General features: G+C 40.8%; 5 protein-coding genes across 5 annotated transcripts in view; 2 read left to right on the top strand and 3 right to left on the bottom strand.

Moving 5' to 3' along the window:
• prr5a (proline rich 5a (renal)) overlaps positions 1-10,562 on the bottom strand; it is an 11,566-nt gene extending 1,004 nt beyond the window's left edge. The window contains exons 1-11 of the mRNA XM_033968570.2: positions 10,260-10,562; positions 9,110-9,240; positions 7,121-7,246; positions 5,405-5,485; positions 4,922-4,970; positions 4,042-4,099; positions 3,879-3,970; positions 2,973-3,113; positions 1,834-1,969; positions 793-1,068; positions 1-138 (exon numbers count right to left, since the gene is read on the bottom strand). The exon at positions 1-138 is cut by the window's left edge and continues 1,004 nt beyond it. Coding sequence (XP_033824461.1) covers positions 1-138; positions 793-1,068; positions 1,834-1,969; positions 2,973-3,113; positions 3,879-3,970; positions 4,042-4,099; positions 4,922-4,970; positions 5,405-5,485; positions 7,121-7,246; positions 9,110-9,240 — 1,228 coding nt within the window. The 5' untranslated portion in view covers positions 10,260-10,562. The remainder of the gene's footprint in view (positions 139-792; positions 1,069-1,833; positions 1,970-2,972; positions 3,114-3,878; positions 3,971-4,041; positions 4,100-4,921; positions 4,971-5,404; positions 5,486-7,120; positions 7,247-9,109; positions 9,241-10,259) is intronic.
• A 1,700-nt stretch (positions 10,563-12,262) lies between these two features.
• On the top strand, positions 12,263-17,120 carry rad52 (RAD52 homolog, DNA repair protein). The gene is made up of 11 exons (XM_033967499.2): positions 12,263-12,520; positions 12,604-12,705; positions 13,018-13,111; positions 13,202-13,269; positions 13,551-13,669; positions 14,620-14,695; positions 14,790-15,004; positions 15,780-15,970; positions 16,218-16,259; positions 16,605-16,811; positions 16,878-17,120. Exons 1-11 carry the CDS (start codon positions 12,467-12,469, stop codon positions 16,937-16,939), a joined length of 1,230 nt encoding a protein of 409 aa, XP_033823390.1. The 5' UTR covers positions 12,263-12,466; the 3' UTR covers positions 16,940-17,120.
• On the bottom strand, positions 17,111-37,101 carry LOC117372765 (serine/threonine-protein kinase WNK1-like). Its single transcript, XM_033968607.2, has 27 exons — positions 36,882-37,101; positions 34,469-35,690; positions 30,008-30,180; positions 29,715-29,935; positions 28,236-28,393; positions 26,702-26,790; positions 26,403-26,622; positions 26,204-26,305; positions 25,750-26,125; positions 25,505-25,671; positions 25,350-25,433; positions 25,006-25,041; positions 24,604-24,717; positions 23,892-23,971; positions 23,544-23,706; positions 23,361-23,477; positions 23,175-23,288; positions 23,040-23,088; positions 22,822-22,965; positions 21,636-22,720; positions 21,372-21,560; positions 20,979-21,294; positions 20,728-20,902; positions 20,472-20,650; positions 20,246-20,407; positions 19,972-20,165; positions 17,111-19,890 (listed from the first exon to the last, which is right to left on the bottom strand). The coding sequence occupies exons 2-27, from the start codon at positions 35,261-35,263 to the stop codon at positions 19,504-19,506; spliced, it is 5,889 nt and encodes a 1,962-aa protein (XP_033824498.1). The 5' UTR covers positions 35,264-35,690; positions 36,882-37,101; the 3' UTR covers positions 17,111-19,503.
• An 870-nt stretch (positions 37,102-37,971) lies between these two features.
• On the top strand, positions 37,972-58,563 carry LOC117372185 (ELKS/Rab6-interacting/CAST family member 1-like). The gene is made up of 20 exons (XM_033967951.2): positions 37,972-38,297; positions 39,047-39,743; positions 39,824-40,012; positions 42,282-42,573; positions 46,434-46,561; positions 46,649-46,723; positions 46,791-46,946; positions 47,036-47,203; positions 47,282-47,449; positions 48,028-48,165; positions 48,244-48,384; positions 49,438-49,578; positions 49,673-49,866; positions 50,538-50,673; positions 50,772-50,903; positions 51,597-51,757; positions 51,914-52,061; positions 52,794-52,889; positions 54,335-54,520; positions 55,781-58,563. Exons 2-20 carry the CDS (start codon positions 39,201-39,203, stop codon positions 55,916-55,918), a joined length of 3,330 nt encoding a protein of 1,109 aa, XP_033823842.1. The 5' UTR covers positions 37,972-38,297; positions 39,047-39,200; the 3' UTR covers positions 55,919-58,563.
• A 575-nt stretch (positions 58,564-59,138) lies between these two features.
• LOC117372191 (F-box/LRR-repeat protein 14-like) lies at positions 59,139-61,146 on the bottom strand. Its single transcript, XM_033967958.2, has one exon. The coding sequence runs from the start codon at positions 60,599-60,601 to the stop codon at positions 59,390-59,392; it is 1,212 nt and encodes a 403-aa protein (XP_033823849.1). The 5' UTR covers positions 60,602-61,146; the 3' UTR covers positions 59,139-59,389.
• Positions 61,147-71,140: the final 9,994 nt, after the last annotated feature.

Genomic DNA, 71,140 nt, shown 5'->3' with positions numbered 1-71,140 from the left:
TGGAGGATGCACCCTTGCTCAGGTCAGTCATTGTTGTAGTGGCCTCAGTGCCATGGAGGGGCCCTGAGGAGTGGAGAGGAAGGATTGAGGAAGATGAGAGAGGGAGGGCCAAAGAGCTGGATCCTGCTTGTACAAGTCCTGCAAAGAAGAGGAACACATAGGCAAGGATTACACTCAGATTGGTTACATTTACTTCATTCACTTATTTATTTAAGGTAACTGTATGTAACCTGGGCTCTCACTGTCCTAAAAAGGCACTACAATCACAACTGAACCTGGGTAGCCCGTGCTTTAACTTGCATTTAGAAGATAAATACAAATTTTTCTCATTCTCAGTATATGGACAGGCCATGCCTCATATGAAACCTCAGAACCTCCAGAATTCACTCACTGAACTGCAGAGGCTAATTGGCTGCAAGTGCTGGGGTTTAGGTAGTGAGATTTCAGATCAGAGAGAGTATTTTTTAGATTTATTTCCAAGTGGTTTTAGTTGGAGGATCTGGTAAACCAAATGAGAATCTCATGTGAGGCCCATTCTGCTTTTAGATTGGATAATCATCCTGAGAACCAAAACTCCATGGACATGGCTATCACGTCCAATGTTTTTGTAACTTAGAATAAATTAACATAACATGAGTTGTCTGTGGAAGCAATGTTTGAGTAAAATTATACAAATTCTGTATACCTTAAGTGTTTCTACATTTTGTCACACAGTCCGTTTTAAGAACTAAAAACTTAAATGAAAATTCTACTCCACACACCCCACTAAGCATATTGGAGATTGTGTCATACCATTGAACTGGGGGCCCACACACAGCCTGTTGGAGGAGCAGGACAGTTCAGATCCTGGGGCCCGTTCGGCATACGCTAGACCTTGTTCCTCCATGCAGGATATGATCTCACAGGCAGAGTGGCGCCGGATCCCTCCACTGCCTGCAGAACTGGCATCTGGGTCGTACTCAGCCACTGGGGTTAGGAGCAGGGGAATGTTGTAGCTTTTTGAGCGCACCACCGGGTTCTTGGACAGCTGATCTGCAGACTTGGCCAGGCCCCATGGTAACCGCTTCTCTGAAGATAGATTACAGTAGTGAATGAAGTATGAAGTGTTTGTTGATGACTGGACAGAGATATTGCTTGCTCAGACAAATAATACTTAGAAAAGACATCAAAATGAATGCACTAAAAAGTCATATGTTTTTCAAATTGTTGGCAGTTCAGTTTATGTTGTAGCGTTTTCCATTTACTCTCTGTTTCAATTCTTCCAGGCTTGGGAAAATCCTAAGAAATCCTCCCCACAGCAGCACAGACTCATTCTTTGTGTATACTCAATAATAATTGGCTCAAAGTAGAGTTGTAATCAGGACTGTTTTCATTCTCCTTTTAAACAAATGATGATGATGATGATGATGATGATGATGAAACAGGCTGAAGTTGAAGAATAAGCTCCGCCTTAGCAATAGACCACTTCATCAGTTCAGTAGACCATTTTCTCTTAAAGATGCACAATGTCATTTTTCTGGTAGAGGCATCTACTTGTCTCCATGGATTTGTTATGGAAGTATGGATGGTATTCAATGACAGGTGCGCTTACTGTACCACTCCACACATCTGACCTGGTAGTGTCACAGGCTTGTCTCCATGGATTTAGGTAAGTTTAATGCCATATTGTGGAGTAATGACATCTCCATGGAGACATGCAGAAAAGGTACATAGTTCAGCTTTAAGATTTCTAGATTGATGTTGGCTATGATTGATACAAGGACGTTGCATAACGAGTGCACCTTGTGAGAGCCCCTTTGTTCTCCCTGTGTAAAATGATAGCGTCCCTCTTACCTAAAACGCAGCAGTTGGCTTCTACACCATCTCCGGAATACAGGCCATGTGTGCCAAGGAAGGGCGACACCACCATCTGAACCAGGGACTCCAGCCTCAGGTATTCCTCACTGATACCGCGAGACTCATGCACCCCCTGGCAAAAGAATGCAAGTGTGCAATCAACACTGAGTTCACTTAAAATCCCATTAAATCTAAACTGAAATACGTAAACAAGTAATGCAGTATTAGTAGTTTCACTAACGTGAAGCTGTCATGCTCTCAGATTGGGTTAAAAGCAGTAGCAATAGAAGTTGGGAGCAGGAAAGAATTCTATGATATAATTCATCTGTGTGTCCAGTTGGATAATGTCTTGGTATGGTTTTGGCTTGTGTTTTCTGATATATAAAACAATGTATTACAATGTACCTCAACGCAAAATATTTCCACACAAAAAATGAATGAATTGCCTCCTTGTTTCCATGGAGATAGTCAAGTTTAATACCATACTGTCAAACATTCCAGGTATAGCAATAACATCTAATTTAGATTTTTCAAAAACGCATTGCAATTACGCTTAGACTTGCGATGTGTGTTTTAATAACAGGATTTTGTCCAATGTTCATATTTTAAATGCTAACAAATTTTTTATGAACTGACAAACTAATACAAGGATTGCATATACTTGAACATGTTTGTGTCAATCTGATGTGCAGGGTTAGCAGTTTTAGGCAATAGAAGAGTGTGTGTGTGTGTGTGTGTGTGGGTGTGTGTGTGTGTGGGGGTGTGTGTGTATATATATATATATATATATATATATATATATATATATATATATATATATATATATATATATATATATATATATATATATATATATATATATATATATATATATATATATATATATAAGATCTGATATTTTGATGTTTGTGGAAGAAATGATGGTACTTCAAAAACTGCAGGCTTTGCTATTTGCTAATTGTTGATTAATCTTGCAGCCATATTACATAGTGCACCATTAAGACTCTTTCTGTTAAAGTTTTTGTTTTTACAAAATGAAGTCTAAGTCTAAGAGTACACTCCACAGTGATGCAACCTTGTATCATATCCTGCAACAATCACCCACCTCCACTTTGCAGTACATGACATGGCCTGACCTGTAGAATGAGCAGCATCTGAGTGACCGAGGGGGGCACCCGAGCGCGGGGTCTGGACAGAGCCTCCTCCAGCTTCACACTCAGGACTATGGTGTTCCTAAAGTGCAGCAGTGCCAACTGTCGGACCGATGGCTCTTTACCCTGACAAACACAATGCAATCAAGAGGGGAAAAAAAACAAAAGGTAGGTCATGAATATTGCTACTTCAAAATAGCATCACTTTAAGAACAGTGAGGAGGGTTGTCAGAAAATTGGTACCCAGATAGTGTCAAAACTATATTTGAGTGGGCATCAATACTGAAAAATAATAGCATTGGACAAATTTGGACCCTTATTGAACTGTTCTTAAAATGGTCTTGTATATCACAATACAAATATTTCAAACTCGATTTCGATGCTAAAGAATGTACTCGATACTCAATATGGATTTTGAAACCTAAATAATAATTTTAAAAAACTCTCTTTTAGATAGTATTGTAATTTTCTTATACCATATGGTCTTAGACTAGTTTTGATAAAACTCACAATGAAACTATTCAGGAAAGGTCAAATTTTATCCAGTAACTTTTTTTCAGTGATACTTGCTCAAATGAATATTTAATTTTGATGCTAGTTTTAGTATAGATTAGTACCTGATTTTCACTACTTTTGATATCCCTAACCAGACCTACTATAAGAGACCACATCTTAATGTTATTGAGACTAATGTTACATAATTTTGTCCTTTTCCCTGGTATCAAAAATCGTTTTTGTCACTAGTATGAGTAGGACTAAATGTATCCAAAACATTGCTCAGGTACAAATAAAAATCAAATATAAGTAACTAACTACTATTACTAACCATTACTGTATTAAAATTAAAGTGCACAGGTATTGTGTGAAGTTACTGTTGACAAGGATTTGTACCTGCACTGGGTGAAAGATGGCCTGAAGCATAGATAGAACATCACAGAAGAAAAAATCCCATGTTTCTGCCAGGGAATCCAGCAACTTTTGACCTAAACAGAAAAATGTTGTACTAAATAGTTTAAAACAGCCTCAAGTTCAATTTATGAATAATGTTTTGCACCTTCATAGAATCGTATCTTGTCTCGAAGGATGACCATGCCTTTTGTTAGCAACTGATTCTGCAAAAGAAAATCCCAGTTTTAGAAAATTACATTTACTGTGTTAATGGCAGCCTATTTGTTATATTAACAAATTTTGACTGTTATTTATAGACTCGGAATCGGTTTCTCCAACATGTTACAACAGTTACTAAATGGTATACTCCAATGTCAAACTATTTAATAGAGGAATGTATAATTGATTTCAAGGTGTGTGGTAGAAATGTTAGTATTCTGTGTTGTTTTTCCGTTGTCCAATATACAATGCAAAAAGTGTTAAAAGCCACACTAGTCTTGGTCAAATCCTTTAGTCTCACAGGAAGGCTATAGGCAACTTTGTGTTTACCATTTACATGTCTGCAGTTTTATTTCACATGTCTATTGTTTAATCATTCTTATCTCTCCTCATATGCTAATGTAAAGGGGAGACCTCTCTGAGCTAAGAAGGTCAAATGCCAGACTGACCTGAATGTAAATTGCACTTGGGGAAGGGCTCGGATCTCAGTATTTAAGTATATTTACCCCATTGCTCTGGGCCACTGCAACAGAAACTCTGTCTGTCAGTAGTGGGACAGTTTGTTTAATGATACAAACGTAATAAACCAACAGTCTTCTTGTATACTCTGGTATTATTTTACAGATAATTTCCATGACACGTGTCAAAGTGAAAAACATGTTTTTTTGATAACACATTTTTTAAGATGCACTGGATTATGGGCTGTGTACCTGCTTTTTAACCCCAAGCCTCTGCAAAAAATATACTTTTCTTTTTTTTTATTTTTAATTTTATATGACCAACAGTTTCGTTTGAAAAAGAATTAAAAGTTCTTACTACAGACTTACCTGTAAATATTCAGTGAAGAATGATCCCAACTCAGTCTTCAAGAGATGCCTGCCACATAAACAATACAGATGTTGTAAACAGCATTAATCACATCACATCCGACTCAACACAACTGTGCGTGAATGAGCCTTTGATTTTTTCACTGCATTTGGTTATTAATGGGACAGCAGCACAATAGACTGGAAACAATCTCTTTGACAACACCTGCTTTGTTTCCTGCGTAGTAAAAAAAACTGTTAGCTTCCTTGTTTCTGTGAACATGTGGTCAAAGATGTGGGCTGCTTTAGTGAGATAATGTGATATCTGCCCTAACCAAGCACATGACCGCCCAGGCTTACATGGAAAACTATAAACAAACAAACCCATTCATTAAAAGACGTTCAGGCAGGATACATGTGAGGTAACTAGACTAGAATAGATACAAATAACATCAGGCTGAGTTTTGAATGTCTTTCTCAATAGATTAATTTTGAGACACTCACCGGACGCCTTCGTTCAGGGCATAGAGTTCGTTATCAGCCAGGCCTTTTTTCTGGAAGACGGCGATTACAGCGTTGTGAATGCTGCAAAACAAAACATACAAAATCATTAAGTAACATTATCAGTGGTGGGTAATACAATGCATATATATAATGCATTTACTAAAGTAATTTTTTTAATAAATTGTAGTTTTCATTGTACTTTTCTAGCGCACTTTTACTCCTACTTGAGTAATATTTTCAATGAAGTAACACTGCTCTTACATGAGTAAAAGTTTTGGTTACTCTTCTCACTGTGAGTAAGGCTAAAGTGACAAAAGCTTTATGTTGACACTATAAAATGATTTGAACATTTGTGTGTCTGAATATGTTTCAAAATACTAGATTTTGTCCTTCAAATTACACTAACAAATTATAAATCAGATCTACTAAACTAAACTAAAGTGACGTATAAATGATTTTAATTTTAATAATGCACTATTTAACTTTTCTGGTTCCTTTTTCTGATTTCTTCCCCATTTGTCTCCATGGAGATGTTATTGTGTTGCCTCGAATGTTCCACAGTAAGGCATTTACATGTACTTATATATAGCCTAAGAATTCTTCAATTGGTGTTTATGTTGTTTTAAAAAATCCTTAAAAAAAAACATGCATTCTTGCTGTGAGCAGGGTTACTTCTCCAGAAAGGTAACTTGACTTAGTGGCATCACCTGGCTTGTTTCCATGGAGATACAGACATTAAATGCCATACTGTGGAACATTCCAGGCAAAGTAATAACATGTCACTGAAGACAAGCAGACATTCAACCTCAAAAGTCTGACAGTATAGCTTTAATGTTCCAGTGTTCATAATTATATGCCTTTAGTATGTGTTTTATTGTCTCAAATTTGTGCGCAGTTCTTTGGCCAATAATGTTAATATAATAAGTTATAAAAAAGTTTTGGATTTTTATATATACCAACCATCCATAAAACTCACACATATACATTTATGTCCAGTAATCACTAATAAATTGTAATATGAAAATGATTAGTATATATAAATAATCATCTTTTTGGACTAGTTTATTTACTTATACTTTGCTTACTTATTATTACAAGACCTACATAGTTGTTTGTTCTAGTTATTTTATCTCAAGTAGCTATTTCTTTGTTTTCTCCAGTGCAAAGTGCCCACCAACCTACTTCAGCTATATGCCGCAGCAGAACCAGCTGCTATGATACATTACTTTACGTTATTTGTGACATGTCCAAAATATTGTGGAGATACACTTGCAAAATACTATAAAAGTAAACAAAAGAGCTGTGGAAAATTGGGTTATTCCAGTGTAGTGTGTCTAGTTAGCATCTTAAAATTCCCATTGGTTTAACACTAGGGTAACTAAAATGTCTATGAGATGTGACGACACAATCTCGACAAACTTTTCAAACCAAGTATAACCTAAGAAAATATTTACCCTTCCAAATAATACTGGATCTAAACCAGGTTTAAAAACAGGATATGGTTGGTCTAAATTAGGGCTAAACCAGGTCTAAAATAAGTCTAGAAATTTCGATACTAGTTATTAACAAAGACTAACACAATGGAGGACCAAAATGTGGATTAAACTGACTCTACATTCAGCAAATATTTGAAATGCAAAGGAATCTCCCTGCCACTTGAAGTACTCCACAGTTTGAGAACCACTGCTCTATACATTTTGGCTGGTTTGTAAGTACCTGTTCCATGTGGCATTGGCTCCGGCCCGTTTCTGCTTCTCCCCTCTGTCCTCGGGTGAACTCTTCTCACTCTTCCCCAGCTCGCTCAGACTGGGAGAGCTCATCAACTTAAGCCGATGGAGGGTCCTCATGGTGGAACGAGACAAGACACAAAGAATATACTTAGACGTGGATCAGGGAGGCAGAAACCAGGTCAGGCGGTGAGCTGCAGCATGAATGGGATGGGAGGAGATGACTGCAGGGGACGGAGGAGTGGAAAGCCATTGAAAAACATGCACAGTGACAGTAAAAAAGTGGTCTGAGGCGGACGACAAGTAGGACGGAAAACTACATGGGTACAGAGGGCAGCATGTTGAGAGTGGAGGGAGTGGGAGGGGCCAAACAGAGAAGCGGCCGGCCCCCATAGAACTGTGATCTATGGAGAAACAATGGCACATGCTCTGATGGGGGCTCGCTCCTGTACAATAGAAGGCATTGATGCAGGAGAAGAATATTTATGCAGGGTCCAGATGCCAGTTGAAGTGCCGCCTAAGCACACCGCCGAGTATGTCAATGTGTGTGTGTGTGTGTCTGTGTGTGTGCATTTGCGTGTGTGAGGAGGAAGTCTGACAGCTTATTCACCACAACAACAAGGGTAGGAAGCTTTGGCAGAATGTGTGACAATGAAGAGAGTTCCTGCTTCTCTTGTCGATGTCACTGTGATTAGTTTGTATAAAGATCAGAAATAATTTCCCCTTTTCCCCTTTTTGATTTAGAAAACTGTTTTTCTTTTTTCATTTTTGGCCATGGATTACCACAATATGATGTAAGCCTTAGGGATGTAGCAATACAAAGTATTGGCGAGTATTTGTAGGTCCACCCAGGTTACCATACATGTTCTGTAGAATAGTACATTCTAGTCCATAATTCTTTGCTATTTACACCATTTCACAGCAGCTACCATGGTGGAAATTGCTGTGATCCAATTCCTCCCCAAAGGAGTCAGATATGAACACTCAATGATCATGACTGCACTAAATGTTTTTGGGAATGAAACAAATTGAAACAAAAAGATTTACACTACAGTGAATCTTCCCACTATATCTAGCTATCAGTGATTATGGTCCCATGTTGAAACACTGATGATACAATATTTGGATAATAGATCCCACATAAAAATCCATGCACCAGACTGGCGTAAGTTGTTTGCATCAAGGTTAAGCAATAACTAAGGCATTTTTTGCTCTGCTGCACTTTCCCTGTATTTTTCCTGTGTCATCACCAATACGTAAACACTATAAGCTGCAACTGCAATTTAATTAGTAATCAATATACAATTTTGCTTAACAGAAACCTGTCCGACATCCAATCGCAAATCCAACTTTAGACTCAGACTACACTCCTTTGAGAAACATCAACAACATTAGTGTATTAAAAATAGAGATAGAACAGCCGGAGTCTAAACAATCGGCATCGGCCATGAAAAAACCCATCCTGGTGAATTTCTAGTTAAAAATATGAATAGTCCTTGATGTGACTTTGTTTTATTATTGGAATTGTTTCTCTTAACTAATAATATGTGTTCATAAGCTCTGGAAATTTCACTGCATGATGTCACAAGATACTTGTGAATGCATAATTATCATTTTCCCTACTTGATAAGTGATTTACATCCATACATCCATAAATAATACAATACGACTGATGTACAAAAATTCAGTAAGCATGTGTAGAAGCTGCTTTCATTTTCGCTAAAAGGGGAATGAATTCAACCACAACTGACGCCCACATCCCCACTTTTACACACACAAACATGCTAGAGACAATCTCACAGGTCAATCATGTATCCCTCTGGAGATAATTATCGTTAGGTCAACATGAACTGAAAGCGATGCTCGATAGTTAATTAAATCTTTGGGGACCAGGGATGGTGATGGGATAAATCCTAATGTGTATTTCATGATGCAGGAAGATGTCAGTCACTTCCATGCACTATCTGATGCAGCTTACCTGCGGATTGGGTGATCGGTGCCTCCGTCCAGGTCCGGACTGGGGGGAGGAGCAGAAAATGTGCTGAAATTGAGGGACAGAGGCCTGGGGGATGTCCGCGAGGCATGTCTCCTCCGAAGTCCATCAAGCATCTGCACATAAGAAGAACAAGAATGTATGAATAAATAATAGTACATTTATATGGAATTCCAGTGATATGTACAGAGATTTATAAGATATTGATCGGAATACTACATAGAAATAATGACCTGTAATAGGACTAATATTATAAATTGGACAGCAGGCAGGTCCAAATGACCTGTACTAACTATTTGTAACCATGTTCTTTGCTGCTTATGGTAACTCTTGGTTTTGTTTCCGTTATTACAACACAACCTCTTTTGAAACACTCCTCTGTAACCTTAACTACAGTTCCATAAATACGGATTAACTGAGACAAACCACTGCCTATTGTCTTTCTAACAGTCACGTAGTCATGATGTTGTAATATGGTATTAAACTAACACCATGCGTTTGGGTGACTCCCCATAGAAACCTACTGTACACACATCATAATAAAGCACCATCGCCTGGCCAGGGGGGTGAACAGCAGTCTGGGATGCCACTGCTCAGACAAAGACACGCCAGGCTCTCACATGTCACCCCTAAGTATTCACATCGTGTGGGTATGTGCATGTCTACAGGGAATGCGTAAAGTTGACTTCCATAGCTCCCATGTTGCCCACAAACACGCGCAGACAACACGCAGAGTGCTAGACGAGCCATGCCACACCAGTCTGGGCATTCTTCTCCACCCCACCCCCTCCTCCTTCCAGTCTTCTTTTGGGGGCTCTTACAGTCACATCGATTTCACTTAATTCTTGAATTGATAAACGCCCTTGACGCCAGCTCCTATTGGCTTTGGTCGAAACAGCAGGCAGCGGTGCGTATCCTAGGTAGAATGTGCAAGGAGCCGTGCGTACGTGGAGCTTCCCTGTTTTTTCATCTACCTGTGGGAACGCCAGAATGAGCACAAGTAGGCTAACGTGGCACAACCGTGGTGCCCATCCAGAGCCGACCTGTAGAGGCTAAAATTGGCACCACGATGGCCCAAAAGTTGCCTGTATCCTGCGCCTTAATATCGCCCGCCCACTGTATCCCGTATACCCACCGTGCCGTGTGCTATCGAGTTCCTTCGGGACTGAAACGCTCATGTATCACGAATGGAAAGTGTTTGGTATCCAGCGGTTCATCAGATCACAGGGGCACTGGTCTTCTATTCTTCGCCGGCTGAAGAGCGCAGTCTCCCGGGTCTCAGGAGCACGAGGGTCCGGTGGGCGCAGTGGTAGTGGGATTCATTCATGAAGCACGCACAGGGAAGGCACGGCTCGCTCGCCCTGTGCCTCGACGTAGCTTCGCACCGCTCGCTGCCTCGTTGCTCGCCCCCGCTTTGTTTTGACGAGAAGCAAAGGACCTGGGCTCGTGCAAGTGGCTGTGAGCGAGACGTGCACGCGCATAGTGTTATAGACGTGTATTTGTAGAGGATGCTCTTGAGGAGGTTGGCTCCCTCCCAGTGTTTTTAGTTGTGTCCCCCTGGGCTTTTGGGCATGAGTTTACCTCAAGTAGTCAACTGTATCATTCATGAGTCTTTAAAACATTTGTAGAGCCTTAGCAACAATGGGCCTAAGGAAAATGTGCCTGGAAGTCAATAAAAAGAATGTCTAAGAAAGAATCAATGGAAATGACCTATATTCAACATCAAGCCTGATAGTGATCCATATTTAGGATACTTTTCAGGCCTTTAGGTCTACACAGCCAAATTTTAAGATACAGTGTCATAGCCTATTTTTTCATAATGGTAAATATATATATATATATATATATATATATATATATATATATATATATATATATATATATATATATATATATATATATATATATATATATATATATATATATATATATATATATATATATATATATATATATATATATATATATATATATATATATATATATATATATATATATATATATATATATATATATATATATATATATATATATATATATATATATAAGTCACTGAGGCTGAGTTAAGGTATTCCTGCAGTTGCATAAAAAAAATTAAAAAAAAGTGTTTGTTTATGTAGGAGGATCCATAGGTGTAAAGTGTCCAGTGCTGACCCCACATTAACACAGTGGGAGTCTTGCCATCTGTCACACTCAGACACTGGCATAATCTGCCCCATGAAGGCCAAACAACAGACCCTAAGACAGGCAGATATGACCCAACACCAAACATTTAGTCTATATTATAGTGTATTTAACCAGTTTAATTCATGTTTTAATCTTACCTTAGCCCTTAGACCTGCCTTAGCGTTTTGTCCTATTTTGGAATTGCTTTGGTCTGTACCCTGGTACTAGAAAGACAAGACCTATTTCTCATGGTGGCAGATTGCTTGTTATGAATATTCTGAGTATAGCCTATGTTTTGTGAACTGCATATTGGGTGCATATTGTTGCTGCAACAGAATGAAGATTCAATAGCCTAGTAATAACCATTTAAAGAAAAATTGTTAGTCCTGCGTACATAATATTACAAAATATTATGTTCCATTTAGACTACATTTGCAAAATTACCTCAAAAAAACAAAAAAACAAAAAAAAAACAAAAAACAAAAAAACGGATACAAGACTTCATGAAAATAACCCCACAACAGCAGTCATTCCTATCAACAGCCATTAGCCAATCAGAGGCCGATTCAATGGGTTTATGGTGCGTTGGATGTCATAACGAAATTTTTTTATTTTACGCATCGCAACACGAACCTAATCTTGAATTGTTTGACACAGAAAGAAATAACAGATTTCAAAGAGCATTACACGGAGTATAATAATGTTTTACATCAGAAGCTTAAGAAATTATGTATTTTTTCAGAAGAACAAAATAAATAAAAATGTACTAATTGTTAATGTTGCAGTTATTTCCGAAGAGTCCCCGAATGCACCAGAAACTCCACCTCCCAACTGTGCTGAGCGGGAAGTTGAATTCTGTTTACGTTTTTGTCAGCGGCAAAAAATAACAAAGTTTATCGGTAATTACGAATACATTTGCAACCATTTTAATACTTCATTATTCTGTTACAATTTTTTTTTAAGTGGGTCGATACTTTTTTATTCTGGTTGCAAATGGGCTAAAATGTTTGCAAACTAGCTAGCTAACCATGTCTAAATCAGACTGTTTATATACTTTATAGAGTCTATGGTCTAAATGGGGATTCATGGATCTTTATTTGATTTAATTGCATGCCGCTAAGCACAGCTGTAGCTAGGAGGCAAAGCTATCGTGGTACCGCATAAAGCCATTCAGCCATGTCTGCAAACCCCGATGATCAGAGCAGTTCTGGGGTTAAATCATTTGGACAGGTAAGCACAGTGAATGGACAGTGTTTCTGCTAGATCTATCTATATATAGAGTCTCTGCATTATTAACCAAGAGTCTGTGTCAGTGCGTCTACACCGCAGAGGAGTACCAGGCCGTGCACGATGCTCTCCGTCGGAAACTGGGACCAGAGTACATCAGCTCCCGAATGGCAGGAGGGGGGCAGAGGGTAAGTCTCTCCACAAGCTATAACTGTATGATATGTAGATGCTCCAAAGGGTTCTGCAGATAGTGAAAATAACGAGCTACTGACCTATTTTCTGTCAGTGGTTTCAGTTGTTTCTTGTCAAAGGATCAAACAAATATAATTTTGGTGCAGGGCATTTAAGTCTATTTTTGAATTGTAGAAAATATCCAAGTTAAGAAGACCCTAATAAATGCGCTGTATAGGATTTTGTGACAAATGAAGGTTAATGTTAAAAGAATAGAAACTTATCCTTATGTATGTGTAATATCTATTTGTTACTGTACAATTGTACAGGTGTGTTACATCGAGGGTCATCGTGTCATCAGCCTGGCCAATGAGATGTTTGGATACAATGGCTGGTCCCACTCCATCTCACAGCAAAATGTTGGTATGTACTGTGCATATGGCTTTGTACTACTCATTTACATCATGCTAGCTTGTACTGCTAGTCTTATTTTTACTCTGTGTCCTCGGTTAGACTTCGTGGATATCATTAATGGCAAGTTCTATGTGGGAGTCAGTGCCTTTGTCAAAGTAACATTAAAGGTTTGAGACTCTTTTCAATACTATTCTAAACTCAAAACTCATCTGTTTAGAAAGGCCTTCTCACCCTGACCACTCTGACCATAACTGCTCTGTCTTTTAATCTATATTTGTTTTTAAATGTATTTTTAATCATTTTTACATTGTTCAATTTGTATTGTGTATGTATGTATGTACGGCGACCTTGAGAGCCTTGAAAGGCGCCTAACAAATAAAATGTATTATTATTATTAATACATTTTATATCCTCGTGACAAATGTATAACCTACCTTTGCATTTTTAGGATGGTTCGTTCCATGAGGATGTGGGCTATGGAGTCAGTGAAGGCCTCAAGTCTAAAGCTCTGTCGCTGGAGAAGGCCAGAAAGGAAGCAGTCACTGATGGGATGAAGAGAGCTCTCAAGTACTTTATTTAACAGCATATACTAGTTAATCTGGTTTATAGAAGGATTATGATATAATTTACAGAAAGACTGAACAACAACAATTGTTTTCACACAAGAAATAATTTAATTAGATTTAATGAAGATGGTATGATGGACTGTGGGAATGAAAGATAACTTGTTGTGTGTGTGTGTGTGTGTATATAAGTGTGTGTGTATATATATATATATATATATATATATATATATATATGTGTGTGTATATATATATATATATATATATATATATATATATATATATATATATATATATATATATATATATATATAAAATTTGTGACCATTTTAAAAGCAAAAATAAGTAATTTAAATCCAATCAATACCCCAAAAAGTAAACCTTGGTCACATTAACATGACGCAGAAAGGTTCATAAAGCTGCTCCCATACTAGAGCAGACGTGGGCAAACTATGGCCCAGGGGCCACACACAGCCCTTTGGGCTTATTAATCCGGCCCTCCGAATATGACCAAATTATATTAAAATAGGTAAGGGTAAACCTTCAAAGTTTTTTCTGCTGTGTTTATTTAACTGAAATTTAATAAATGAATTATTAATTTAATTAATGCATTTGGAAAACAATTTGTACAATGAGCCTTGCATATTCATGCATTGCTACATGTTACAGGCCAAATCTCTGATGTAATATATACATATATATATCCTGGCCCAGCCCCTCTGTCAAATTTTAGAAACCCATTGTGGCCTGTGTATCAAAAAGTTTGCCTACTCCAGTACTAGACGAATAGTGATGGATTAAGTATTTCACTGTTTGGTCATAATTTCAATGATTGTTCAGTTGTGCTAATTCTTCTCACAATACGCGCTTAATTTTTTCTACACAGGAATTATGATAGTAACCTTTCTCCACATTTAACTCCTAAGCTTCAAAAATGTGTTTGTTTTGCTTTAGATGCTTCGGCAATGCTCTTGGGAACTGCATTTTGGATAAGGAGTACCTTGTAGCTATTAACAAAATTCCCAAGCAGGTGTGACTCCTGTACATTATCACAATCATACCCTTTTCTTTAGAGACAGAAGAGCCTGGTTAACAGCTTGGTGTCTTCTCTCTGTTCCTCCAAGCCTCCAGCCCCTCTGGACCCTACCCAAACCAAGCGTTATGCAGGTGAACCTGCTGTGGAGAAGGCCCGCTTTTGTAGTTTGCTCCAAGAGGAAAAAAAAGTGTCAGTGGAATATCCCAGAACCCCCTTAGAGCCGAGAACCCTCAACCAGCACCATGAAAATCAAGCCAACTCTGCTCCTGCACCGAACAGTAGGACAGACACATTTATTTCTAGGTAAAAAGTAAAAATATATTTGTGGTCTACAGTAGTGGCCTTCAATAATATTATGGTCTTTGTTTTCTTTTCAGCGCTACCAATATGAAGTAATTACTGTGTTTAATACCTTAATGTCCGGCCAATAACCATTTAGATTTTTCAAGAAATACAGTCAATACAGGAAAACAAAAAGCATTCTCGGAACACGTATTTCTATCCAAAAAGCTCAAATATTACAGACTATTAATGTGTATGTATTTGTAGTGTATAATTGTTTAACCTTTTATGTTTGTGCTTGTCTTCATGGAAATGCTATTACTTTGCCTGATATGTGTCGCAGTAAGATTTTAAACTTGTCTAACTCTGGAGATAAGCATGTGTCGCCACTAGGCCATGTTACAGGTTAGATCTGTGGAGAGGCAACACTGCTCACAGTAAGAATGCATGTTTTTTAGCAATAAAAAATACATATATACAATATTATCTCCATGAGGACAAACAGGTGGCATACCCAACACCAAAAAAGTTACATAGTGTACCTTTTATATAGTATATGGCAAATACAGGCTTTCAAGGTATGGAAATAGCTTATTGAATGAATGAATGAAAGAATGACTGTAAGATAACTTTAGTATTGGGGTCAGCAACATACAACAACAGTTACAATAAAGAGTAAGATTACCATAGATTTAATTAGATGTTAGAGGAGGCCATTTAATGCAATTTTTCGGCTCTGAAGATGAGTTTCTCTAAATATATTTGTTTAGTTAGTGTTGTCCTCTGTTGCTCCAAGACCCAGCTCAAACCCAGTGAATGTGACTGGCTCAGAGACACTGACAGATCCCAAACAACTGCGAAAGCTCCGACAACAACAATTGCAGCAGAAGTTCAGACAAGAGATGGAGGCCAAGAAGATGCAAGAGAAACAGCAGCACCACCAGGCTGATGTGACAGGGGGCGCCAATGAGAACCGCTCAAGTGGAGGTGCCTTATTTAAATTTAGTTTATATCAGCCTCACGTCACAGATTTTTCAGCAGGAAAAACATTTAGGTAACAGTTAACAGACTGCTTGAATGCTTAAAGGCTAAAGACTCATGCATTTGCTTTTTTTAAACAATTTAATTATGATATGCAAAATGTGCTGTTTTATGGTGACATCTTATTCCATGCTCCATGTTCCTATCATGTTGTTTTTATTAATATATTTGATCAATTTCTTGTGTTTTTCAGATTGCCGTGTGCCTGTGTCACTCAAGGAGGAGCACTTAGCAGGTGCAGTAATCAACCACTAGAGGGCCTTGTGAACAATCGTCATGTGCCTCTTTGAGCTGGTGTGAAAAAAATGTTTGGTCTAGATAAAGGTTAAATATAGTTTCTCTGTTTTCAAAATGAAAATGCGAGATAATAACTGGCAAAAGACCATTCTAATTTAGTTCAGCTTTAGCAGTTAATATTTTGGTCTTTTAAACACTATTGTAGGAGAACGTAACTGCAATTCTGATGGCCAATATATATACTTAAAATGTCTGAAAATTGTGAGCAGCTATTATTTTTTCAAAGTTATCTAAATAAATAGCAGCCTATTTGAGCACATACTGAACCTGTGCTTGTCTGCAGATGACCCTGAGCTGTGGGACTTCACCCTGGAGGGGGTTGATGATCTTCTGGTCCCAGCAGAGGGGCCCAGCAGAGGGGCCCGTCCCAGCACTCCCTGTAACCACCACATGCAGACGCGCAGCAAGACCCCCCAGCGGCCTTCCTGCAGACCCTCCGAACACACACAAAGCACAGGGCAGTACAGGAACCAGGGTCACCAGACAAGAGGTGAGATTTAACTGTAGAGGAGTTAAGTTTTATGTACCAATTCACCTTTTACCAAATGCGTTACAGGTGAGGCCTTCAGTCCATACAGACAAGGACAATATATGAAGAAACGCAGACTTGATACATAACCATATGGCATTATGTGGTAGTTTATTATGAACTGTTCTTTTGACTCAAAATGTTTATTTTTTATTAAGTATATGCAGTGTTTATTTTTAGACCAATTTTATACATAAACTGGCTCATTAAAGATGCACAAATGTGTGGAGTCTGTAAAGCTTTTGGTGAATAAAATGCAGTTATCAGTTTAAATGATATTTTTATTTGTTTTTTACATTTTGTACAATGTGAAAAACATACACAAAACAGACACTGAATCACAGAAGTCATAAGGAGCCAACAAAGATCTGATGCTGAAAAGATTACTGCGTGTCAGAGGACGCAGAGTACATCATGTCTTAAAGTAGTTTAGGAGCACGCCAAGGACCGAAGCATTGTGAGCCCGTGCTGTACAGTGACTGGGTACAGGTTGCTTAAGTGGGAGATAACAGATCAATGCAGCCGGCATGCAGATCTCCTATGCTGACTGATACTGAAGTTGCGCATGTGAAGTTTGATTGCTTTTAAACAGATAACACTTGATGACTTTCAAGAAGGCAAAAAATGAAAAGAATTTCAATATCAAAAACATTGAAGTCAGTAACAACCCGCTTCAGCATGCAAATGTTTCCATTACCCCTCGTCCCTATAAAACTTTAAACATTGCATATTCTGCATTGCAGTAACTTATTTTTTCTCTAGAGAAGTATATCTACGAGCAGGCGACAGTCACAATGACAGCATGGCACTCATGTGAGGGACTGCAGAAGTACGGCCAGCGTGGGGCGCCGTGACCTTTACACGTTTAGCTCACACTGCCAGAACAAGTGCTTCCAAGAAATGGTTTAATGAGAAATCCACAAAACAAATGTCAGCCAATCCATGAATGCATTAGCCTATTATAATACATAGCCAATTAGACACACATCTGCAGGTGCAGAGGAAGGATGTACCCTCTGAGCTCCTGGTCCTGTAGAACGCTCCATGTACCCCCGAGCTATGATGTCACCTGTGCATGTCTGACCCACACGGCTACAGCTGGATGAGTGGAACTGTTCATTAGTGAAGATGCAAGGCACTAAAGTGTTCCTTGGAATTGTGATGGTGTGTAGAGTAGATCACCACAAGCGTACTCCAGTGACAGTGAGCAATACGTGAAACCATGACCTCACATGAACATACTGTTGTATATACAATAAAATAGAAAAGGGGCAGGGTGTCATACATAGAAGAGCTTAATAAACCACAGGATCAATCCTGTGCCTTGAAGAGACCAAGAGAAACAACCCTGCAATTGCACTTTTTATATTCCTTAAACTACATGTTGTTTAACAACCTTTAATAATAATTACAGTGAAACAACATCAAAATCTGATGGTTGAATACAGGTCCATAAAGAACATTTTCTTAAATATACGCATACAAAAACAGACCACAGAAAAAGAACCCCAGACGTGTAATTTGAGAATCTAATATTGTACTAGAGGAGGTCATTTCCAGATATGACTAAACCAACACCAGCATTTTGTGTAAACCCCTGGGACCTGATAAACCCCAGATACCACTGATACAATTCAAATAACCCAGGATGAAGTATACTTTGAATTGCCTGTGTTTGACGGAGATCTACTTGGTAAGAGTTTTTGAGATTCTAAACAATACAACTCTCTTGCCATAGAAATATGAAAACACCCTGCAATCACATTTGACCAGATGGTGATCTACAGCAGCATCATGTCTAGGTCTAAAATCATGAGAGGTGCTCAACACCAAGACAATGCATTTGAATAGCAGATCCACTGGCTTACAGGTCAGGTGTAAAGGATCAACTCAAACGTAAAAGAAATCTGTATGATACAAAACTCACTTAACAGCAGACTCACAGTGACATAAATAGACTTAGTATGGAATTATAACCCAGTAAATATATATGTACAAAATTAAGATGTTTAGGAGATTAAGGCCACAGTTATAAGGGATATTATGTATTTTCCTTTGCTCTTATTGCATTGTTCTTCTACACATAGCCACCAAGACCTCTCTGTACTGCACACCTACCCAGCTCATTCACCTGTCCAACTTACGCAGTCTTCCTTTATCATAACATTCATCAAACACTTCCTCTCCTCCATTTGACACCACCTCCTACAACTCTGACACCGTTTCCTTGTGAGCTACCCTCTAGTTTTACTAAGCCAATTACTTTTGGATTTCTTTTTAAATGGCAAATGGTTATAATTGGCAACAGGTCAACATTTGGGCCTGTGACAGCATTTCACTTTCTCTGACAATATCTTTGGCTGCTGTTCCCTATGCTTTTGGGCTGTCATTTAGACATAACTGACTAACGCGTCACAGTTGAAGCCACAGCTGATGGCAGGATAGGTTTGTGTACAAGCGACGGCTGTGGATGAATATTGCACTCTCCCTCCATTCACCAGGCACACAGGTCAATCCTATCACAAATAAACACAAATGAAAATTTTAAAAAGCATTATATGTTGCCAGGTAAAGAACATAGAGCAAAAAGAGCGAGTGGTTTAGGGACTGTGCTCTTTGCTCCGAGTGGTCCTCTATGTGGGCACACTGTGGGCTATGTGGGCCTCAGATTAGTCCCTCCAGAGTTGGATTTTGGTGGAGCCGTGCTAGTTCCCATGTGGTAGCCCTGGTGCATCGACACTGAGCTGGTGGTGGGTGGCTGGTACTGGGCAAGGGGCTGTGCGGGGTTAAGCATGCTGACCTGACATGTGCCTGTGGGTCCGGCCCACTGAGAAGAGTTGTAAGGGGCAGAGGCGTAACCAAAGCCTGGGGTCACAGGACCCAGAGAACCTTTTCGGGGGCCCAGAGGGATTGAGGAATTGGTCTGGTTTGGAATTTGAGTCGAAGTGGAGCCTGTGGGGTTGGATGGTGTGGGAAGCGTTGGGCAAAGGTAGCCTGGAGCAGAGAATTTACGGCCCATGTTGGCGGGAGGGATATTAGGCTGAAAAATGGAAATGGTTGTGGTCATTATTTGTAAGCAAATTATAGGTTGCAATAAATGTGTATAATACACAGCACTTACATCATATGCTGCCTGTGATCCTGCCTTAGGACCCTTCTTGCACTGAGATAAGCTGATGGCATCCCGGGCAAAGTTGTCCACCAGTTGATGCAGGTCATCGGTAAAAGTGCCCTTGCCTTTTTGGGAGTGAGCTGCAGGGCCCCCAGACATGTGACTGGGGCCTGAACCGTTGGTTGAACTTGTTACAATTGTCCCTGGAAATTACAAAGGGTATACGTGAGAATAATATCTAAAGTGATGCTGTGTTGACCAATTCCTGTGTCTCTGGACCTACCAGTGGAGCTAAGGATTGGCATAGAAGCAGAAGAAGTCAGCTGAGGTGATCTACATGCTGCTTGAGAAGGCTCTATTGTTGGATCTAAAACCCTTCCAGATGGACAGTCCTGCTTTGGAACTGCCTCTGAACTGTTAAGGTTTTGGCCAGACAAAGGAGTACCTACAAATGTAGTTGCATTAGTTGATTATGTTAAAAGTCAAAGTGAAGATGACAGTGTGCATACCAGGATGTGATGGGCTGCGTGTAGACTTGTGGGTCTTGCTCTTAATTCTGCGGCGGCCTCCAGCCATGGCGACAGCCGGTGATAAAACAGAAGGGGGTGCAGCTTTTCCCATACGTGTGAACAGGGCCTCAATTTCCTCTTGCTGACGTGTCTGCAAAGCCTGAATCTCCAGCATATGTCTGCAAGTATAACAACAGGAGTAAGTAGCCATGAATGGCTCTATAATGAATATTGGTCTATTGAATGGATCTCATACTTTTCTCGGAGGAGGCTGATCTCCTTCTGGAGTGCTTCATCCTCAGCCTCTGAATCCTCATCATTGTCACTGCTGTAAGGCGTGTGCGTGGTGTGGGGGTCTGAGGTGGATGATGATGGCCCATTCTGCAGGGTGATCCCATGGGAGGGATTGGGGTCTTCTGGAGTAGAGCTCACTGTGGGGAGATTCTCATTATAACTACAGGATGTACTTGTAACATGGTCATGGGGTTATGAATGACCAACGCAAACCTGTGACAGAGAAGCGGCCCACCCTTGAGCCAGCATTGCCTGTGGGGGGTGTACTGGAGCTGGTGGACACTTGGAAACGTCCAATTGTTTTTGTGTGCTCACTGTTCAGATCAGAACAGGACACTGGACTTTCATTTCTCTTATCAGTGGCACTTATTTCTTTGGACAGACAAGAAGATCGATGAAGAGTATTTTCAGGACTTGATGGAGAAGAGGATGATGAAGAAGATGAGGTGCATGACGATGTCATGGAGTAAGAAGAGACCACAGTCGAGATGTCTGGAGCGGTGTTAGATGCATCTGTAGCCACGGAGACCTGTACCAGAGCAGCAAGTCAAAACTAAGTCTTAAACCTACACCAACTTAGACCACAAATAGTAATTTGTCACTCACCTGGAAGCGTCCGAGTGTGAAGCCAGTCCCTGGGTTTGGTGTTGCATTATTTCCCTGCACAGTCTCTGGGCTAAGAGCTCTTCTTAACTGGGAATCTAAATCATTCATTGGTTGTTGATTTGGTCCAGGAAATGGTGGTATGAGGTCAGTGGTAGGTGTTGCAGATGGATCAAAACCGGCAGGTAATGTCTAAAAAAAGAAAACAAAATGAGGACATGGAGAATGTTTTTGATGCTGTGTACTTTAATTATATTTTGAACTTACCTGAGCCCTGGGTTTAGTTGGAGGGGTTTGGGCATGTCCTGGAGTGGCTGTCCCAGCTGTCAGGGGGAGGTTGGATGGGGGCACCAGAGCTTGCCCTGGGGGAGGAGATGAGGTACCTGTTGGAGGGGAGGAGGTGCCAGTGCTCTGTGAGGGGTCCATAGAGGTGGAAGAGGTGACAGGTGGGTCTTTAAAAAGCGATCGCAACTTTTTGTCCAGGGCTTCAATATCATCACTGCCCCCACTCTTGGTCTGGACCACTAGCCCTTCAGCCTCTGGTGGCTGAGACTGGATTTGGTTCTGAGTGGATATTGAGGCTGGAGGAGGCTGCTGGTTAGAACTGGCCACTGGTGGATTCTGGGAGCCTGGCTGTTGTATGGGAAGGGTAGGTGCATTTGTGGGCTGCATGGATGCAGCTGCACCATTAAAAGGCTGCTGCTCTGAGACTGGAATGGTGTTACAGTTGGTAGAAGGAACAGCAGCATTAGAAGACACAGGGGGATTAACAAGTCCTGTAGACTGAGAGGATGGTACTTGAGGAGTAGCCACTGGAACCGTAGCCACTGGAACCATAGCCACTGGAACCGTAACCACTGGAGCCGTAGCGACTGGAGGTGTGGCCACTGAAGGCGTGGCCATTTGAGATGAGGGCATTTGAGGGGGGGGCATTTGAGGAGTGGGTGGACTGACAGAGGTAGAAGCAGGGGCAGTGGAGGTTTGTAGGGGCTGTGGTTGAGCAGATTCAGGGGTTAACTGAAGAGGCAGAGCAGGCACTACAGCAGCAGGTGCTTGTGTTGAGGACACCGTGGGTGGGGACACAGTCTCAGTGGTGGAGATGCTTGTAGATGAAGTCATGGACACAGCAGGAAAGGTAGCGCTTGTGGTGGATGTCACACTCTCTGGCGAGAAATGGCTGCTAATGGACTCAAGGCCACTCTCTGCCGCTGGGACTGAACCAGTGTTTTGTTCTGTGACAGGAGGATCAGGTTTATCACTTCTGTCTTCATTCACTTGTTTTATTTTGCGAAGCCCTTCCTGGAGAACTGAAGCAGGTGCAGATGAAGAAAGGCCCAGAGATCCAGAGGTAACTGTCAAAGAAAAACAATGTTAATCTCTGAGGTGTTGAAACCAAACCAAACACAAGTCCTAATTTAAAGAGTATTCTTTCCAATAATGGGGTATGCCATACCAGTGACTGGATCATCTCCAAAGGAGGTGTTAAAGGACGTGTTGCCAAAGAACTGTTCCCTAAGACGGGACTCAGGCACAGGACTCACAATGAACCTTCTTCCGGCTGAATGCACCACCTGAGCTGTAGTGCTCGGAGAAATGCCTGGAAGAGCACACCAGCATGTCAGTGATCTACATAACATTAGGGATTTATAATTTGGTTAAAAGATTATAAACCTGGTAACATTGGCACAGATAACTCCTGCTGTTGCTGACGACCACTCATCTATGAGCAAAATAAATGCAATTAATAACCCATTTATAACCGTTTTTGTGGGGTTACATTTTAGCATTTAACCAATTGAGTCATACTTGTGGGAACACCTCCTTCATGCCATCTCCCTTTTCATCTGCCATTTCTATAACTTCACGAATTTGTTCAATGAAAGACTCCCGCTCACTCTCCAGAATGAACTCACTCTCGACCTGATGCAAAGCAGAGTGGAGTGAGAACAGTTCATCAGCCACAACAAATAAGAATAAATGCAATATCAGTACCATGATCTGAGCAATCTCCTCTGGATTATCCCCATCAAGGTCAAACCTAAATGTCACCATCTTCCTATTGTGTGTCTCGAGCTGACACTCTGCAACTCGATCCCCGACATTAGAGATCTAAAAGTACATATGGATGAGTGTTGTGATAAAGTGCAAACCAACATGAGCAATGTCTGTCCTTACACTAAGAACATTCAGCTTGGCTCTGGCACACTTCTCGTGGCGTGAGCGACTGCGCACAGATCTCCGCTGGTGGCGTTTCAGGGAGCGTCCCTCATGGCGACCACCAGATGTAGAGTTTCCTTCATTTCCATCACTCAGACCCGATGCTGCGTCTGAAAAGCAGCTGCAACACAATGTGGACCATTAGCTGTATGGCCTACTGAATTTTGAAGATCGATGAGTATTTTCAGGACTTGATGGAGAAGTCATCAAGGCCTGAAAATGTGTCTGATAAGCAAATGAAAGGGCTGGGTATATATGTATGCAAGAGACAAAATAATAAAATTAATTCAGCTGAGCTCTACTGACCTCTCCATTGACTGCTGCACTGGGGCCGCTGATGCTACTGGCTGCTCAGTTGGTGTGGACTGAGAGGCACTTACAGCAGCCTAAAATAATTAAAAAAAAAATTATGATTGGACGGTTGTTTCATGGGAAATACATGATAATAAAAACAGGCACATGTGTAAATTAGGAGCAACTCGTTTGTGAGGAAATGTTAAGAAACCACCATTATCCCCCGGTGGGGTGAACTGACATCACGGACCTTGCCCTGTACGAAATGTTCTGACTTTACACTTTTACGTGAAGCTTTGCATTAGCAAATACTGTTCTTTGTTTTGTTCTTCCAGAATTTGTAATGAAATCTTTTTATGCATTCATAATTCCATATCCTTAATCCATTATTTTTTCTGGTTGTAATTACAGTGGAGTGAATGAAAAACAAACCAATGCGACCCACTAGCATAAACCTCAACCACAAACATGTGATATTAAGCAGTGGCTCTGCTTAGTACCTGCAGAGCAGGTAGACAAGTCATCTGATAGAGAAAGTAAAGATGCTCTGCGTCAAAAGGAGGAGATGCGATGGGAGGACTTGGGTCACAGGCCCAAGACTAACAGATTCATACAGGAATGGGCAGCATGCAAAAGTAAAGTGAAAAAGACAGTTCAGCCAATGAAAGAAAAGTTTGAAATTAAACATGACACAGGTCACACATTAAGTTTATGTGTTTGTCACCTGGAGCTGCTGGTTGCCAGTCTGTGCTTGTGGCACCACACCAGTGTCTGCTGCAGGGGGCTGAGGGGGGGACAACTGGGATGAGTTCTGAACAACCCCTGGTTGTACAGGAATCTATAATACCACAAGGTACAAAAGACAAATGCAGAAAAAACATTGGTTAAGCCACACCCTGACATCACATGTTGTGCTGGCACCTGTACTTACCTTCCTAATGTAAACATTTTTATTTTCATATAAACAGGTCTTGTGCAATTATATCAAATCATTACAGCGTTACATTTCAGAGTACAATTTTTCTTACTTTAGTCATACTTTAGTTATACTTACCGGTGCCTGTAAATTAACTATAGAATACAGCTTTTGAAGATAAGGAACATAAAAATGTGACATTTTATCTACCTGAGGGGAGAGAGTTGATTGGTAGTAAACGCCGTACTATAAGAAACAAAACAACACAGGATAAGAGAAGGAAAGTTGAGAAAAATAAATTAGGTAAGGATATCGGTCTGGGAATTTTTAGGGGAAAAAAACATCTGCTATTACTGCACCAAAGCAAGATGGTACTCAAATGTAACCAATACTGTACAATTATTATTTTTGAAACCCAAGGAAGCTTTGCATCACATGTAAAACCATCACACATACATATACACTTTATGTATATGTATGTATATATACATATATGCGTGTGCACACAGTTTTATTACATATTTATATATTTTTTAATTAATGTATATGTGTACCTGCTGAGGCACAGCCGGAGTCGTCTGGCTGCTGGGAGCAACAGGAACCGCTTCTACATGGATGCCTTGACTCACAGGTTGGCCCTAAATAGAAAAACAAAGTTTTTAAATAACTAAAGAACTTGTGTAGGGTTTAACTCTGGTAGACTACTGACCGCTGGCAGTGGCTGCTGTGGTGGTGGGTCACTTTGTGTCTGAGGACTTAACACCGTGGGCTGAAACAGGGGCTGAGCCGTGGGAGTGCTGTAGGATACAACTGGCTGGGCAGGGTGGACATCAAGGGGCATGGATGAATGCGGTGGCCTGTCTCCCATTAGAGTGCCTACAGGAGAGAAGGAAAAATCATAGTCTAAATGCTTCCTTAAAACAAAGCCAAACATGAGCAGCTTCAAATCTGCACCTCCTCCAGTGTGGGGCAGTTGGTCTGCTTCAGTGTCCTCACACTCTTGCTGACTGGCAGCTACACTCTGGCCTTGGACAGTGAGAGGGATTTGTGCAGATGACTGAGGAACATAGGAGAGTGAATGCGGAACGCCACTGAGCGGGCCGGACTGAGGAATGCTGTAGCTGGAGGACGTCAGGTTCAGTTGGGAGGCAGGCTGAGGAGCCACTTGTGTGCTGTGCTGATTTGGCTGTGGTGATCCATAGGGGGCAGACTGGAGCACTGGCTGGGACACAGGAGCCTCTGCACTAGGCTGTGGAGGTGGTTGCTGAGGAGGCACCATAGGGTTCTGCTGCTCGTCTTCAAAACGGCGCTTCTCCTGATCTTCTCGAACCTTTGACAGAAGACAAAGATATGTATAGAGGTCGAAAACTCTTGAATATATGAACAGCTTGCAGGATAAGACACCCACCTTCTGTCTCTGTGCTCTTTTACGACAGATTAAGGATGCTCTGTCCTTAATTGCTTTTGCTATTGTTTTGAGGTCACCATCACATATATAACCAGACTCAACCTACAAAGAACAAACATTTATTGTAAACAGTGAACAGTCTCATAATCTCAGTTATGTCCATTCTAGTGAGACACCATGAGACTTATGTTAAACTCACCATCTCCTGAGCCACATCTTCTGGCACATCTTTACTGAGATCAAAAGAGAACTCAATTGCCTCATTGTCTTTGTACTTCCCTTTGAGTTTCTTCACATCTTCAATGCGGAGCCATAGTTTGATAGCCTCCATCTCTCCATCATCCTCCTCCGCCAGCTCCACACGTACACCTGTATCTTCCTGGAAAAAGGCGTGGTTCAGCAGATCCTTGATCGAGTATCTAAACGATACAGGGCAGTCGATAAGCAAAGTCAACAAGCTTTCCTCTACATGAGGAAATGTCTATGTGAGTCTTCAACCTTTCGTCTTTGTTCTGGCGAATACAGCCCTCGATGATCTCCTTCACCTCAGGAATAGCCACCTTGTCAAAGCTGCCAGGCTTCACGCCCTATAAGACAGACAGCAAAATCAAAAACACTCATTCTTTTTAAACCATCTGTTTTAATATGGTTTTAAGAATAAATGTAGAGTGAAATAGCCTCTTCCTGCCATTAAATAATTTCTCTAGCAGAACTCTTTGGTCAGTCCTAGGATTTGAAACTAGCATCTCTTAGAGCCTACTTTTGTTCAAAGCAAAGCTTAAAACAAGGTCACAATTGTTTTCAGTATATAATGGCAATTATTGTTTTGAACAGGGATTTGACATCCTCTAATGGAAATGGAACCTTTGGTTCAGTTGCTGTTATTGTAAAGTACTATACAAGTAAATTTTGAAATATAACACTTAACTGATTAAATGGGAAATGAGGATTACAGGCTCCTATATACAGTAGCTTTACTGTTAATCAATCATCAACAGGTGGTGGTTAGTACACATATCAAGGTCTTGAAGATAAGACATCATGGATAGGTTTGCCCACTTTATGTACAGTACAGGAAAAAAAGCTTTGTCAATGATATGATTTATACTTTTGTATTAAATGTGTTGTTACACACATGCTGCTCTGCAATTTTTAGGTCTTTGCCAATTTAGTCATGTACTAAATCAAAACATGTTTAGGCCTGTCATAACTGATTTAATGCTGAAGAAAATTCATACTCAATTCATGTCAAAGATCCAATGACCCTTAAGCAAGATTATCCCCAAAAAATATTCTAAATGTATACCATTATATGAATGAATACGAATGTCATTATAAAAACACAAATTGCAATAAACAACAAAGTGAAACTTTAGTTAGTACTTGCTTAGTATCTGAGTTAATTATCCAACCTTCTGATGTATCGTAGTAAATAATGAATGAATCATTTTTGTGAAATTATCATGACAGGCCTAAACATGCTACCTAAAAACTAGGGCTGCAACTTACAATTATTATGGTAATCAATTAATCAAAAGAATAGCTGTTTGGAACGGATTGTTTGGATGAATGTGAGACTTTTACTAAACTGTACCCAGATAAAGCTGAAGCTTGAGGACATCCTGGTGTAGAATATTTACAGACAAAAGAATGTTTTCATCAATATACAAATTTTACAAAATTTCCTGTGTCATTTGTATGCAATTCCTTATCTTTCTGAGCCACTCAACCTCTTCTCTCAGCTCATGACATGCTTTGGAACCTACATATACTATTTGACTATTGAAATAATTGTTAACAATTCTAGTAATCGATTTCTTGTGATGAATCGATTGAACTTGCTGCAGCCCTACTAAAAACAAAGATGTACAAGTTCATATTTCTGTAGCCCATCAGTGCTTGTGAAAAGAAATGTTTCAAATACACAGTGTTGCAGTTAAAGCCATATGCTGATGTAGAGTCAAGACCATGTAGCTGTGAGAGGAGATGAGGCAGCAGAAGGGTGGCACATGTGCACAGAGGAAACACTTACACTGGTTACTCTGCGGTAGATCTGTGCAGCGTTCTGGCACTCTGAGTACGGGTACTCGGAGGTGGCCATCTCCAGCATGCACATTCCAAAGGCATAAACATCCACTGACTCGTCGTACTTCTCCTCATACATCTCAGGAGCCATGAACTCTGGGGTACCTTAAATCAAAACAACTATTCAGAACTCCTTACTGATTGACAGGACTTCTCTCAGCCCATTGCCTCTCTGCACCTCTAACCCCTCTGGGGGTTGAGGAAGAGGCGGATGAGATGATTGAGCAATCTGATGCCATCTTCTGGAGCAGAACCTGTGAGGTGAAAGATGAAAAAGAGAGAGAAGAAATAGATAGGGGAAAAGAAAGCAAAAAGGAGAAAACAAAAGAGGAGGAAGAATCTGGACTCAGTTAGTCTGCAAATAAGAAGGCACTTGTTTGTCTGTGTAAGACCAAATCATGTCAATAATGAAACCGTCTGTAGTAGGCAATGTGAAGGACACACTTCTATTTGGATTTACATTTTTCAATCTGCAGATTGAGTTATGTTTGTTTAGACAACACTGTGACTTAATTCAGACTAGCTATGGAAATAACTTTCTTAAACCTTTAAAATCGCTCACCTGCTGGTGACCAACTTACCGTGTCCTCTTGACCTAAAGGAAGAGTATGATGAGAACAAATGAAGCTGATCCCATAGCTAGTTATGTGCTCAGCAGTGTGTCTCTGCACATCACTCTAGAGCCATCAATGAGTGCTCAGTGTTGGAGTTCAAATGTAGGTCTTACACAGAAAAACTGGGTTTTCTCATTGTGTTTATATTGATGTGTTGTACAGCACACGTTGAAACTTACCAGGCTCTCAAAAGCTCATACTTACACACTGACCAGCAGTACCCTATTCATTCCAAACAGCAGAATGGGGCACAGCTGAAGCTACAGCCTATGTTTTAGAAAATACCCAAAAACAAGAGAAAATAAAAAGGAGGAACAGAGAATGTGGAATTCCTCCCAGGAAACAAAGATCCTAAGCACAAAACTCCAGTCCTGCAATATTTCAAACAAGAATAAAAGCCAAACAAACTCCTGTTGAAGCAAACCCATAGAGACACATGTTAAACATTATATATAGAACTTGCAAACAGACCACATATTTCCAAACCACAGGACAAAGACCACTCTATGACAAATGCACAGGGCCATACCTTTAGCCATGGCCAGGCTTGCCTGCAAAAGTAGTGAAAGAGCTACTAAGACAAACACTTGGTACTACCTACAGCCACTGAATGACTTGATGGTATTTTAGTGTGTAAAAGGAGGAAATATCACAGCTTAATTTGGTCTTCGTTGTAGCTGTGGTTTGAGGGAGAGCTGAAACACAGTGGTCTGTTTTAACCATATAAAACACATATACATATTCTAATTCTATAATAAAACAATTCCCAATTCCCACCAACGCTATTGTAGTACACTGGGCTTAGGTCGTACCTATAACACTTTTAGCAAAGGATGCCCTCTTGAGTGTGGCCAATCCCAGGTCACCAATCTTGACAGATCCAGTTGGGCCTGTGATGAAAATGTTGTCACACTTGAGATCCCTGTGGATGATGGGTGGGGCCCGAGTGTGTAGAAAGTGAAGGCCCTTGAGGATTTGTCTGCACCAGCTGCGCAGCACCTTAATCTTCATCACCTTAAAGCGCTTCAGGTATCTACAAGTACAAAGAAGCCATTTAAAAGAGTGGGGCATCTTTTATTCTACAAGTACTTGGTTTGGGACTTACGTTTTTAGTGTGCCTGATGTCATAAGTTCAGTCACAAGTACAATACACTTCTTTCCTTTGGAGGGCCCTTCCCAGGAGTCATAAAAACGAACAATGTTGGGATGTTGCAGTCCTTTTAACATCCCAGCTTCTTCTTTAAAGCGCTGCCGCTCTGTTTTGGAGAGCTTGCGATCCTAGAATGTAGAAAAAAAACTATAAGCTTATACAATGAATAGAAATTGATATACTGGGCTTGTAAGATCACTGAATTATGCTAAACCATGCTTCTAATTTTCTCTGCAATTCTCCTGACCTACATTTACAGTGTGCAGGTCCACACCAGTGATCTAAGTGCAGAGTTATGTTGTGTGTATGTGTAAAGACATTCACTAAAAACAACCAGTGCAGGTCAGGAAAGGGTCTAATAAAAGTTTTTTTTTTTTAAACATATTTTGTTTACCTTTAAATATGCCCAGTTTGTGGCATTGTCATCGTGTTAATGGTTCAAAATCCTAAATATAGAGACCAACAATATGAAATCATATAAGATTTACAGGAGTTTAGAAGTAGGTCAGTTCCTGCTACTATTTGCAGAGGGTGGTTATAGAGTTGTTTTGCCCCTATCACTCTGCACACATCATGTAAAACATCCATGACATCCACAGAAGCCTCAGCATCAAAATCTGTGCAGCATGTGCGATACACCCGACTCCCAAGTCTAGTATGACATTGAAGAAAGCTCACAGTCAGTTCATTAATGAATGTTGTAGAAGATGGGTGGTTCCCAACACCATTTGCTTTAAGTACTTGGAAAGGTTCATGCCACTTCAGTTTTTCATTGTATGGCACATAGAAAGCCATTGGTTATTTTTTGACCAGGATCACAGGATAAAAATTAAGTGTTGTAGAGAACCCCGTAATCATTTTTAACAGAAATGTAGTGTTGAATCCTGGGCTAAGTGAGGGAAATCAAGGGCAGTAAAGTAGCATCTGCTCTGGTCATCTGATTCAAAACTCAATGTGTTTTTTTTTTTTCTTTCTGAAAGCTCCGCAGTCAGCCAATAAGAGCCTAGAACAGCTGCAGATGAATCAGCCAGTCTGTGTGACAGCAACGTCATGACTCACACCATCTTTTTGGGAATGGCTGCTTTGAGTATGGTTCATAAAGCAGAATTCAAACCATTTATCTAATTCTCTGAGCTTGATTTTTGAAAATTATGCCTCTAGATTAGATTTGCAACAATCCTAAACCACTGTGCATCTTAACAAAGAACAGACAAAATACATAAAAGAAAACATCTAAAAATAGCAAGAGACAGCCACACTGAGGCTGCAGATCTCGAGGTCGACACCATTTCTGCAGTCTTCTGTAACTGCTCACAAGGGGGCTCAATATGCTCAAAACTCGACCATTAAAAAGCTGTTGCAAAAAGGTGGCTTTCTAAGTTTTATGGTGTGATTTTAGATTGCCCTTTTGTATCTGCTGTGTAATTATATTAAGCATGGGGACTGGACACAAACCAAAAATAGGTTAGAAATTAAACTGCCAGTGTTAAGTTGAAGATGTGGGTCAGCATCTTTGAAGCATCAATGTCTGAGAGGTCCTGACCTGCCCATATAAGCAGCTGGAGGCTCTCAACAGTATAAAAATGAGCAGTTGCATTTCTTCTGGTCTACTGATTGCTGTTAGCTGAATATAAAGCTCAGATGACTGAACTAAACATTTAGTTCATATGCTTAGTTAAATACAAGTCACAGACACTTTCAACTGGCTCCGTTTAAAAAGGAGAAAGAGCAGGCGGTATGTAGGAAATCACTAGCCAGAAGATAAATGAGTAAGCAAAAAGGGGAGGTTCCTGAATCTATTTCTTTCTGAACTTCCTGTGCGCTGACCCACTTATTGTTCAAACATGCCTGAAACATGAGCACTGCAAGAAATGTGGAGGTTCACTGGTGGGTGAAATGGGTGGACTCCTTAAAATACTTGGACAATGGCATTAGACAGATGGCTTTCCAGGCATGTGCTTCATTTTGTCCAAACTTTACACAGTGGGGTTATAAATGTTAGCAATCCAGCATCTGACTGTCCATGACTTCAGCACATAGGCCCTCACCACACAGCAACTGAGGGGATTGTCCCAACATTTGGCTCTCACAAGAATGTGGATCAAATTTCCTGACTACTAAAGCCTAGAAATCAAAGACCACAATTTTCTAGTGTTCAAGTTAACAATGTTTGTATAACTACTGAGCAATTACAGTTATACTGCAGTATAACCAAACAACACAAACTCTTTACAAGATAGATTCACAAACTAGTTAGACTTGTTCAGACCGCCCTTTCCAGATCACACAACAGGGTTGCAAGAATTATCACAACTAAATAGCATAAATCAAATAAAATTATGAAATAAAAAATTGTGATTTTTATCACTACAATGGAATTCTCTTACCTTTCTCTAAAAATAGACTTTAAAACATATACCACTGGAATAACCATTTGACTAATCAAACCATAATATGTTGTCTAATAAAATAATTATTAGTTGTAACCCTAAAGATGAATTTTTCACACACTAATTGTTAAAGGGCTTGCATCTCCACAAACCTGACTCTTATTTGGCCAACGTACACTGTCCCGGTCAAATAAATAAAGAAACTAAAGTAGCATTGTTTGACAGCAACACACAACTAGTTAACTAGTTCTTTAATGAGCAAAAAGTGCTTTAAAATGTAAATCAACTGTCATTAGCCTGTAGTCCCATAGACTGGGCCTCAACAGGAAGACAGCAGTTGAAAGAGCTCAGCAGCTGGTCAGCCTGATCAGCTCTCAAAATCTTATGATCAGTCTCTAAGATAATTATTTTGGTATAGCTTGTATGTATGCTCAAGATTTTCACCAGTGCCAATACCATGCATTTTGGTTGTTGGCCCAAACCAAATATTGGGTCAACAACCTGCTTTAAGGTCAATAGCAAACATAAAAAAGCAAATATTGTCTAACCCTATAGATCTCCCTCTAGTATTGTTCATTATTTAGCTTCTTATTTCTCTAAACTAAACAATTGAGTAAGTTTTTAAACAGTATGTGGGAAATGCCAGGCTCAGGGTGGAAGGGCTTTGGAGCAGGCCCTAGCAGGCAGCCTACTGCTCCACACAGGAGATTCTTCATGAGGAATGTGACCCATTTTACATTCAGAAGCATTTAGAGCAGGAATGCTCTGAGCATGCGTGCGGTGACTGAGGAGGGGGGAGGGGCACGTGTCTATAATCTTCACATTGTTCAGTGAATGCATATAGCTGAGGCTTATATGCTGCCGCGTGAGGCCCTATGGCACTTGATGACAGGATAAAGGCATAAGCAAACATTCAAAACACACAAATATTCAACTGGTAAGAGCTGACAACAAAACTGCAGTCACTGTAAAAAGCATTATTTACTTATCAAGTTTGATGTAGCAGCAAAACCTCAAAATCTACCCATAAAAAATCTGTGCAATCTGCACAAACTATTCTGGTATATTTCAATAGCAATTTTGCAATAGTTCAAGGAAAACTGACTGATTGCTGTTACAGTTTAATAGTAATATATGGTATATTTATAAGGGGAATTGAGTGATAACCTCTTTACATGTCTTAAATATATAAAGCTAGATACCACATTTATTCTAAATGAATAGAACTACCGTGTTTTCTGGACTCTGGAGTATAAGTCGCATCAGCAAAAAAAATGCATAATAATGAAGAAAAAAACATAAGTCGCACAAGACTTTACGTCACATTTTTGGGGGAGACCATGAACAGACATTTTATCTTTAAAGGCAAGTTATAATAATAATAACAATAAAATAGAGAACAACAGGCTCAATGGCAGTACAGCATGCTAACGTAACACACTTTATATGCATTTAGCTACATGATGCATAGACAGTGAAATGAATACGCATCTGGTATGTTAACGTAAGATATTAACAGTTAATCAGATAACTACGCTAATGTAACACATTTGTATTTATTCAGCTACATGAAGCATAGACAATGAACTGAATAAGTGCCTGGTATGTTAATGTAAGAAAGTAAGTTAGATAAGATAACTAAAGCATAAAGAGCTAACAAATTTACTCTTGATCTCACTCCAAATCACTAAATCTGAGTATAAGTCGCACCACCGGCCAAAATGGAAAAAAAAAGTGCGACTTAGTCTGGAAAATATGGTATATTGTATATTTTATTGAATAATTAGAAAGGAAGCACAGGTCACGTGGCTCAAGAAGGAAATGAGCTGTGGCCCTTTTAACAGTGTGAAAGGAAGTGACTTTGGCAGTGTTCCACGTGGCCCAAATCGGATGCGTGTCAACTATGAGACCCAAAACAATGCAGCAGACTGCTATTTCAATCATATATATTTCAATGAGAAGTGCATGTAGTGTCAATGTTGCTAACATGATTACCATGATTAAGAAATACTGGTTAGTTTCATACCTGCAATTCACACCAGGCCACTTCTACTGTGGTCTCTGTGTCTAGGCCTTTGTAGACAGTCTTGAAGGAGCCTCGTCCGATCTCAATGTCAAACTTGAGGAACCTGCCATCAGGTGATGTTCCCACTGCTTTGGTCTCTGCTTCCTCTATGTCTTCTTGAACTTTCTTCTCTGCTTCCCTCTGCTCGGCCTCTGCCCGGGCCTTAGCAGAGTCCTTATTCTCTTCATCGGCCTCCTCTTCATTTTGAGCTTTGACTTCTGCAGTGCCTTCAGCTTCAGATTGACTGGGCAGTTCTGTTCCTATACATGGTGGGGACTGGACTGCAATAGTTATCTCTCCATCACAGATGTTTTGGATATTTCCAGGTACTTCTTGTAAGGGCTCCACTTCTACCTTCGATATTTCTACAACTCTATCGTTTCCTTCACTTTTGCCATCATCTGCAGAGTTTTGGTTTTGTGATAACATTGGTTCACATTTAGACAAGTGGCCAGTCGGGGCCTTCTTCCTCTGGGGGGTGTCTTCTCGTGCCTGGACTCGCTGAGGTGCTGGGATGGGGATCTTGCTGGGCAAAGGCAGTGCCAGTGCCGTAGCATTGGAGTCGCTGATGACGCTGCGACGCAGGAAGCGGTGTTCAGGGTTGCACCGATCCCGCTCCATGGTGTGGTGCCGGCGTCTCACTTCTGTCGGTCGGGGTTCACTCACCATCGAGTCAGAGCCAGAGCTGGGGCCATTTCCACTCTTTTGAGGGGGAGCCAAAAACTTCACCATTTTGTCTCCAGGCTTTTCCGACATCCCACCACACACACCAAAATTAAGAACAATGAAGGACAACTTAAAAGATAGATATTTCCATGTTTACAGTGTGCCGTTTTGCAGTTGAGATCTTGATAAAATAGAGCTTCCAAACTCCTTCCTCAGTTTACAGTTTTTGTTGCTTATAGATAATTTTTAGATTTACACTGCAAGTTGACAATGTGCAGGACATGTGGTGTTCTTTTGTCATTTGAGGACTGATCACTGTTGTACAAACCACAGTGCAGCAGAGGTTGATAAAGAAGTCTTTTTAAATCATTTTCTTCCATCGTGTAAAGCAAAGGATGCAGGTGTTTTCAGCATAAGGAATCACTGATGAAAGACCAAACTTGAACACTCCCCTAGTGGCCCCAAACTTTCTGAAGTATGCGAGACCCGTTGGCAGGACAATCCAAATCCAGATTAACTGAAAAATAAAAAGCAGAATGAGGATGTGGGATATTAAAATTATTGATCAAGAATCAACAATGTTTGTGGGAGGATTTCCAAAATGTGCTTTATATACAGTTTGTAAAACTTTGACAGAGTAGATCAAAAGTGTAATATACAGTATTTCCATATCGCAAATTCTATTAATTCAGCATTGCCAATTTATGTTTGAAATGATCTGTATCATAAACGCTCCACAATAAAGCACCAAATAAATAAGCCCGGTGACACGATTTAAACATTCTAATAATCGTGCCCATAAAACGCGGCTGTTCGTGATAATCATAATTACAGCTGTCAAAAGCCCGTATCGTTAATGCACACGTTTATACTGCAATGTAGTTACTGTCAAGGCAGAAGTCATGAAGTACATGACCACTGACCTGACATTAAAGTAGTTCAAATGCGTGCCAGTACAAATATTCGACTTTATCACGCAAAAGCAGCTTGGTTATTGCAAAAGTCATTCTCGTCTTACCATTTCGTCGCCGTTCTAATACTACTCTATAGCCACCTGAATAATAGCAACATCGACGAAATACAATGCGAGGAGGAGCGACGGCTCTTTGTTAGCATGTTAACATGCACTGCTAAAATACAGCTAACACAGCTAGGTTAGCCCTCCAGAATGCTCCGCAGGCTTAACCCTTCAAATGATAGCATTGTAGGCAATCAAACAGTCTCGCGTTGTTTGTTCACTTTCATCACTGAAATTGCCGTGTAACATTAACCAAGAACTGTTCAGTTGACGTGTGTTTGTTGACACTGTGTATGTCCCTTTCCTTTCCCAATGGTAAATGCACTATGCTAAAGCCCATAATGATTAGACATAACGACAGCAGGAGGGCCATCGACCGTGGTGACAACTAGGTTAGCTTCTCTAATATTAGCTGGTAGCGTTAGCAGTTAGCAATAGGCGGGTCTCTGGCCTAAATCGAGACCCACCTTTAGCCCACGACTAAAAATTGGCTTTATATCGTTATTCAGCACCAACCTATAGAGTGTACATGACCAAGTTAACAGAATATATTTCATATTTCACAATCATATTCTACATTATCTGTGTTCGTCGGTAGAGTAATGTTAGCTGTTATTCGCATTTGTTAGCATTGTGCTAGCTGAAATAACGTAGACGTTTGCCGGTGGGCGATAACAGCTACTGACCTACCTCAAACAGCGTTCACAACACAGCTGTCACAGACGAATATTCCTTAGCGTTACTTCGTCGTTGAATATATAAACCATTTTACTTTTGAAAATTAAATCCGCAACGGTTCCAAAATGGGTTTCCTCCTGATGACTTAATATTACAGACAGTTATGATTTGTGGACCGCGGTGCAGTTGCTACATATTGACGAAGAAACAACTATTCCTGAAAGCGCCTGCGCCAATGAAAAGTGACCTCATAACCAGCCACTCATCAGCACAGCCTACCTACGTTCATTAATTAGCCCAAAAATATAATTGCATATATTTTTTACTTAATGGTAAACAACAGTTTGAAACAGGGATTTTACCTTAAATTAGAATGTGAATGCATTTGTTCAATAATTATTGAATGATTGATATTGAGATTATCCCATCTAATCTTCCCGGATCAGAACATTCAGATTTGCGGTTAATTATTGAACATATCTTTGCACGTCTATTAGATCCTCAATAATAAAGTAATAAAGTGCAGCGTCAATATGCCTACTTGGGCTAGGGTCTGGGAAAATATGTTTTACGGTCAACACTGCCGACTAGTGGCTGCAGTTTGTCATGTATTTCAATAACTTTCAGTAACGTATTACTTGTTACGCTTTGGTCCTACTACACATTCTCTAATAATCTCACAATTTTTCTTGGGGGAATGGAGGCCCCTTTGTTCCCGCATCTCTATTTCCCCCATTTCTTAGATTTTTAATGGCTCTGTTCTCCCAGCTCTGTGCTAACCAATGCTGACCAATGAGGCAAACAAGACATTTTATATGTATAAATGTTTACTATTTGTATTGTCACTGTCCTTGTCTGTTTTAAAAATAGACCATGAGTCCGGAATAAAGATGAACTGAATTTTATATAGCGCAATCCGTAACAAAGCAAGTCAAAGGGTTTTATATAAATTATAGAATCAAATTCTTTCAGTCACACAGCTAAACAGAATGGTTTTGATACTAGTCTGGACTTGAAAGTTTATAACTCTCATCCAACTTTAACCATAACCGTGTTACAATCACCATTTTCAGGTGATGTAGATTCAGAAAGGAGCGCTCTCGTGGCCGCGCATGGTAAGCGTGGCGACATGAACGAGCAAAATGAGTCCTGACGTCACTCAGGCGCCTGGCTCTCCTCTGGGCCACCACCGCTCCTGCAAAACGACGAGAAAATCTGATACCTACCCTCAAATATCAAAGCTAAAATGAGAATAATTGCAACATATTTTTTATCTGACCAGGAGAATCAATTTTGGCTCATTTCGGAGCTCGAAGGAGTTCAGCTAGTTTACGTGAACGGATTTTCTCCATTCGCTATTGTTAGCGAGGAAAAACACAGGATCGGCTTGACCACGTAAATCGGATGGACTGTCCTGTATAAGTTGTGGTGAGCTAATGCTATACTAGTGATTTGATGCATTACTGGACATCTGCTGCTTTCTTCGGGCGCTTTGTAAGCCTCTAGGCCTAATGCTAGTTGAAAAGCTCAGCTGAAAACGAGTCTCCGTTACGCACGGAGGAAAAATGATACGGTTTGATATGGGTGTCTCTTAAACAACTACGGCGAAAAACACTACATTATGTCTTCTGTTAGTCAATGATTTCACTTTTCTATGTAAAAATTGTGGCACTGGGAAGAGACTCACAATGTACGTTTATTGGCGGTGATCATAGAGTGTACGGAATTTTACAAATCGGGATATTTTCTCCCATGTTTGCCATGAACTATCCCCTCTGTACCCCTCCCATGCTAGCGACAGCACCCGGGAAAATCATGTAGGAACTAGTTGTTTTGACACACTTCAGACTGTACTATTTCTTAAATGTGTACCTGTTACAAATGAGTTTAAACAGAATTAAGTCGATTCCTATTCTTGCTGCATTTTGTAAAAAATACCGGCCAGGTTAGCTGTTAGCATAGCCACGCAGACAATTTAAATGACAGGAACGCCAGATTATCTCCATAATGTGACACTTAAACCCTGTCAAAAAGACATAGTCCTCATCCCCGAGGACATACTTTTGTTTTGCAATTGCATTAGTTTACATCAAGGGGTTCTTGAAGTGTTTGCACCAAAATGTTCAGTGTTCTGAATAGACCAAATCATAACTGAATGTCTTTATGTTTCATTACAGGTCGGGTGGAAATAATTAAGCTTATTGGATAAGGAAAACTGGCACTTCTTGTCATGAATGTAGTGCCAAAAGTTTTTTTTCAGATCTACCAAATTTAATCACATAAGACAGATCATTTAATAGTTCTTCTCCGTACACGAACTTTTCCTCAAACATGTACGGCAGTGCTCGCTCTGTTGGCAGGGCAGATGCAAACCACAGTGGAGGAAGAGATGGAGGTAGTACAGGTCAGGCCTCAGGCCGGTCCCCACGCCTCCCACGATCCCCTCGTATGGGACACAGGCGTACAAACAGTACTGGTGGAAGTGGAGGAGGGCCTGGCGGAGCCGGAGGAAAGACACTCTCCATGGAGAACATTCAGTCCCTTAATGCTGCATATGCTACCTCTGGTCCTATGTACCTGAGTGACAATGAAGTGGCCATGGCGGGAGACCACCTTCCGAAGGGTGGCGGCACAATAACCACTATAGGAAGACAAAGGGTGACATATGCTGCCAGGAGTAGTGGTAGTGGTGGCGTGGCTGCAAGTACTCCTAACATTTCCACCACAGTGCCTGCTAATGCTGTGCTGCCAGCTGGTATGATGGGAGGTGACGCTCTGGCATTTGGTGACCACCACATGGCCTCTACTGTGCCCCATTCTCTAAGGCAAGCCAGAGACAACACCATACTGGACCTGCAGGCCCAGCTTAAAGAGGTATATTGCCTTTTCTGTTTCTCCTTACTTTGCTGAATGGCAATCTCTGCAAGAATATAACAACAACCTTCTTCTCTCAGGTTCTTCGCGAGAATGACCTGTTACGAAGAGAGGTGGAGGTCAAAGAGAGCAAGCTTAGCTCATCCATGAATTCAATTAAAACCTTCTGGAGTCCCGAATTAAAAAAGGAACGGGCTCTAAGAAAAGATGAAGCTTCCAAGATTTCAGTGTGGAAGGAACAATATCGTGTTATTCAAGAGGAGGCACAGGTAAGAGCTTGACACATTTATTTTGCTTTTAAACTTTAACAATATATTGAAATAAGGCTGAGGTGATCCTATGCTTCATTTCAATGCAAAAATTAAATACTATACTAGGCTAAATAATTTCAAATACGTACAAATTATACTATGAATTATGTCTGTGTCGCCATTACCCAGTTAAGTAGTGTTTGCTTGTAATACAGAGGTAGCTGTTAAAGCGTGCCAATTAATGTCTAACAGTTTTTTAAATGAGGCGGCAGAACTGTATAATTTGTATAATTTGTGTTTTCACTTGTGTCAAGTCACAGAATTGCAACATGGAGTTATGCCCAGTTAGGATAATCAGGGGAAACTGTAATTTAAAGATGTCACCTGTTATCTGTCAGCATCTTCCTCCTCCTCCCATGCAACACACATGTTGAAGGGAGCCCCTGCTAACAAAAACACAAGACATTTGGCTAATTGCTGCCTTAGCCTAATGGCATGCCCTCATTCAATGGAGATGCAACTACAATCAACTCTGTGGTTTTATTACTGTGTGTACGTGGGATTTTAATGCAAATGAGTGGTCTGCTGCAAACAACTTTTGTCATGTCAGGTGGGGTTCCTGCTAGGTCAGTTACCATGGTCACACAAGCTAGTGTTTTAAAATGTTTACAATGTACTATTAACTAGTAAAGTGAATTAGTTGTAAAATTGTAAGTTGTGGTGCTTTCTAGAATATGAGGGGCATAATTTCATAGAGAGGGCAGGGGCCTATCCATTGTTTCATAATGCTTTGTTGTTTGGAAATGACGAAGATATTAATCATAAATGAGGTAAAACATTTACAGTCTGGTAGTTAAACAGCTAATTCTACCATAGAAATTTAAACTATAGGGATTATAGAATTTTGTGATGTCATGTGAAGGGAACCTTTCAGTCAATTATGCCATGTTAAATAAATAATAATGTACTCACTCATCTTCTTTATAGCAAACTCTCTATGTATTATATAATTATTGTTCTTTGTATATATGTTGTTAATTATATGCTGAGAACTACTTTTCTATTGATCATCAGTTAAGTAAGCACAGACCTTCTCTGCTCACAGAAATGCGTAACTGTCATCTGGCCTGCTCAAACAGGAGAAGCGAGAGTATGAGGATCTGAGAAGTGAGAATGCGTGTGCGTGCATGTGTTTGGATACAAGCGTGCATGTGCCTGTACAGAGCCCGGCCGCAGAGAGGCCCAGTCACAGCCGTGAGTCAGCCTTTGTCATGGAGAGGAAAGGTGATGTAGAGTGCCATTCGAGGTGAAAGTATTAGTGAGAGAACAGGACAAGCGTAAGCAAGCTTGATGAATCGTTTGTGAGGAGTGTGCAGGGAAAAGTGACAAAGGAGCAAACAGGAGAGGGCTGGAGGAAGACTGACTCTGAATTGTGTGTTTGTTCTGCCTTATGAAAACCCTTGCAGATGCAGACCAGAGTAACAATCCGCTAGGTTACAGCCTCTGGGTGCACTGCCAAGTATTCACAGCGTCAGATGCCACGAACAATGCAATACTACACTGGGCTGATTGTATTTCACAACTTGTATCTCTGGGCACGAAATGTAACACTAGCCATGGACTGTGTTGGTCTGTGTGTCTTTTCTCTGAATATCAATCATAGGACTCGATTGACTATAGATTTTTTTATTTTTGCATTCATAATAAATGGTACATCATAGGTAAAGAGTGAACACTAAACTTCTACGACTTATCGTTAGGGTTGCAGGTTAAATGGTCAACTCGGCGCAATCTGCTGTTGTGCCTCTGGGCTTTTTTTTCCCCACAGTGCTTTTTTAAATTAGGACAGTTATTGTCATAGATGTTAATACAGCATATCTATACACATTACAGGCACATTACAGTACATCTGATGTATACATAATGGTTATTTGTTGTATGGGTAGGAACTCGCCTCTGGACTTTAGACTTTATCCATTTTGCCTTCTCTAAAAATATAATAAAATAAAATGTGGTAATCGGCCTGTCACACTACTAGGAGAAGACGATTTTTGTGGCTCAATACTTACCCTGTTGTAATTTTTTTTTATAGTACAATAAGATTTGAGCTCTTGAGGAGCAAATAATTGACTTCAAAGACTCATTATTGACACTAAACATATAATAAATGGCATGATTATAGCTCATGTGGCAGGATGTTTCAGAAAGAACATTTGGTGTATAAATCTTTTTTTTTCACTGTTATTACCTAGTGTGGGTCTATTAGCCTTGTGTTTCACGTCTGTAGCACCTCCAGATGACCATTCAGGCTCTTCAGGACGAGCTGAGGATCCAGAGGGATTTGAACCAGTTGCTCCAACAGGACCCAGCCAGCCAAGGCCGAGACCTGGCCCTGACCTCTGAACCCACTGAGGAGAACTACCGGAGACTGCATGCTGAACACGAGAGGCAAGCCAAAGAGCTATTTCTGCTCCGGAAGACCCTGGAGGAGATGGAGCTGAGAATCGACACGCAGAAACAAACACTAGGAGCAAGAGATGAATCCATTAAAAAACTGCTGGAGATGCTACAGAGCAAAGGTATAGAGTTTGGGGTATTGATACACTACCACAAACTAAGGCATATGATTTTGGTTAATTGCTAAATCCTTCCCCCCTTTAACATGGACATAGTCATAATTGCCATCCATCCATCCATCCATTTTCTTCCGCTTATCCGGGGCCGGGTCGCGGGGGCAGCAGTCTAAGCAGGGACTCCCAGACTTCCCTCACCCCGGACACGTCCTCCAGCTCCTCCGGTGGGACCCCAAGGCGTTCCCAGGCCAGCCGAGAGACATAGTCCCTCCAGCGTGTCCTGGGTCTTCCCCGGGGCCTCCTCCCGGTGGGACATGCCCGGAACACCTCCCTAGGGAGGCGTCCAGGAGGCATCCTGAGCAGATGCCCGAGCCACCTCAGCTGGTTCCTCTCAACGTGTAGGAGCAGCGGCTCTACTCCGAGCTCCTCCCGTGTGACCGAGCTCCTCACCCTATCCCTAAGGGTGCGCCCGGCCACTCTGCGGAGGAAGCCCATTTCAGCCGCTTGTATCCGCGATCTTGTCCTTTCGGTCATTACCCAAAGCTCATGACCATAGGTGAGGGTAGGAACGTAGATTGACCGGTAAATCGAGAGCTTCGCCTTCCGGCTCAGCTCCTTCTTTACCACAACGGACCGATACAGCGACCGCATCACTGCAGACGCTGCACCGATCCGCCTGTCAATCTCACGCTCCATCCTTCCTTCACTCGTGAACAAGACCCCGAGATACTTGAACTCCTCCACTTGGGGCAGAGACTCACCACCCACCCGGAGAGAGCAAACCACCTTTTTCCGGTCGAGAACCATGGCCTCGGATTTGGAGGAGCTGATTCTCATCCCAGCCGCTTCACACTCGGCTGCAAACCGCCCCAGTGCCTGCTGCAGGTCCTGGCTCGAAGAAGCCATCAGGACAACATCATCTGCAAACAGCAGAGATGAAATCCTGTGGTTCCCAAACCAGGCCCCCTCCGGCCCCTGACTGCGCCTAGAAATTCTGTCCATAAATATAATGAACAGAACCGGTGACAAAGGGCAGCCCTGGCGGAGTCCAACATGCACTGGGAACAGGTCTGACTTACTGCCGGCAATGCGAACACAGCTCCTGCTCCGGTCATACAGGGACCGGACAGCCCTTAGCAAAGAGCCCCGGACCCCATACTCCCAGAGCACCCCCCAAAGGACACCACGAGGGACACGGTCGAATGCCTTCTCCAGATCCACAAAACACATGTGGACTGGTTGGGCATACTCCCATGAGCCCTCGAGGACCCGATGGAGAGTATAGAGCTGGTCCAGTGTTCCACGACCAGGACGAAAACCACACTGCTCTTCCTGAATCCGAGGTTTGACTATCGGTCAGATTCTCCTCTCCAGCACCCTGGAATAGACCTTACCAGGAAGGCTGAGGAGTGTGATTCCCCTGTAATTGGAACACACCCTCCGGTCCCCCCTTTTTATACAGAGGGACCACCACCCCGGTCTGCCATTCCACAGGTACTGTCCCCGACCGCCACGCGATGTTGCAGAGACGTGTCAGCCAAGACAGTCCCACAACATCCAGAGACTTGAGGTACTCAGGACGGATCTCATCCACCCCCGGAGCCTTGCCACCGAGGAGCTTGCCAACCACCTCAGTGACTTCAGCCAGGGTGATGGACGAGTCCGCCTCTGGGTCCCCAGTTTCTGCTTCCTCCTCGGAAGACGTGACAGTGGGATTGAGGAGATCCTCAAAGTATTCCTTCCACCGCCCGACAACATCCCCAGTCGAGGTCAGCAGCTCTCCACCCGCACTGTAAACAGTGTTGGTGAAGCACTGCTTTCCCCTCCTGAGGCGTCGGACGGTTTGCCAGAATCTCTTTGAGGCCGTCCGATAGTCCTCCTCCATGGCCTCCCCGAACTCCTCCCAACCCCGAGTTTTTGCCTCTGTGACTGCCCGAGCCGCGGCACGCTTGGCCTGCCGGTACTCATCAGCTGCCTCAGGAGTCCCACGAGCCAACAAGGCTCGATAGGACTCCTTCTTCAGCTTGACGCCATCCCTTACTTCCGGTGTCCACCACCGGGTTCGGGGATTGCCGCCGCGACAAGCACCACAGACCTTACGACCACAGCTACGAGCAGCCGCATCAACAATAGAGGTGGAGAACATGGCCCACTCGGAGTCCATGTCTCCAACCTCCCCCGGGATCAGGGAGAAGCTCTCCCGGAGGCGGGAGTTGAAGACCCCCCTGACAGAGGGCTCCGCCAGACGTTCCCAGCAGACCCTCACAATACGCTTGGGCCTGCCAGGTCTGTCCGGCTTCCTCCTCCGCCAGCGGATCCAACTCACCACCAGGTGGTGATCAGTTGACAGCTCAGCCCCTCTCTTCACCCGAGTGTCCAAGACACGCGGTCGGAGGTCAGATGACACGACAACAAAGTCGATCATCGACCTCCGACCTAGAGTGTCCTGGTGCCATGTGCACCGATGGACACCCTTGTGCTCGAACATGGTGTTTGTTATGGACAAGCTGTGACTAGCACAGAAGTCCAATAACAAAACACCGCTCGGGTTCAGATCGGGGAGGCCGTTCCTCCCAATCACGCCCCTCCAAGTGTCACTGTCGTTACCCACATGGGCGTTGAAGTCCCCCAGGAGAACAACGGAGTCCCCGGTTGGTGCACTGTCTAGTACCCCTCCTAGGGACTCCAAGAAGGCCGGGTACTCTACACTGCTGTTTGGCCCGTAGGCCGACACAACAGTGAGAGACCTGTCCCCGACCCGAAGGCGCAGGGACGCGACCCTCTCGTTCACCGGAGTGAACCCCAACACGCAGTGGCTGAGCTGTGGGGCAATGAGCAAGCCCACACCAGCTCGCCGCCACTCCCCGCGGGCAACGCCAGAGAAATGGAGAGTCCAACCCCTCTCAAGAAGATGGGTTCCAGAGCCCAAGCTGTGCGTGGAGGTGAGGCCGACTATATCTAGCCGGTAACGCCCAACCTCCCGCACAAGCTCAGGCTCCTTCCCCCCCAGCGAGGTGACATTCCATGTCCCCAGAGCTAGTCTCCATGTCCGGAGATCCGGTCGTCGAGGTCCCCGCCTTCGACTGCTACCCGGATCTCTCCGCACCCGCCCCTCATGGCTCCTCCCGCAGGTGGTGGGTCCACGGGAGGACGGCCCCACGTCGTTTCTTCGGGCTGGGCCCGACCGGGCCCCGTGGGGAAAGGCTCGGCCACCAGGCGCTCGCTGCCGAGCACCCACCCCAGGCCTGGCTCCAGGGTGGGGCCCCGGTAACGCCAGTCCGGGCGACGTAAACTGCCTTGTTGTATTTTTCTTCATGAAGGGCTTCTGAACCGCTCTTAGTCAGACCCGTCTCCGAGGACCTGTTTGCCATGGGTGACCCTACCAGGGGCATGAAGCCCCCGACAACATAGCTCCCAGGATCATTCGGGTGCTCAAACCCCTCCACCACGTTAAGGTGGCGGTTTTGGTAAATTATTTCTAGGTCTAAGGTAAAGTGTTATACTAAATATCTAGTCACCCTGAAATGGTCATTTTTCCACCTTTTAGGCGCTTTATATTAAGGAGCCACTCGCCCATTCACACACACATTCATATACCAGTGTACGCAGACACTGGGGCCAGGGGGGGTTAAGTGTCAAAACTGCAGAAATATCACTTTAGAACATTATTTGGAAGTTGACAGTTTAAAAAATATATTTTTTTAATCATCCCATTTTTAAAGAAACAATGAACTTGATATCCAAATTTTGCTTACATAGTGTCACATAAACATTCACTCCTGTATCCATATTTTCATAATTTGCTCTTCTCTAAGGCTCATAACAGTGGTGTTTGCTTCTTGATCCACATCCTCCATTTGTTTCAGGGCCATCTGCAAAGGCATCAGAGGAGGACCAGGAGCGCACCAGGAGACTAGCGGACGCAGAGATGCACAGACATCATCTGGAGAGTTTGCTGGATCAACGAGACAGAGAGATTTCATCCCTGAGAGAAGTTGGTTCACATTAGTATTAGACATGATAGGATTCTATGTATTTTTTTTTTTCTTTTTTCACATTTGTTGTTTGGCATTTGAAACAGGAGTTGCACCGCAGGTATGAGGGAACCCCAGAGTCCACAAAAACCAAAGCTCTACAAACTGTTATTGACATGAAGGTGAAATAAGGTTACTGGAAATCCTTCATTTAGGTTATTGTTGATAATTAAACCTTTGTGAATCCAGGATGCCAAAATTGGTTCAATGGAGAGAAGCTTGCGAGACATGGAAGAGGAGCTGCTAATGCTAAAATCCAATGGACTCTTGAGTTGTGAAGAACGCCAGGAGGAGATGAAACAAATGGAGGTTTACCGTAGCCATACAAAGTTCATGAAAAACAAGGTCACCCACCACATTGGTTTTATAATTAATATTCCCATATTTGCTTTCATAATTGGCCAGCACCTTCTAACACTTAATTTTGTAATTAGATGGAGCAGGTGAAGCAGGACCTCTCCAGGAAAGACACAGAGCTACTGGGCCTGCAAACCAAGCTGGAGACTTTAACCAACCAGTTCTCAGACAGCAAGCAACACATCGAAGTCCTAAAGGAGTCCTTAACAGCAAAGGAACAACGGGCTGCCATCTTACAGACAGAAGTAAGACATTTTAGCTTTTCTCTAAGGTTTTATGAAATAGCTTTTTACATTTTTATTAATTTATTTACTCCTGTCCAGGTTGATGCACTACGCCTGCGATTGGAGGAAAAAGAGGCAACCCTGAATAAGAAAAGCAAACAAATCCAAGAAATGTCTGAAGAGAAGGGCACTCTTAACGGGGAGATTCATGACCTCAAGGACATGCTGGAGGTTAAGGAGCGCAAAATTATTGTACTACAGAAAAAGGTGACTGCACTTACACATTTCTGGTGTTCTAATGGGGATATCCAATTGAACAATTTTAAGTATCTTTCAATTATTATTATTATTATTAGACAAAATAAGACATAAAATAAGTATTGTAAACCTGAGTTACATTAATAAGGTTTGATCGTGCTATTAGTGTCCAGCTTTTATATAATTTTAACTCCTGAGTATGGTGCATCTAGGGTTGTCAAAATGTTACATAGCTAGTATCAAAACTAGCTACTCATTTTCAAGTATCTAAATAGGACAAAATTTGACCTTTTTGAATAGTTTTAGAATGATCTTGCTCTTTATTAGAACTAGTATAAGACCACAAGATAATATTAATTAAAGAGTTTTTTGTGGTTGAAAATGACATTCTATTTATTCTATGTCCCGAATGTGTTTTTCCATTATCATCGAGTACTAAAATTGATTTTGAAATTGTTGTATTGTGATGTCTAAATCTAATAATGTTGATTCTAAATTTCTACACATCTCCAATCAATCCATAGTTCATAAATACTAATGTTACCTTATATATCATGTGTCAATAACTATATAAAATAATTTTCCAGATTGAGAACCTACAGGAGCAGCTGAGAGACAAAGAGAAGCAGATGAGCAGCCTCAAGGAGAGAGTCAAGTCTTTACAAGCAGACACGTCTAACACCGACACAGCACTGACCACACTGGAGGAGTCTCTTGCCGAAAAAGTGAGCAACGCTGCAAGCTAATAGTCAAAAGTGTTATTGTAATTGGATATTTAAAAATGTGCGTGTGTATTTTTGCAGGAGCGCATTATCGAGCGGCTCAAAGAACAGCGAGATCGAGATGACCGGGAGAAAGGGGAGGAGCTTGAGTGTGCCAGAAAAGAACTCAAGGAGCTCAAGGAGAGGTTTAGTTTGTTACAAGGAGATCTGTCAGATAGAGAGGTAAGAAAGCATGTGAAAAAAGAGAACATTCTGTGTTTATTCTGCCTACACATTCTAACTGATTTTTAAACAGCAAAGGGTTGCTATGTTTTTATAGCCATAGCGAAGGCCTTTATTTGGTGGTTTGGTTGCCACAGTGGTTTCTCTGGTTGGACTGTATGTAGAAGCATTGAATTCCTGTGTCACTCCACACTTATTCCATGCTGTTTTTTATATCCTATAGGACAGTGGGTCTCAAACTGAGGTACTTGTACCAATGGTGATACACATGCTTACACTGGTTCTCTGCTTTAGTCTATTTTGTTTGAATTGGAATGTGATTTATTTCAGGTAGATGTGGGCAATATAGCAGAAGCATGATAAAAATTTGACAGTTTTGAAGACATATACAATTTTAACATTGGTTGTACTAAGCATGCTATGTTGTAATCTGTCAAACTATAATATAAAGTGATATTTCTGCACGTAATGGGTAATTTTTCAGTCCTTTCACATTTGTCTCATCTTTAACTAATATATATAGGATTAAAAAAAAAACAAATCACATTTTTGCTGGATTACAATATTGAATGTTCAGATTATTGTTTCTGGAATACTTCGATTTTAATTTTTTCCTCTATTGCCCACTACTAGTTGATGACCCAATAGTAGTTGTTAATTCGAAATCATTGTTGAAATAAATTGCCCATCTCCATAAACAGGATGGCTGGCCTTCTCTGGCTTTTATATTTGGGTGATAAAATGACATATAGTGAGCATTAAACCCTCCCTTTGCTGCTGTTGCTTGTTTTGTTTCTATTATCATAATTTGGTAAATGTCACGTTTGACTATAGTAGTGCAGGGAATATGTGAGTTTTTAAGACACCTGGTTTAGTTCTACTGAATTGTTTAACTCATCTAGACTGCAATTCATTTTAGAGTTGGCTTAATCCTTGTTTTCTTGGAATATTCCTGTTTTACACCTTGCCCTATGGCATAGGAAAATCAAATATTTCATTAGATGGTACTTCAATTTAATCATGTGAATGTGAGTCTTATTTTGATTTTTACAGACTAATCTGTTGGACCTCAAGGAGCATGCCTCCTCTTTGGCCTCCTCTGGCCTGAAGAAGGACTCCAAATTAAAAACATTAGAAATCTCCTTGGAACAGAAAAGAGAAGAGTGCCTGAAACTGGAAAGCCAACTAAAGAGGGTATTTATTTTAATTCTGTTTTCATTAACTTATTTCACCATGAGAGTGTTTTATAGATCAGTTTTCAGCTTCTTATTTGCAACTCATGCGACAGGCCCAGACAGCTGCCCTGGAGGCTCAGGCTAACACAGAGCTGGCCGAGCGCATTAAAAACCTTGAACAGGAAGTCGCTCGTCACAAGGAGGATTCTGGGAAGGCCCAAGCCGAGGTGGACCGCCTGCTAGAGATCCTCCGGGAGATGGAGAATGAGAAGAATGACAAGGACAAGAAGATCAGCGAGTTGGAAAAGTAAGCAAAAAGTGGGGCAGATGTGTATTGTTGATATCCTGATTTTTTTGTTTTGTTTATGTGTGTGGTTGAGAAACATATATTAATTAATCTTAAATTTAAAACAGCTGATACATTTAACATGGTGTGTCTACAATAAATTAGACTGATTCTATCGTTCAGTGAGACGTTTCATAACCTTCTTCTTACTGTCTGGGTTTCTCTTTCTTCGTTGCTTTCTTTGGACATTCTCACAGTATGACTTCAAGGTTAGTAAGTTCTCTCTTTACCCCTCACTCTTATCCTTTTTTCATCTGATCCGTATGGACCTCACCTGAAATGAACACAACCCTGCTTTCTGTTGTCTGAATTTTCCTTTCACATTTAACCTGCTGAATAAATGTCCAATTTACTCAGGTTACCAGAGTAACCACAACAGTAAGCACAACAGCAAAACCAGCATCCATTATTAATATTTTAGGCAGTTACCAGCTTGTAATATACATGTTATACAAGTTATTAATGTGTGAAATTGTTTTACTTTATATTCTTAAAATTGCAATTATTTGGAATACTTCCAAATGCCTATGAAGAGTGTTCTTTTACACTTAAGAATATCCCATTTTAAAGTGTCTTTATGGCGCTCTATAACAATATAATTGTTCTAAATTACATCTTGTGTGTCTATGTAGACAAATGAAGGACCAGACAAAGAAGGTTGCCTCACTGAAGCACAAGGAACAGGTGGAGAAGAGCAAAAATGCTCGTCTCATGGAGGAAGCCAGGAAGAGAGAGGACAACATGTCCGAGAGCTCTCAGCAAGTCAAGGTCTGCCATAAGCTCAGCTGGACTGCTCTCTGATCTACACTAGTTATTTTTATTATCCACAGCTTTGTGAAACACCAAATATCTTGTCACTCTGTTAGGACACGTTGCGTCAGAAATCAGAGCGGATTGAGGAGCTGGAGGAGGCCTTGAGAGAGAGTGTTCAGATCACAGCTGAGCGGGAGATGGTTCTAGCACAAGAGGAGGCTGCCAGGGCTCACCAGGAGAAACAGGTACACTGAGTTACAATGCAAAAAGGAAGGCTTCTCACAAGAATGACCTCAGGAACTAAATCTTGTCTCAAGGCTGCTGTACTAAAGAAATCAGTTATATTTATATATGACTTCTTCTGCTACATTAGCATGATTTGTATTTCTATCCTTTTCTTTACATCCCCCTTTCCCTTTTAACCTTCTTTTCTTTCTCGGTTCTTTTATCTTTGCTTTTCTTTCTCTTGTTTTCTCTGTGCTACACACCGCAGAAGCATTCACTCAAACCAATGCATGAGTCCAACCTCGCCCACCTTAAGTGGTCTAAGGTACGAGTATATGTGACCTCCATTAGTCACACTCACAGCGGAGGAAAGCATAACAGCAGCACCACAGCAGAATGCATTACTGTCTGGTGATGCTGTTATCTTCACCCATTGTGATTTCTATGTTCTCACTCTTACCTGGTCTTTGCTTGCTCCCAAATGAACTCTTTCAATTTAGTCACAACAAACATTTATCATTATTTTCAAAGATGCTTTTTAAAATTGCACCCAAATGCCAGGTAACTGTATTTCTGTAGTACACAAAATAAATTGTCTTCACTGCCTCCCAAATACTTCTCACACATTGGCAAGGTGGACCCCTGCACCTTTACACTTTATTTTGTCATAATCCTTACCGTCGGAGTTTGAAATCTGTTTTTTGTTTGTACAGATGGAGGAGTTGCTGGGTGCTATGGAAAAGGTCAAACAAGAGCTGGAGTCCATGAGAGCCAAGCTTGCCTCTACCCAGCAGTCCCTGTGTGAAAAAGAAGCACACCTCACAACCCTTCGTGCAGAGCGCAGAAAGCACCTGGAGGAGGTGCTGGAGATGAAGTACGATTTATTATTGATCCCTACATTAAGGTTGTAAAATGTCAAACTATTCTTACCTCAGCAGTCAGCGGGATAGTTTTATGCTATGAATAATAAATGACAATCATGCGATTTACTTTGTTGTAAAATGCCATATTGTTGTTGTGCGTCTCAAAGGCAAGAGGCGCTGTTGGCTGCCATCAGTGAAAAGGATGCAAACATCGCACTGCTGGAGTTGTCTTCATCCAAGAAGAAGAAGACTCAGGATGAGGTGGCTCTGTTGAAACGGGAGAAGGACAGGCTGGTGCAGCAGTTAAAGCAGCAGGTAGGAGAGGCATTTGAGACTTAAGCAAAGAGAAATGGTGTCAGTATAAGTATGGATTGCCGGTTGTTGTAATAACAGACAATAGACCTTTCTCCGAAGGTTGGTGGACAGGCATTGTGTCCTGTTTTCATCTCACTTATCTTGCATTTATGAATAGGCTGGACTTTTGAATTCTTATCATTTAAAATTGACCTGGAGGAAAGATCAGAATTCTATGGTGGAATTTGCAGATTACGGAATTGTTGACCTGCTTTGTGGTTTATATCTTTGCAATTTACTATCCATATGAAAAAAGTTGGCACAAAGTTCAATGTTATCTCTGTCCATATAAATAAACAAAAGTGATTTTTATTTATTTTTTCCACAGTAGCTTCAGACAGCGGTGCCATTATTCAGCCCCAAAGACACGATTGTTGTCTTCTGAAAGGACATTTGAGCATTTGTGCTTATAACTTAACTTTGGATATTTATTCCAAAAACTGTTTACTTCCCATTGAGTTTTATTGGCCCGTACTCTCCATCTGAAATTTTGTTATCAAATTGTAGAATGTGAACGCAACCTACAGGTGAAAGTTGAAAAGGTCAAACATGGATTAATCTCCCAGTCAGTTGGAAAGTCCATATTGTTCAAAATGCAAAGATAAAGCACAGGAGGCTAGCGTGACTTGACTGCATTGCATTTACACTGACTATCACTGGGAGTGTTTTTATTGTATGTTCAATATCACATAGACCCAGAACAGAATGAAGTTGATGGCAGACAACTATGAAGACGATCATCTAAAAACTGCCCACGACCAAACCAATCACAAACCCTCTCCAGACCAGGTAGGAAATTTGACAAAGAATTACTAATCTTGGAGTAATTTATAATTCTGTCTTCATGAAAAACTTCAACCTGTACTTGTACTAACAACATATTCTCTCTACCGCTGCGACTGGCTACAAACATGGCTAATAGGATGATGAGGAGGGTATTTGGGCATAGCCAACCTTTTGCTCTCCTCCCCTCTCTCCTTTTTTTTGTTCAGAAGGGTGAGCTTGGATGGAAACAACCAAACCTTGTCATATTTTATTTTTGCTATGTGGCATGTTCATTTGTGACTATCCATCCTTCTCTTACATTGCATTTGTGCTTGTTAACCGTACTGTGCCTTCTCAGTATTTTGCTATTGCCAGTTTGCTGTGGGAAATTAGGCAAGTCACTTTATTTTTATAAAAAAGTAAAAGTGTGTTAAATTGCTAACGAAAATATTGGTAACACCATTATTTTAATACTGCAACACCAAATTTCATATTTCTCCTAGTAAATGCTAAATGTTTAACTATAATATAAAACTAAGGAAAATGTGCTTCTTTGTAGGTTCAAATAGGTTCATTTTGATAATAAGGAAAGGTCTTGCTATTTGGTAGTGATTTTGATTACTATAGTGATAAATACTTGACATGCAATATAATGAAAATAATACAAAGTTGTTGTTTTTTTATCATGTTCTTATGCTAGTCCTGATAAAGATCAGGATCATACGAAACCTTTTCAGAAAAAGGACAAGTTAAGCTTGAGCCACAAATAATCTTTCAAATAAGGAAGGATATACTAATAATTGTGATAAGCCTAGTCACTGTTGTGTTGTTGCATAGAGGACAACTTTCAAACGACCTCATCCGTCTTACTATGGCTGCTCCTTGACTCTTTGCATGTTGTTGCTCTGGACGCTAATGACCTGATAACGTTTTGACCTACACACAGGTGGGGTGTTGGTTAATGGTCTTAGCCACAGTATTTTCAGCTAAAGGCTTACTCTTACCGGGGTAATGCTTTCACACAAATAATGCATGAAAATGGGTGATTTTGTCCTTCTGTTCTTTTCAGTGTTCACATGTTTCCATTTGTGTTATGATTTGTAGGGCTGAACAATTAAATTAAATTCATGATAGATTTTTTTTTTCCAATTAGTAAAATGCAAGGTTGCAGTTATTGCTGCACCAAATGTCTAAGTTTAAACAATACAAGCATGTTCTGAAATGCTAATGGCTCTTGTTTTAGTGTAGGGCTTTTCTCTCAAATTTTAGTTGAAATGTTTGCTGTGAAATTAATCCCCAACTGCAATAGTTGTAAGATAAATTGCAGTACATTTTTGTTCAGCCCTAATGTTTTGTTGAAAATCCATCAATAATTTTTTTGAACTGCATACAAGTCCCATTCTTATCTTTTGCGGCTCCCATGTTGTCCTGTCCTCATACCATAACGTCTGTATTTATCTATCCTGCAGATGATCCCCCCTCTTGTAGCCCTGTCCCAGAATCGCAGCAAGCTCAAACTCTACATTGCCCACCTGACCGACTTGTGCCACGAGAGGGACCCCAGCATCCTCAGCCAGCTCACGCCCCCTTCACACTACCACCACAGCGACCCAGATGGCTGGGAGGACGAGCTCCAGAAGATGACCCACCAACAGGTAATATGGTCCATTCATGCAAGCAGTATTAAAGCAAAAAACAGTCTAAGGATGATTTTGAACATTAAGTACATTAAGAAAGTCAAGTTTATTTATAAAGCACTTTTAAAAACAACCGCAGCTGCCCAAAGTGCTGTACAAAGGCGATATAAAAGAATGAAAATATTTTTATAATATGACCGCCAAATACCAAAAAGTCGCACTTTTTTCATAGTTTGGCCAGGGGTGTGACTTATACTCAGATGCGACTTATATGTGAAATTATTAAAATAAGTAATTTCACATTTTCGTTAATGTCACACTGATAACCGCGCGAGGGCACTCTAGGCTTGTGTACCAGTATCTACTACTCCTGTACCACTGAAAATTTCAAATTTCAACATTACGGTAATTTAAAAGACATCTAAGAAAGACTGAGGAAAAATGCCCCATAAAAGAAAATTGTATTCTGCTGAGACTGATGACACACAGAAGAGGAAATGCAACTTCATCTTCCTCCGGAATTGGCAGAGTTGTTCAGAAGCGACACCAAGGATGAAGAATTCAATGGACTGAGTGATTTGGAGTTGGATAGAGAGTAAACTTGTTAGTTTTTATGCTTTAGTTATCTGGTTAACTGTTAATATATTATGTTAACATCCCAGACATGTATTCAGTTCGCTATGCTTCATGTAGCTGAATAAATATAAATGTGTTATGTTAGCATAGCTGTACTGCTATTCAGCCTGTTCTCCATTTTATTATTATTATAACTAACTATGTCTGTTCTTGGTCTTGGATTTTGTAAAATAAATTTCCCCCCAAAATGCAATGTATAGTCCAGTGTGACTTACATATGTTTTTCCTCTTCATTATTATGCATTTTTTGACTGGTGTGACTTATACTCCAGAGCGACTTATAGTCCGGAAAATAAACTGATTTTTAAGTTCCTACTTTATAGTTATAGTTGATTAATGATTCTTAACAAAATCACTACAAACTGTAAAAGTTCAGAGGATACTTGAAGCACAAAGTTTGGCAACTGCTGACAAACGGCACACACCAAAGGGAATAGCCATCAAAACTTAATCACATTGTAAGGATGTGGTATGGGGGTGAAAATCGCAGCCACTTCTTTAGTAACTTTATATGAGAAATTATTATAATATTTTGTCTTTCAAGTTATCGATGGAGTAAACAAGGGTATTTGGGTGCATCACATGACACCTTGCCCCCAAAATCTCTGCTGATGCTATGTTCTTCGGTATTCTTTCTTGTAGTTGGAACGGGAGCTGGAGTTGTGTGAGAAGGAGAGTGCAGAGCTACAAGAATATGCCAACTGTGTCCTCCAGCAGATCGCCGATTACTGCCCCGACATCTTAGAGCAAGTCGTCAACGCTCTGGAGGAGTCGTGCTAACCCACAGACCCAGTGGAGCTAGCCCTGACCTTAGTAAAAACCTTTAGAGACCTACAACTGCTCAAAAGAGAAGCTTCAGGGTATAGTTACACCTACCTGAGCATCCTCATCTTTCTCTCCTCACCCACCCTAGAAAAAATATGACTTTTAAGGCTTTGTTGTCACGTGTAAATCAGATGTCAGACTTGCAAATTTAACAAATCAGGGACTCACACTTAGGTATTGTTTTATCAAACTACAAATTAACTTCACAGGTCCTATATTATGCAAAATTGACTCCTACGAACTTTTAGCCATGTTAGTGCTGTTACCTCCTCAAAAACCTTCCTGGAGTTGTGTTGTGTGTTGAGTAGTTTCATTTCATGTTGGAGCAATCCTGCAAAGCAGAAAATGCTCTGTTCCACCTTCTGATGTCATTAAGTGCTAGTTTTAAAGTTATTAACTATTTTTATCTGGAACAGCTTTAAGCTACAATACACTACTGTAACCTTAAGTTGTTGCTATTTTAAAAAATGTTTTGTTTTAACTTTTTTTCAGTTGAAATGCCAGAGAAAGGCCACAATATCCAGCGGTGCACCGTGAAACAAAGAACATGAAACGAGGCTCAAACAGTAGCTGTAGTTTCAAACCCATATCCTTCCTAAATATGCAGGATTTGGGTGTTGAACATGTGTGAATGAAACAAAACACAACTCCTGGTCTGTTTTTGATGAGGAAACATTAGAACATGTGCAATATAGGCCCTTTAATTTAAAATGCAATAGTAATTTCAGCAAAACTTAGTTTTTTGTTATATTTTATTTCCAGAACACTCAATGTAACAGATCATTGCACAGTCTTAGGCTTAACTGCCAACCTTACATTAACTGATCTCTGCAACAATTTGTTAAGTAACCACAGTTACCTCAACAGCTCATACATTTGACAATAAAGTCTTATGAAAAACTAGGGAGCTGCTACATCTCGAGAGAGAGAGAGAGGTGAGAATCGCACGGAAAGTAAAATATTACAAATGTCGCATGTGCAATAAGGTCACAGGTAAATCTGCATAGGAAGGATTTGTTTGTTAGAAGAGTAGATCTGCTTTACTGTGGACTGGTCATCGGAAGGGGGATCAGGGCATGACCTTTGACACAAATAAGGTCACTTACTTTATATTTTTAAGTTAAATCTAGGTGGGAGAGGGGATTAAAAGCTTTTTATCAGTGGTGTACTATTTCTTTCCAATGGTTTTGCACATGTAACTTGTTTATGAGGTATGCAATGTTTGGTTCGAGGACATTTTAGTGGCCTTTAGTGGAGCATGCACAGACATCAGTACTGGACCTATCGCAGGGAGATGGGATTTCCCTGCAATATTGGTGCTAAGGCATGGTGTACAAATTTTTGACCCCATTAAGAGATTATTCATCCAAAGTTTGTAGGAAAAAAAAACAAAACATCAAGCCCATCATTACTTTCTAGGCTCACAGAAAAATGCAAGCAACATCTTGTATTTTTCCAATCACTTACAAATGCAAGTGATACCTCTTTTAATGTGTTTTTTGAAATCTTCAGGGCTGAGATTTTTAATTACAAAGAAGTGCACAATATATTTGCACGGAATTACTCACATTACAAAATTTGACTTTGAAATCATTTTGTAAATATCATAACTCGTACAGTAATTGAATAAAGGTAATCAAGTGGATGGTGTGCATTCTTCATAAAAAAGTTTGAAACACAGTGCAGTTTTTGTGTCCAATTTTGTCTTCAGGACAAAGTGAGTGTGTGTGACAGTACTGCCATAAGTTATGGGAAGTCATGTTCAATAGAGAATTATATATAAAAAAATATGAATTACATATTATGAAAATGTTTACTGTATGGATATGCATTGAATGTTTGCACAGAATTTAAAAGGGCGCATTGCTCTGATCAAAACGACCGTTGAAGTCAGTTTCCTCAGCAAAAAACTGAGAAGTGTCAAAAAATACATAAATAAATAAAAAAAAAACTAAAAAAAACTTGTGTCAAAATAACGTGTGAACTCAAATGTTTTTAAACCGTGACCGTGCGATGGAAGCGTACTTTCTGGCATTTATTTTTAATAGTCAATTTTATATCTTTTACCATTCAGTGATGTTCTGTATTATTACTTCCAGTGTTGTCTGTATTGTGTTTGTCGACTTTTCATTTAATGTCAAAGGCGAGTTTCTTGATGTGTAAAAATAAGTGTTCATTCATGTCTCAGGTGTAAAACCACAGTATTACAGAGCAAGTGCTTTATGTGCGATCTGACTTCTAAACCTTTACAACTCATACAGGACTAAGACAGGAGAGATGTCAGGTGAATGCTTATTTTTGCTCATAGTCTCAGTCTTTTCATCGTCTGAAATGCTGGCCTCCACAGGGGAAGCATTTTCTTCTGATTCTCCATTACTTTGGCCTGTGTACCTGCCTTGCCTTAATGTCAAATTAATCATTCTTTTGACTTTTTATTGTGGAACAGTTTATTTTATGGGGCTTGTGTAAAGTTCAAATGAAAGAAATGTACTGCCTTCAGTCGGTGTTAGAGTCAAACTGTGTGAAAAGAAAGCCTAACAGACATGTTTGTGAGTTACATTGGTTTTGTATGTATGTAAATAAATAAATTATAAGCCTTGTCTTGTAGCTTGTAGTCAGTATTACAGTATGAACCTTATGCATTTTTAAAACCAAAATTGAGCTGTTTTTTTTTTTAATGCTCAACAAAAAATAAGCTTTAAGTGAATCAGTGTTTGTGTAAGACTATCACACAAGGCAAGTCAAATTTTAAACATTTTCAATGTTTATTCATAAATATCACTACTGTGTGAGTATAAAACCATCTTAAATTGCTGATTTATTTTACCAATACTATTAGTGGAAGCTCTGGGAGGAAACACCATTGGTAAAATAGGACATTGCATATTGGCCTCAGAGCTGTTAATTTCTATTTGCTGTAGCGATGTTGCAGATTTCTTTTGACACGATGGCATACTGAAACACCTTGTACATAATTTTCCGCAGGAATATCGAACATTATCAAACTGTACACAAGTAAACAAAGCGACAGGAGTGATCAAACCACTTCAATTTGAAGTACAATTTTGTCAATCATTCGGTACAAAAAATATTTGTTACATTAGTAAAAAATACATCAAACACAAAGAATATGCTATTAAAACTTCAAATGATACTCTGGGTTTATTGTTAAAGAGTGAATAAAACATCTAACTATTTATCTTCAATAAAAAGTCCTTAATATGAAAATGTCCACTGTTTTGGGTCACAAAAATAGTCAATGCCTTTTTCAACAATAGTAGGCACTCCTGTGTCAAAGGGTGAGGTAGCTCATGAAACCCGCACGGGCTGAAGTAAGAGCCAACTGAATTCAAAGAGTGGAGACGCATGTCAAGGTGAACAATGACCTCAAGCATTTTAGTATCCAACAGACATGACAAGTGGTCCTCACCTCATCCTCTCACTCTCAGTCATCTGCCACAGTCCCAGATTTAACACTTTAAGGCATGGGAGCTGCGTGATTCTCTCCAAACCTCTTTTGGTGATTTTTGTACAACCATACAGATCTATCCCTGTGAGCTGGGTCAGATGGTCAGCTATGAGCTCCAACCCTTTGTCAGTTATGCGGACACACTGTCCGATGTTCAGAGTCTTCAGTTCATGCATCTGGCGCACCATGCGGTTGATGCCATCGTCACTGATATGACAGGAGCATAGGGAGAGGGACTTGAGCTGGTACAAGCCCTGTGCAATGTAAGCCAGACTCTGATCTCCAATCTTATCACAGAAAGAGACGTCCAGCCCACAGAGGCAGAGTGTGCCCATGGCCAGGTGCATGATGCCCGTGTCACTGATGTTATCACATGACCGGAGGTTCAGGCAGCACAGGTTGGTCATGTGTGACAGGTGGATCATGCCAGCGTCCGATATTCCCCCACAGAAGCTCAGGTTTAGCACCTTTAGCTTGTTCAGACCTTTGGAGACGTGTTTGAGGGACAGGTCTGTGAGCTTCTGGCAGTCCTGCAGGGTGAGCTTCTCCAGAGATAGGCAGCCCTCCGCGGCGCTGCGGGTCATTCCCGCCAGGTGCCCTATGCCCACGTCGGACACATGTCTGCAGCTGCGCAGGTTTAGGCTCTTGAGCCGGTGCAGGCCCCAGGCAATGAGCAGCAGACCCGTGTTGGTGATGTTACTGCAGCCTCCTAGCTCCAGCACCTCCAGATTTTTGAGGTACTGCGCGATGCGGCCCAGGCTGGAGTCCGTGATCTGCTTACACAGGCTCAGGTTGAGCACGCGCAGGGACGGGATGTCCTGTACAAAAGCGTGTCCCAGTCCGTTGTCTGTCAGGTTAAAACATCCACACAAGTTTAGACTTTCGATGTGCGGCATGCCCTGGATCACGTAGCTCAAACTCCTCCTGAGACTCAGAATCTGCACTTTCTTGATCCCTCTGGTCTGCAGGCTTGGGAACAGGGACGGGTTGGCTCGCCGCAGATGGAGTTTGGCTTCCACCCCCCTCCACACAGACTTGTGGTACGAGGCGTCCCTCCAGGCCGCGCACACTTGAGCCACTCTACCTTTGTCTTTTACGTCCAGATAACTGAAAATAATGGCGAGGATCTCAGGGAAAAGGCACGATATGTGAGTCTCCATTTCAAACATGGCTGCTGTTGAAGGGAGCTCCGCAACAGATGTTGTCCGTAGCGCCAGTGTGGCTGTGATTAGCTCCGACACTCCGAGACAAGTTGCTCGCTGTGCAGGCAGCGTTAGCTTGATTACAAATAAGCTAACACAATTAGCTGTTTATGAAGAGAAGCGCATCCATCTCACAGCAACGACGTTGTTCAACACGCATCGTGAATTAGAGCATCACCGGGACAGTCAACACAGATGGTAAAGTGAAAACCCGAAGGATTTAGGCTGGTATTTACCTAGCAGGCTAGGTTAGCAGCTAGCGAGCGTCGGCGCAGAAAGCTTTTCAAACTTGTGTGCTCCAAAGCGGGTCCGTTCACGACACAAAGCTCGATCCTTCTCCCGGCGCGTTCCCTCGGGGCTCCAGTAAAGGCAGAGATGTTATTTAGTGGAGCTATTCTTCTTGTAAACGCACATTTGGGACAGTTTGTGCTCTTCCTGCACCATTTCCCGATAGCGTTGCAGCAGTGCGATCTGATCTGACCAAATGAATAAGCTGCACTTTGTTAGCTCCGGCCAAGGCGAGCAGCACGAGCGCCTCCTGCAGGACGTGCTCAGTACTGCTACAATAAAACACTGCCTTTCACACACATTATCATCTTTTGCGGTGTGCTTATTTATTATATAGGCATAACCATTTGAAATAGAAAATGCAGTTTTCTAAAGAAGACAAAAAATTTAAAGAGACTCCAAAAGTAAAACTTAAAGACGACCTGTTTGATTGGCCTGCCATAACTGTAACTTTTGAAAATGTCCTTGTCTGCTTTCCTCACCTGAACTTTTCAAAAAAGACCATCAACACTCGAACTCATCTGGATCCTGCCTCTCACACAACATCAAACTCACCCTGGGATCAGCATGAAGGTACAATCATTAAACACCACACATTTGACATCCACTGTTTCAATAGACTAAAATTTATCATCTAAAATTTTCCACATTCCGGTGATTATCAGCAGAGCGGCCTATCCATAGACACACACACACATAAATGTTTCAAAGTAGAGGCTGAAATCTGCATGTATATTATATCTCCATACATGTTTGTAAAGCCAAAACCCAAGATATTTATGGGTGGTGACTCTTTCAACCAATGTACCATCCATCCATTTTCTTCTGCTTATCCGGAGCCAGGTCGCATGGGCCGCAGCTCCTCCGGTGGGTCCCAAGAGGTTCCCAGGTTAGCCGAGAGACATAGTCTTTTCTGGGTCTTCATTGGGGCCTCCTTCCGGTGGGACATGCCCAGAAAAGGTGTCCAGGGGGCATCCGGAGCAGATGCCCGAGCCACCTCAGCAGGCCCCTCTCAACGTGGAGGAACAGCGTCTCTTTTCCGAGCTCCTTCCGTGTGGCCAAGCTCCTCACAACATCACCTGCAAACAGCAGAGATGAGATCCTGTGGTTCCCAAACCAGACCCCCTCCGGCCCCTGGCTGCGCCTAGAAATTCTGTCCATAAATACAATGAACATAACCGGTGACAAAGGGCAGCCCTGGAGTCCAACATGCACCGGGAACAGGGCTGACTTACTGCTGGCAATGTGAACACAGCTCCTGCTCCGGTCATACAGGGACCGGACAGCCCTTAGCAAAGGACCCCGGACCCCATACTCCCAGAGCACCCCCCAAAGGACACCATGAGTGACACGGTCAAATGCCTTCTCCAGATCCACAAAACACATGTGGACTGATTGGGCAAACTCAGGAACCCTCGAGCACCCGATGGAGAGAATAGAGCTGGTCCAGTGTACCATGACCAAGACGAAAACCACACTGCTCCTCCTGAATTCAAGGTTCGACTATCGGTCGGATTTTCCTCTAGTACCTTGGAATATCAATGTACCATTTCGTCTATAAAGATTTGTAGCTTGTGCATCACTTAAATGTTTTTTAGAAAAAATATATATATATTAGTTTTATCTTCATTCTGCAATTTTTTGTATTTCGGGTTTCATTAAAATCCTATTGCAGTTTTAAAATCGCCTGATCAACAGAGGGAGCACTTGCATACAAAACAGCATCACCTGCATATAAATGTATGAGGCTTTCTCTGAATTTGCAACCAGTGGCATTAAAAAATATAGTAAAAAGTTGCGGGCCCAAAACTGAGCCTTGGGGCACTCTTTTGCTTAAGGTTAAAAAACGAGATTTAACCCCTTTGGCTTCTACTGCCTGGGTTCTGTTTGAAAGATCATTCTGGAACCACTTACATGTAGCATTGTCAAATCCAATATGTTTCAGGCGCTTCAATAGGATTTTATAATCTACTGAATCAAAAACTTAAGTTAAATCAATAAACAGAGCGACAATTGTGTTTATCATCAAGGGCTGAGAAAATGTAATTTAAAACTTTTGCCAGTTGCCGTGACCATACTATGCCATTTTCTGAAAGCCAACTGATAAGACTTCAGGAGCATTTATTTAAATAAATTGTAACTTGATTTGCAACCAACTGTTCTAAAACTTTTGCAAGACAAGATCATTTAGATATTGACCTGAAATCATTTACATTTTTAGTTGTCCCACCCTTATGTGAAGGAAAAACATATGCTCTTTTCCATAATTCTGGTATAATTGCCATTTGAATTGATACATTAAAAATATGTAAAAGAGGTTGAATTAAATATGGGGCAGCTAGTAAGAAGCTAGTAGAAGTTTTGGATCAAGGTCATCAGCTCCTGTGGACTTCTTTGGATCTATGGAGTGGAGAGCATTTAAGACCTCCATGTGAAGAAAAAATGTGACTGTCATCTACCAGGTTCAGATTCCACATAATCAATATCAGAAGGATCACCATTATTATTCAAAACAAGCAGAGATAAAATGCCTATTAAAAGCATCACATATTTCCTCTTTTGAATTTACAACAGCGAAATCCAATGAAATATTGGTTGGTAATGGATGGGACCTTACTGTCCGCCAGAACTTAGCCAAATTAAGTAGTAAGTAAGACATTTTTGTCTTTCTAACTTGATAAACATCTATTACTTTTTTAAGAAAAAAATGCCCAATCCAGATCTGATTTAGTTGTGTGTGCAGTTTTCCAGCAGCATTTCTTTCTCCAATTAAACTTGCAATGTCTGTGTTGAACCAAGGATTGTTACAGTTTTTCATTCAAATGTTTCTTTTAAGCGCATGTCAGTCTGCAATTTCATTAAATGAATTTATAAAAATGTTTAAGGCCATATCACGGGGAATGTTGATTTTAGGCCGATATCACTGTTAACACAGGTCAGAGATGAAGGCAGCTCATTGAAATGTTTATATGATCTTATCACCTTTACACACAAATGTGTCTTTTTCACTTTTGTATTTCAAATACACCCAATTGGACAGTGCCTCATAATTATGGGGTTTGTTTAAGAGGATATCAATGAGTGTGCGTTTATTTACAGTTTTTGGAAATTAATTAATTGTGTGAGATTCAGGCCATTGCATAGGTCTTTCAAAGTTTTGCACTCTGACCAGTTAATATTAATCTCGCCCATCATTAGGACCTTGTAATTTAAAAACACACTGCTTCTTTGTGTAACATCATGTGAAAGTCAAAAGAAATCAGCCAAGATATCAGGAAGAGAAATGTGCACTTCTGTATCATCCAGTCTGGATCATCCTTGGGTGCAATTTGCAATGCCTGAAGATGCCACATTTATCAGTTCAAATGATTATACACAAGTATAAACACCATGGGAATGGTCAGCCATCATACTGCTCATGAAGGAGATGGGTTCTGTGTTCCAGAGATGAACCTGCTTTGGTCTGAAATGTGCGTCCAAAGAACCCAAGAACAAAAGCAAACAACCTTGTAAAGATGCTGGCTAAAGCTGGTAAGAGTGTGTCATTACCCAAAGTGAAATGAGTCCTGCACCGGCATGGGCTGAAATGCCACTCAGCCAGGAAGAAGCCAATACTCCAAAAGAAACAAAAAAGACAGATTACAGTTTGCAAATGTACACAGGGACAAAGACCTTAATTTTTGGAGACATGTCCTGTGGTCTGAAGAAACTAAAATTAAACTGTTTGGCCATAATGAGCATTGTTACATTTGGAGGAAAAAGGCTGAAACTTGCGAGGCTGAGAACACCATCCCAACTGTGAAATACAGAAGTGACAGCATAATGTTGGATGAGACTGGTGCACTTCACAAAATAGATGGCATCATGAGGAAAGAACATTATGTGGAAATACTGAAGCATCATCTCTAGACATCAGCCAGGAATTTAAAGCTTGGACGCAAAGGAGTCTTCCAACTGCCGTGTCTAAATTTGACGATTGCGCATTTTGTGTGTGTATTTGAAGGGCACTTCCATCACTTCCGGCGCGATAAGGCCTGTCCCATTTCATGCATACCACACATGCAGCCGACAAATGTGCCCTGCATTTTCAGCATTTCCTTGGAGATCAGCCGTGAACGAAGAATGCATCCAAGTAGATTTTGCGCACTCCTGTATCCCTTCTGTATAACATATATTTGCTTATTGATATTCAAAGGGAAAGATTCATTCCTTAATTAATTCAATCTAAACAGAAATAAACGCCTGCGACGATGATAACTTGACTCTTCAATTAAATAATAAATAATTAAAAGTAAACCTGTAATATTTCAGAGTCCATTTTAAATGATTAGCTCATTAGTCAGCAGCGATTCAATGTAAGTGCACAGCGCTTGATGTATGCTCCGTGGTGTAGGTCTGTCCCATTTTGACATGGCCTTTGCGGTGGACAGAGGCTACACAAAGGAGCACTCTTCATCAGCCGGGTCCTTCGAACGGTACTTTGAAGTGTGCAACCGTCGAATTGAGACACAACAAATGACCTGAAGCATATTGCCAAAGTGGTTTAAGGATAACAAAGTCAGTGTTTTGGAATGGCAATCACAAAACCCTGATCTCAGTCCTATTGAAAATTTATGAGCAGACCTGAAAAGGCATGTGTGAGCAAGGCGGCCTCCAAACTTGGCTCAGTTACACCAGTTCTGTCAAGAGGAATGGGCCTAAATTCCTGCCAACTATTGTGAGAAGCTTGTGGAAGGATATCCAAAACATTTGACCCAAGCCATACAGTTTAAAGGCAATGGTACCAAATATCAATGAAATGTATGTAAACATCTGACTTTGAATAAAGTCGTGAAAAATAGTATTTAAAAATCCTCTTATTATTCTGGCATTTAGCAAATAGAAATAATTTTGATAATCCTAATTGACCTAAAACAGGAAAAGTTCAGTCTGATTTCATGTCAGACAGTGAGAAAAAAAGCACATGTAAACTTCTGATTTCAACTGTAGCTAACAGACAGAAGCAGATGTTCAAAAGGCTTTAAGCAGGAGATTCAAAGGTCTACAGACAGGTGCTTTTTGACATAAATGACAACACCACCTCATTTAGACAACTAAAAACTTTGTAGTTTTCAATATTGATTTTTATATCACTTATTTTATTTGATAACCAGGTTTCAGAAAATATAAATAAATGTATGGATTTGTCTGATTGGCCTAAACTTGAATGTAATCTCGTTTAGAAGTTTATTGAAGTTTTTCATATCAAATAGGCCTAAGTCTTTAGGAATACTAGGCTGATCTGAGATTGACCTTGGTCGATGTGACAGTGTGCCTGTACGTGATCTGAAGTCACTTTCCTACACCTTGGACTATTGGAGACATTAAAGTACAACAGTAGTTTAATGTCTCCAACAGTCCGCACGACTGGACAGTGTGTCTCTGAGCACAGTGTTTATGTGTGATACCACAGCTCTACCATGGCACTCGTTTTCAGCCCTTGCAAAGGCTACCGTAGTGGTGAGTTGCCCTTTTACATTTTTTACCTTTTCGATCCACAGTCTACTAAGTCCAAGAGCACCAAAAACAGTGTCACCCCTCCCCAGCCCCTCCATGAGTTCCTAATTTACTGCAATAGGCTTTCCTGCTCTGGACTGTTACTTTCAAATGCCTTTGAACTGGCAGGAAGCCTGGAGAGGTGACCTAACTCTGGCACCAAAGCACAGGAGGTTAAAGGTTATTAGCGAGGCAGTGTGAAGATAACAAGAGGTGCATTCACTTGATGACCTATTGACTCGTTGTATCACCATTAGTGTAGACCCTTTAGAGTGGATAATTATTCAATAAATAAAGAAAAATTATCACTGTATCACCCAAATTTAATAGTCTGTAATGAATGTTGCATGCGATTAAATCTGACTGCATGTTCGAATACTTGCCACCAGAGGTCAGCAGGTTACTGCATGAATAAACTCACCACTGCCGCAGTGTTTGGTTGTTTGGAAAATATTTATTTATTTATTTATTTATTTATTTATTTATTTATTTATTTATTTATCAATAGCAATAGGCTTCAATGTATATATTTTAGGCTATTCATGTATGGCAATGGTGCACGGTTGCCAAAGCAATCAACCAATTTAAAACACTTAAATCATTTGAAAGGAGAAAGCCATTAAGGTATAAATAAAGCTGGAGGAACCATACTATTGCTGTGGCAATTGCAACAGGCATCTTGTGACTGTAAAAGATACTAATAATACTGTAAAAAAGGAACATAAATCAAACATCATTAATGAAAGGCCAAAAATTGAACTATAAGAACTATATGAAAATGAAAACTCACCTTAAATAGGCTACATCACTAATCTATATTTAATGCAGAATTACAGTTTGCGTGCTGTCATCAGTGACTTGCTAAGCATCACTCTGCTTATTAGCAATATACATTTTACCTGCCCCCATCTCCACCCAGCACACCTAAAGAAAACTGCACATCTAAAACCTGTTGATTATGTATGTACGTATCAGCCTAATAAACGTTTGTAGCCTAATAATAAAGTGAATCCAAACATACGGTGCATGCGGAGGAGAGGCAGTGATAGTGATGGAGAGTGATTCCCCTTTTGGCCTGGCCTATGGCTGGACATGTCTGTGCTAATGACCCTGTCTGCGGCCTCACGCAGACAGATGGTCAATTCACTTCAATTAGGCCTCATCTGACAGGCAGCTCTGCACTCACACTACTACGCCCCAAGCACATGACATGAATAAACACAACATTCAAATGCGTTCTGAAATTATTTAACAGCTTGTTAGTGAAATAAATTGTGTTTTTCATTCTTTAAAGAGAACATTTTATGCTGATGCCATATTACTATGGCGTTACCTTACTCAGACTTATATTTTGATTGATTAATGTATGTTGTCTGTTTTTATAATCCTGTATTTTAATCCAGTAATCCTGCATTGTCCTGGAGCACTCAAGCCTCAGATGGCTTGAGTGCTCCAAAAAGTTCTGTTTTCACCTATCCCTTATACTTTCTCAATTCCTCATATTAACCTGAGTTTATTAAAAATCTATGGGAGAATTCGCATAAGGTGTAGCCAGTTTTCAACAATAAAAACATATAAATGAAAAGCTCTTGCTTCCTATGGAGAAATGCAACTATGAAGAGGCGATGCTTTTGGCTGCATTTTTTTTTACAGGAAGTGAATGGTCCCATTTGTCTTACTAAGCCAGTTTTACAGTTTACCATGAACAAAATGTAACCTAATCTGTGTATCTTATGGTTTATTACTAGACTACATTATATGAACTGGGTACTTATCCTATTCATGTCAAATGAACTTCTTGATTAATCTATGTTTGTTGACCATTATGAAGAAAGGTGTGTTGAGGGCTGCTTTGTGTTTTTAGAACAGGTGTTGTTCAAACTGCTTATTTTCCATCAGAACAATCCATTCTGATGTTTGACCTCTGCTGCTAAAGGTTCAGCAGGTGAGCGATATCATATGTCAAGCGGTGATATGCTGTTATTGTCAGGGGCGAACACAGTGAATACAATGCCATTCTAATTTCATGGTAATAGATAAAATAATAGAATATCCTTATTTAAAATATCAGTAGTCCTAATAGCAGAGTTATTAACCATAATCCAACCATAATACAAGTATGGATAAATTTAGCAGGGTACTGCTTTGAGGAGGACTCTATCCATGGGTCTCAAAATGATGACATATGGTTTATGTGACCATTTACCTTTTATGGTACATGATAAATGGTCATTTTTATATAGCACTTTTCCACCTTCAAGGCACTCAAAGCACTTTAGGCACTCAAAGCACTTTTTATGTCCAATTAAAGAAGAAAAACCACACACACACACATTGCAAGAGCAATGGAAAGTAACTATTCTGATTACCACCAAATGAAAGAGTAGGTGTACAGGTTAGTATTTCTGGTGCATGTATTCAGTTACTTCCCAACACTTGGAATTAGGGCTATTGCCTGTTAGTGTTTTGTGTTTTTTGCAATAATTTAATAAAAGACCAGACATGCCCCAGATTTGTCCTTTCTTTATTAATAAATAAGCCTTGGATTTTCAAGATACACTAACCCTTAAAGATGCACTTAAGTAAGTCACGTTTATGGTTCATCACCTTCTTGTCTCCATCAAGATGTTACTGTTTGCCTGAAATGTTCCACACTATGGCAGTAATGTATTTTTCATTGATTCAGTTATTGCTCAAAAGGCACATTAGTCCAGTACTTGTTGGTTTTCTTAATATTTCTTTTTACCCTCATTTGAGATTTTGACACTTGTATGGATGTGATTCTGAAGCTTCTGTGGTCATCCTCAGCTGTCTATGGAAGATGCTCTGACCCCGGTGATGCACAGGAGACAAAGGAAGGAGGAAGATCACCTGACCTTTGACCTGAGCTCTTTGGATGTTACAGACAGGGTAGACAAGGAGATTAGAGTCCGCCTCTCCTAAGTGTGTACAATTCTGTGTAAAGTGGTCCCTGGTGAGTTTGAGGTGAAAAGACAAATGTCAGACAATCAATACGATAGGAAAAAAGATGCTGGGATGAACAAAATGGAAGATGGAGAAACATGAAGGACAATGAGACAAATTAGGATCGATAGATTTAGGTTTTCGTTTTGAAATGCATGTGTGTGTGCATGTATGTGTGTGTATGTATGTGCATGTATGTGTGTGTATGTGTGTGTGCATATATGTGCATGCATGTGTGTGTGTGCACGTGCATGTGCGTGTGTGTGCATGTATGTACGTGTGTACATGTTTGTGCTTGTATGTGCATTTCCGTTTGAGAGAAGAACTCCACCTAAATATGCAGGGTTTGTGTGTTAAACATGTGTGAATGAAACAAACCACAACTCCAGGTATGTTTTTGTTGAGGAAACAACATTATAACATAGATCATAAAATCATACGGGCCCAGGAGTTACATTAAAAACATGCCTGTGTCTGCTCTATAGTTATAATCTATGACACCTGTGAATCATTATGTCATAATTTACACATTTTAAATCGCACTATTCATCTAAAATAACTTAATAAATGCAACAACTCTGCGTTAGAAATCTGCGGTGCCCAATGGGAGCTGACATTGCTGTAAACGTCATTACAAGCTGTGCAGCTGCTGGCCCCTCCTATGGATAGCTGCATGGATAATGGATTTTTTTTTTTCCCCATTTTTACCAAAATAACTATGCAATGCTGCAGAATCTTACACATCTCACTGATTAAGAAAATTAAACTGGAGAACAAAGTAAGAACAGGGCTGTGGGCGTGTAATGGCGGAGGTGAAAATGGAAGTTGATCAGCAATATGGCGTCTTGAAAATAAGTGATTAAAGATTCCTCAAACATGCAGAATTACTCCATATACAACTGTTAGAAGGTAAATGGTGAGGGGAAATGGATAAAAGCTCTGAAAAGTAAATTTTGCTGAATAGGTTGTATGGAATGCTCCACGGTATGCCATTAAATTTATTAATAAAGCATAAATAAAAACACACACAACTGAATAAATGCAAGATAAATATATTTAATGTCATACTGTGGAACATTCCAGGACAAGCAGTAATATCTAGATCAAGACCAGCAGGTGGCAGACCTTCCACCAAAAAGTAACATTATTTCTAAGGTTTTACTGACTGACTGACTGACTCACCCACTCACCCCCTGACTCACTCACTCACTTGGTTAAAAGTTTGAGAAACACTATCATAAGTTGATTTTGAGTGCAGCCTACATAATATTCTTTTTTTTTTTTTTTTTAAGACTGTAATTATTGCAATAATAAATCATAAAATGTGAATATACTATACCTCTAACATTTCCCATATATTTAACACACTACTAGTCGTTTAAGCTGCAGTGGGCTCTCTTGCTCTCCTCTCTTTCTCTCCTCCTCTCCTCTTTCTCCTCCCCCTCTCCTTTCTCTCCTCTTACTCTACACCTATGCCTCTATTCCTTCTCTTCTCTATCTCTCCTTCTCCTCCTTTCTCTCTCCTATTCCCCTACTCCTCCCCTCCTCCCCCTTCTCTTCTTCTCCTCCTCCCTCTCACCTTTTTCTCTCATCTTCCTTTCCTCCTCCTCTTCCTCCTCTTCCTCTTCTCTTCCCCTGTCCTCTTCCTCTCCTCTTCCCCTCCTCCTCCCTCACCCCTTCTCCTCCTCCCCCTCTTCCCTTCCTGCTCCTTCTCCACCT

The sequence above is a fragment of the Periophthalmus magnuspinnatus genome, chromosome 6 (assembly GCF_009829125.3).
Source record: "Periophthalmus magnuspinnatus isolate fPerMag1 chromosome 6, fPerMag1.2.pri, whole genome shotgun sequence".
NCBI classification, from domain to species: Eukaryota; Metazoa; Chordata; class Actinopteri; order Gobiiformes; family Gobiidae; genus Periophthalmus; species Periophthalmus magnuspinnatus.
The sequence above is the reverse complement of the archived record's forward strand: the minus strand, read 5'-3'. Positions and strand labels throughout refer to the sequence as shown.

Bases quoted from the DNA above. Each gene is read 5' to 3' on its own strand.
- rad52 (XM_033967499.2), top strand. From the start codon at position 12,467: ATGTCTGCAAACCCCGATGATCAGAGCAGTTCTGGGGTTAAATCATTT. The intron at 15,971-16,217 runs GTGCCTTATTTA...TGTGTTTTTCAG, and splicing joins TGAGAACCGCTCAAGTGGAG to ATTGCCGTGTGCCTGTGTCA. The intron at 16,260-16,604 runs GTGCAGTAATCA...GCTTGTCTGCAG, and splicing joins CAAGGAGGAGCACTTAGCAG to ATGACCCTGAGCTGTGGGAC.
- LOC117372765 (XM_033968607.2), bottom strand. From the start codon at position 35,263: ATGTCGGAAAAGCCTGGAGACAAAATGGTGAAGTTTTTGGCTCCCCCT. The intron at 30,181-34,468 runs GTATGAAACTAA...TCTACATTCTAG, and splicing joins TGGCCTGGTGTGAATTGCAG to GATCGCAAGCTCTCCAAAAC. The intron at 24,718-25,005 runs GTAGATAAAATG...GTGGTATTATAG, and splicing joins AATCAACTCTCTCCCCTCAG to ATTCCTGTACAACCAGGGGT.
- LOC117372185 (XM_033967951.2), top strand. From the start codon at position 39,201: ATGTACGGCAGTGCTCGCTCTGTTGGCAGGGCAGATGCAAACCACAGT. The intron at 48,166-48,243 runs GTGAGCAACGCT...GTATTTTTGCAG, and splicing joins AGGAGTCTCTTGCCGAAAAA to GAGCGCATTATCGAGCGGCT. The intron at 48,385-49,437 runs GTAAGAAAGCAT...TGATTTTTACAG, and splicing joins GAGATCTGTCAGATAGAGAG to ACTAATCTGTTGGACCTCAA.
- LOC117372191 (XM_033967958.2), bottom strand. From the start codon at position 60,601: ATGTTTGAAATGGAGACTCACATATCGTGCCTTTTCCCTGAGATCCTC.